The sequence below is a fragment of the Pteropus vampyrus genome, unplaced genomic scaffold, assembly GCF_000151845.1.
Source record: "Pteropus vampyrus isolate Shadow unplaced genomic scaffold, Pvam_2.0 Scaffold215, whole genome shotgun sequence".
Lineage (NCBI taxonomy): Eukaryota > Metazoa > Chordata > Mammalia > Chiroptera > Pteropodidae > Pteropus > Pteropus vampyrus.
Genome location: NW_011888996.1, coordinates 3,472,165 through 3,544,253, shown reverse-complemented (window position 1 = coordinate 3,544,253; position 72,089 = coordinate 3,472,165). Strand labels below are relative to the sequence as shown.

At 39.2% G+C, this 72,089-nt stretch overlaps 1 protein-coding gene, 1 long non-coding RNA gene and 1 pseudogene across 6 annotated transcripts; 1 reads left to right on the top strand and 2 right to left on the bottom strand.

Annotated features, from left to right (window-relative positions):
* Positions 1–22,592: 22,592 nt before the first annotated feature.
* Positions 22,593–22,711, bottom strand: LOC111747227 (annotated as a pseudogene).
* A 21,948-nt stretch (positions 22,712–44,659) lies between these two features.
* Positions 44,660–53,104, bottom strand: OSR2 (odd-skipped related transciption factor 2). Of its 5 annotated transcripts, none has more exons than XM_011372914.2 (4): positions 52,184–53,104; positions 47,366–48,133; positions 46,214–46,313; positions 44,660–45,469 (listed from the first exon to the last, which is right to left on the bottom strand). In XM_011372914.2, exons 2-4 carry the CDS (start codon positions 48,019–48,021, stop codon positions 45,287–45,289), a joined length of 939 nt encoding a protein of 312 aa, XP_011371216.1. In that variant the 5' UTR covers positions 48,022–48,133; positions 52,184–53,104; the 3' UTR covers positions 44,660–45,286. The 5 variants fall into 5 exon arrangements, with proteins under 5 accessions (XP_011371216.1, XP_011371219.1, XP_011371218.1 ...); XM_011372917.2 differs by having other exon boundaries at positions 44,660–45,387; positions 52,184–53,098; XM_011372916.2 differs by lacking the exon at positions 52,184–53,104 and adding an exon at positions 49,385–52,171.
* A 1,463-nt stretch (positions 53,105–54,567) lies between these two features.
* Positions 54,568–58,636, top strand: LOC111747218. Its single transcript, XR_002783444.1, has 2 exons — positions 54,568–57,612; positions 58,195–58,636. It is a non-coding gene; the product is annotated as an uncharacterized LOC111747218 (long non-coding RNA).
* Positions 58,637–72,089: the final 13,453 nt, after the last annotated feature.

The following is a 72,089-nucleotide window of genomic DNA, read 5'->3' as shown; positions in this document are numbered from 1 at the left end:
ACTACGACAGCAATAGTACAGGGAAAAAAAGAAAACAAACACGTTAATCGGACTTCATTAAAATTTAAAACTTTTGTACATAAAAGAACAGTATCAAGAGAGTCAAAAGATAACCCACAAAATAGGAGAAAATATTTGCAAATAATATTTACACTGGGATCTGATAATGGTTTAATATCCAGAATATATAAAGAACTTTTACAACTCAACAACAAAAGGACAACCCAATTTAAAAATGAGCAAAGGACTTAACTAGCCATTTCTCCAAAGAAGATATATAAATCGACAATGAGCACACAAAAAAGATGCCCAACATCATTCATTAGTTACTAGAGAAATGCAAATCATAATCATAATTAGACACCACTTCACACCAATTTAGTTATAATTTAAAAAAAAAAAAGAATAACAAATATTGGTGAGGAAATGGAGAAATTAGAACCCTTGTAAGAATGTAAAGCAGTGCCACCGTTTAAAATGTTAGACTGGTGCTGCTGCTGTGGATAGCAGTAGGGCAAGTTTTAAAAAAACAAACAAACAGAATTACCATACAACTCAGCAATTTCACTCATATATAAGTATCCAAAAAGAATTGAAAACAGACTCATACAAAAACTTGTATACCTATATTTATGGCTTTTTGAGGCAACTATAAGCATGGCATCTGTGGATTGCTTGCTGAATCTTAACAGGTGGCCCCAGAGTGGCACAGGCTGGGGCTAAATTTGGCCTGAAGCTGAACCCCTCTCAGGACTGTGCCACTGATACCTACAACACAAAGCCACACTAATAAGACCAGGAGACTTAAGAGCTTTGCTTAGTACATAGAAACAGACACAGAAAGGCAGCCAAAATGGGAAGACAATGAAGCAGAAATCATATGAGAGAACAGAACAGAGATTCAGAAATAATGAAGTTAAGCAATCTGACAGATGCAGAGTTCAAAACACCGGTTATAAAGATGTTCAGTGAACTTATGGGAAGTGTAGATAAATTTAGAGGGAACTTCGACAAAGATATAAAAAAAAATACAAATGGAAATGGAAATTATAAAAGAGAACCAGACAGAAATGAAAAACACATTATCTGAAATGAGAAGTATATTAAATGGAATAAACAAAGTGAATAAAGAAGAGGATCAAATGACCTATATAGAGGATGAGAAAGCCAAGGACACTCAATCAGAATGGCAAGAAAAAAAGAAGCCAAGACTATAATAATAATTTAAGGAGCCTACAGGACACTATTAAATATAAAAAGATCCATGTCGTAGGGATACCAGAAAAAAACACAAGATATCGAAGAGCTATTTGAAAAAATAATGGTGGAAAACTTCCCTAATCTGGTGAAGGAAGTAGACATAAAATCCCAGGAAGCTCAGAGAATCCCCAAAACCAGGAACTCAAAGAGGCCCACACCAAGACACATCATAATTTAAATGCCAAAGGTTAAATACAAAGAGAGAATATTCAAAGCAGCAAGAGAAAAGCAGTTAGTTACCTACAAAGGAGCACCCATAAGACTGGCAGCTAATTTCTCAAAAGAAACTATGCAGGACAGAGGGCTCGACATAAAATATTCGACGTGGTGAAGATCAGGATCTACAACCAGGAATACTTTATCCAGCAAAGCTATTATTTAGAGCTGATGGACAGATAAAGACCTTCCCAGACAAAAATTAGCTAAAGGAATTTATCATCACCAAGCCAGTATTACAGGAAATGTTGGAGGGACTTCTTTAAGAAGAAAAAACATATATCAAAAACAGGAATAAAGAATGGCAATAACTACATTCCTATCAACAAGTACCTCAAATGGAAAAGAATTAAGTGCTCCAACCAAAAGATAGAGTGGCTGAATGAATAAGAAAACAAGACCCCTATATATGCTGCCTACAAGAGACTCATTTCAGATTAAAAGACACACACAGATTAAAAGGAAGGAGATTGAAAAATATATTGCCTTAATGGACCTAGAGGGTATTGTGGTGAATGAAATGGGTCGGATAGAGAAAGACAAATACCGTAAAATTTCACATACATGTGCAATCTAAAGAACAAATCAACAACAACAAAAGTGGAAATAAACTCGTAGATACAGAGAATATTTAGAGGAATACTAGATAAGAGAGGGGTTGGTGGGGGACAAAAAAAGGCAAAGAGATTAAGAGATACAGCTGGGTAGTTGCAGAATAGACATGGAGATGTAGAGTGTAGCATGGGGAAGATGGTTAATAATGATGTAATAAATATGTAAGGGGGAAGAGGGGTAATAGATTTAGTGGGGTGATCACTTTGTGAGTTATGTGTATCTCTGATCACTATTCCATACAACTAAAACTGGTATATTATTGTATGCCAACTATAATTGAAAAAAAAACATTGAATTGTACAATTTAAATACAAGCAACTAATTATCTAACATTTCAATAAAGGTGGAAAAAAATTATACAATTCAATTTCAAATGTCCATAAATAAAGCTTTATTGAAACATTAAAGAAAAAATGTAATGTGGGATCATGGATGGGATCCTGGAACAGAAAAAGGACATTAGGTGAAAAGTAAGGAAATCTGAAAATATATGGACTTTAGTTAATAATGTACCAATATGGGTTCATTGATCACAACAAATGTACCATACTAATGTATGATGTTAATACCAGTGGACTGGGCGTGGGGTATATGAAAACTCTTTGAACTATCTTCAGAATTTTCCTGTAAATCTAAAACTTCTAGAAAATTATATATATATAGTTGTATAGTTATTTAGGACAATATTTAAGGCAAATGGGAAGTACATAGGACTATTACGTACTAATCCAGTTACATCTGAAAAGAATACATGGGAAAATAAAAAGCATTCAACTTATTTCTTAATGCTTAATAAAACTAAGTTTACTGAAATAAAAATAATTTTTTAAAACCTACATTTCATTATAACTCAAATATTGTCACACAGAACTTATGAGGCTGTGCAAAGCGAAGGCAGAACTCATTAAAGAGTGAAAGCTTCTTATAGATTTCCTAACTATTACACAGAATTGATTTTACTTAAACTTATATCATCCCGCATTGATGTATCACTTTTGTATATAGAAGGTGCAAGATTTTTTCATGTTATTTAAAAGCCTGTAATGCAGTGTTATTTTAATTTCCTGATGTTAGAATTTGAGGACCCTTTATTTATATTAGCATTCATTAAAAGGTCCCGGTTTTTCTTACACACACACACACACACACACACACACACACACACACACACTTTTTTAAGCTTAGCATTTCACCAAAAAATACTTAACAGAATTTTGTATAATCAAATATAGGGTAATCTTCCATAGTGTGAGGGTATCTTCCATAGTCATTACATACTTGTAAATATATCATAAACATAATAAAATTTTAAGGGGAAAATATTTTGTCTAATATACCTATGCCAAATTAAATTTAAATTTTTTTCAATAACAAGTAAATAATATATAAAAGTTCATTTTTAGGCCAGCTATCTGTAATAAGTCTGACATGAAATGCCCATAGGTTGTTCGTTAGATTAAAATGTTCGATTTCATATTGACTCTGACAGTAGTAGAACTTAAAACAAGACTCTGAGGCTTATTCTGGCCTAAAGTTCAAGGATATGATAATTCTATAATCTGAAGAGTACAATAATATTTACCAGGTTTTTTTTTTTTATTTTTTAGGTGTAAAGGTAGGCACAAAATATCTTTATCATATTTGAAACTGCAATATCTAATAAAGGAAAATAATAAAGTAACCAGGGCTAACTATAAGCTTTACATACAATTATAATAATTTCTCCTATTACTTAAAAATTTTAACATAGAAAAAGCATCATAAATAATTCCATAGTAAATATCTTTAGAGGAAAAAGAAATGTCATCATATTCTATTACTTAGCATGTGACCAAAAAGATTTTTTTTCTCCAACTTCCAATAAAATGAAATCCAAACCTCAAAGTATTTCTTATCTAAATTAAAAGTTTTAAAGTTATTATCATATTCAGATTAACAGCTTTTAGAAGGTAAAAACTGCATTGTTTTTTCTATACACTCCTACACTTAAAATATTTTTGCTAGCTTACCTAACAAACTAATTTCATTTAAAGTTTTGTTAATATTCTCATGGCACATCAAAATTTAAGGAATCTTTTTATCATCAGAAAAGAATTCTGGTAATAATTGTTTTGTTAGATTCACAAACTTTCCTTCATATAATTTGCTCTTATATCTCCTGGCTGCCATTTCCTTTAGTTTTAGTGTATTTTAAATTTCTTCAAAATGGTGGAATAAAAGAAAGAAATGTGTGTAAATATTAAATTCTTTAGTATCCATCTCCTTAATCTACTAAACTTTTGTCAAGGTATTTCATGTTAATAATATTTTATAAAGAAAAAATAGTAGGAGAACAATAATATCTGACACCCTTCAAGTGTACTTTGAATTATGTTGGTTTAGTGTCAGTTATTGCGAACCTCTGCCCATATCGTAACAACCAGTCAAAACTAAATGGTAACTTCAATATCAAAAACACATCACAGGAATCACTATCGTCAGTTATTGATAGGAAGGAAGATTGCACAAAAAGATGTCTTTAATAAAGGGTTGTGTTTGATGAAAAGAATATTAAAATTCTAAATGTAAGTCAATAGTAAATCCAAAGCTATTCTTTTCAAGAGAAGTTTGGCATTGTTTTCCTTTCATCCTTACAAGTGTTATGCTTTTCTGGTTCAAATCTTGCTTTCCTCTGTTTTAAAGTTATTCCTGAAAACATTTGCTGAGATGAGTTAATTTCAGATGGCTTGTTTACCTGTTCATAGATTTATATGCCACCTGCTTTTGCTTTTTCTACAGATGCGAAGTCAACCTCTGGGGCAAAATTCCACCTTTCTCTTTCTGCCACACAAGTGGTAAATAACATTACCTAATAAATTTTAGCATTTCCCCAAATGTGTAGGATACAAAAAATGTATTCATTCGTGTGAGATATAAAAATGTACGCTCACACTTCTGAAATCAACAGCCAACCATTTCACACTTGGGCCAAAGGCAAACAAACATAATTCTCACTGGCAGCTGGACAACATTCCAAGCTGCCACCACATTAATTAACTCACCTCAATCAGATTCCACTTCAACTTATGCAGCTTGCTGCCAAGACGCCTAGCAATAAATTGTTAGGTTAAATACTGAACAAGGTAGGGAAATGCCATATGGTATGTTGTTATAAAGGGTGAGATATTGTTTAACACTAGTAGCAGAGTTTTCCATTTACTTTTTATTGTTGTCTCTAGCGATTTGAGAAAAATTAGTGTATGTTCTTGTTGATAAACGATCTTGTTTATCCTATTGTGAAGGAGAATTGGATGGTAACAAGAGAACAAAATACCTTTGTCCACAAGCTTCTTCAGTTGATATTCTCTATATTTCAAGGCAACAGCTGACTTAGCAGGTTCTGGGAAGCCACTAATGGTAAATTATTGTTTTAAATTTGAGGAGAATATCAAGGGACAAAACTCAAATAAACTCCCTTTTTACTGAGATCTATTGGGAATTTAAGAATAAATACAAACTACTTAATAGTTGAAAAAAATTCTAACCTGGGAGTTAAAATATTTGAGTCTGAGTCCAGTTTCTGCCTCTGGCTGTTTCACTTTGGCCAAATCACTTGGCTTCTCTGATATTATTTCCTCATCTGTCATCTGAAGCAGTTTGATTAGATGTGTGGTTCCCAAACCTTAATGCACATATCAATTTAAGGAGCTTGTTCAAAATGCAGATTCTTAGATGCTACCCTTAGTTGCTGAAATTGTTTAGGTTTGATGTGGAGCCCACACTTTGAGAAATACTGGACTACATACAAGATACCTAAGATCCCCTACCTCTGACAGGTATTATTTTACATAGTAGTCCATGTCATTGCTTTTATAACTTGTGGTGTGATTTGCAAAGAGGTATAATTGGGAGTGTTGACTCAGGACTTCATCACAATAGGTAGTTCAAATATCTTGTGAAAAAGACTGAAAACACCAGAATATGACTGCCCAAAGTCATGTAAGCATTTGCCTGGGGTTGTGGGATGGGTTACAGGGGTAATAACTGACTGGCTGCTACTTCTAAAAATCCTGCCTGTGTATACACATGCTCCAAATCTAGACAAAGGAAAACATAGAAAGCCGTACTGCAGATAAGCTTTATTCCTATTCTTTATCGCTCACCCAGCAGAAGTGTTTCTTTGCTCTAAGAGTGTTGTAATGAAGGCTTGCTTCATTTATTTTGCTTCTTGTATATCTGATGCATTTTGCTTCTACTTTAAATTCCAAAAATCAAAAAAATATTCTGTACTTCTTCACTAGATTAAAAAAAGGCTAGGAACTTTTTGAAGCCTCATTCTTCCTAGCTTCTAGGACATGATAAGGAAAGTAAAGGCTCTTACTAGTATAAACTTTCAGTTTATTTCAAATTGGTGCTTATAGATTTACACTAAGCCATGTATTTTCTTCCATCTGATCCCCTTTATGACCACCAGATAGCTATCCTATAACACAGCCTGGGGATGGCCTTAAATTAGGAAAAGAAAAACCTTAACTGGCCTACATAAAATTGTATGCAACTCAGGTCTTTCTCATCATATTACAAGCTACACAGATGTGAAGCCTCAAAAACAGTATTCATTACTTCATACTTAAACTGTGAAATTGCCTTTATTCGTAGTTTCTATCAATAGGAGATGTAAAAAGGCAAAGCAGAAGTTGCTTTACTATTTAATATTCACCAAAGAAACCTGATTCTGTTAGATTTAATCAGTTCCTAGCCAGCCACTCTAACCGCAAAATTCCCAAGTTCTAATAATGTTCCTTAGAGTATGCGTGAATATCCTCTTACTGATCCTTGTATTCTCCTCAGCTACTAAAATTAAGCTCTTTACCTAGTAGATGCTCACTAAAGGAATGCTAAAGATATCCTGGCAGACTAGGAAGAACTAAATCATGTTGCAGACTTCTTCATCCCCTGCAGGTGGTGCTGGGAGACAGGTTCTTTATTTATTTACTTATTTAATCGTAATTATTTGGGCCAGTAAAAGAGTTCCTAGTACTTGGTTTAAAGCTGTTGTAATCATCTAAATTTCTTCCTCCTCTTCTCTATAGTTCTTGAGTCACAAAGGAGAACAAAAAGACTGAAAAAGATGATCCAAGTGAAGAGAAGAGAGACATTAAGATAACTGATGATGTCTCCCAGGCCTGGCAGTGGAGAGATGCTGTAGGAATTTAGGGGAAAGAGACTTTGTACACTTGTACTTTCAAAAAGAATATATATTCAGGAAATTATCCTTTGGTCCCATCTGACTATCTCCCCAGATCTACTATATTAACACATCCAGTACTGTATTTGTCATTCCTATACTTCTAGTACTTCTCACCATGATATGACTGGCTGTTGACATCTGGGGCTTCAACCTTCCAGACTTCCTCTCCATCTCACAACCTGTCCACCACACCTCCCAGTCAGGGTCGCTTACCTCTCTTCTGTGTTCCTCTAGTTTAAAGAAGGTATTACTTATTGGGGTAGGCACTTTATAAGTTATATAAATGTCTAATCACTATGCTGTATACCCGAAACTAATATATATTATGTGTCAACTATAAATGAAAAATAAAAATTAAAGAAGATATTACTTATCCTTCAATATCTGAATCTCCCATGGAGATTGTCATTATCATCTTTGTATCGCTAGTTCTTACCTTGATACTTGTGTGTAGTAGACATCAAATTATTTAAATGAATAAAAGCAATCAGTAAATCTATAAAAATGCTGCCAGCACATAATTTAGTATTGCCAGGTATGCATTTCTCTTCTATCACTCCTGCCCTGAAGCTTTTTGAAGCCAAAATTAGAGGTCAGTAACCATAGTTATAATTAAGAAAGCTGATATTTTTTCAATTGACATAATATGATTCCCCCAACCTACATTTCTAGCCATATATTTCCCACCTCCCCCAACTGAAATTTTGACAACTACCAGACTGGTCTGTTCTCTCTCTGATTTGTCTTACATTTTCCCTCCTGAGCTATGCCATCCCTCTATTTTGCTTCCAGTCTATTTTAATTCTCAAAGTGGTTCTCAGGAGGCCCACAACATTAACTCTATGTTCATAATAGTACTAAGGTGCTATTTGCCTTGTCACTCTCATTCTCTCTTCTCTCACAGTGTAGTGTTTTCCAGAGGCTATACGACGTGTGATATCACAACAGAAGCAGATATGAAATCCAGCTGTCTTCTATTAAACCATATACTAAAATGCAAAATGTAAAACAATACCATTTTCCACAGTGATGGTTTTGTTTTGGAAAATAGTTATTTCTCATCATAAATTGTATGTTATGTACTTTATTTTATAACTATTTTTAAATGTTCTTGATTTTAATTTCTAATATGGTAAATACAGCTAGATATAACCCATATAAACAAATGCTCTTTGAGGCAATGCTGATCTAAATCTTCCGTATCCCTTAAAATCCAAACGAAAGCCTTCCTCCTTGATGAGCTCTTTGACCTCTGCAACCAGAGAGGAGCTCCTTCTCTGTTTACTCTGAATACCTAGGGCACTTATACATTCATGGCTCTTTTGCACCATTCACCTTGTTCTAAAAAGGAATTAATATTGTTATACTGACTAAGAAGATATTGAAAGACCTCATGTTTGATGGTGAATAAAAAGCAATCATTCTACTTTCCAGTCTTTGGTTAGTCTTCCTAGCTTCAAAGGAAAAAAGAATTTTCTTGATTTTTAAATCTACCATTTTCACTAAAGAAGATAATAATAATAAAGTTACATGTATACATAAAACATTTATGTATTCTTATAAACCTGATAAATGTTAATTGAAAAAGAATGAAACAAAAAATTAGAAATTAGAAAAATTAAATTCACCCACAATGTCATCAACCCGAGGTAACAACTGCTAACATTTTAGTGTATATATCTCCAGTCTTCTACTATACATACATTTTTCACTAAATTAAGTTATATGAAACATACTATTATTTTTATATGTTGTTTTCTAAGATGCTTTATGGTTTCTTGCATTTACCATTATATAGTATCATATGGGGGATTTAAAGAAATTGGTAATGTCCATTTTAATAAGTGAATTGTAGATATATAGGTATTCCTTTTTTCTTTAAATTAAATATATACATTTTAATCCCTTTTTTACAAAGGATAACTTTATAATAAATGAATTTGCATAATAAATGAACTTTTAAGTAATATATGATGAATATTTTTCTATGTCATTAAGTATTCATTACTTTACCTCTGTAATCTTTTAGGATTTATTTAACCTATGTTAAACTCTACTGTTAGGCACTGAAATTATTCTAATTTTTCAAAACTACAAAAAATGCTTGGATTTTCTTCCTTGTATATACGTTTTGCATACATCTTTGATGATTTCTTTAGAATACATTTAGAATTACTAGGCCAGGAGATATAAACAATTTTAAGACATTCAATCTAAAAATACGATCATCTTTGATGCCCCTTTTGCTTTCTCACTAGGAAAAAAAAAAAACTGTGACTTAGAGAAAAAGGAATAGAGTTTGAGAGATAGTGAGAGAAAGATGGAAAAGCACATGGAAGAAGGAAAAGAATAATTGCTACCAAAAAAAAAGAGAGAATTGAAGAGTGGGAAGCATGAACAGAGGTAAAGAATTGCCTACACAAGGGTAAAGCAAGGCATGCTGAAAAGAAGTTTTAGAGTCAAACAGAGGCGCATTTGAAACAACTCATCTACTAATTATCTGTGTGACCTTAAGCAAGTTATATGACCTCTCTAAGCCCCCATTTCTTATCTGTAAATGTGAAAAGCAAAGAGTTTGGCAAATACTAGACACATAATAAATGTCCCCTTCTGAGGAAGTGGAATAAACGGTGTGGAGAGGCAGAGAGGAAAAAGAGGAAAATGGAAATAAAAAAATAAGTAATCGAATATATGAAAAAACGAAACAAAGAAAATCATTTTATTTCACAAATTACTACTTCGTATAAAGTTCTTATGTAACATTAATGATGAAATAGAGAAATCAAAGAAACTAAAGCCATACATAAGTGAAAATTTTCTCATGAGAGAGAAAAGTGGATTAACATATGATAACAAATAAAAAGAATGCCAGATTTTTAAAAATCAAATGTTGACTTAAAATATTTGCTATTCTTTTCTTGGTATTGCTGTTTAATTAAAACTAAGCTATGGTTTAAAAAAGATAAATAAGAAGGATGCTGATGAGTAAAAAGGAGAGTATGATTTCTAGTGCTTTATATTCATTAAATCACTTTTAATTTTGGAAACAAATTGGAAATTAGAACCAAATCTGCTTCAATACTCGTTATTCTGACTGACCTTGATGCCCTGAAGGCCTACACTTTATACACCTGTGCGCCTACATGTACACACACATGCACACACTGTGTCTTTCTCTTCTGTCAAGCAAAGAAACAGGTAGCAACACCCTTTATCACTCTGCTTTCTTTTACTTATCTTTCTGGTCTTTGGTTTCTCTTCTACAAACTAAAGATATTACTAGGAGTTAAGAATCTCCTCTTTCTTGAATTTCCCTAGCTGAAGTAGAAATCTTGAGAAACCAGGTTGTCTTTTTCTCATGAAATTTTTTGGCATTTCATGCTTCTAACTGTGCCAAAAATGTCTTGAGCCATTTTATTTGGCTTTTCCACTTGAAAATCTAAATAAAACCTACCTGCTGAGAGGTAAAAGCACATCACCAAAAATTTAATATGACTCAAAAGAAAGTTAATCAAATCCTAAATGAGTTTTATTTTAATTAAGGGTAAAAACTTGAACCAGTTTTTATTTACTTTGCAATGCATTCCTACAGCTTTTAAATGGCTAACTTAGTTTCAGATTGGTGGAATGCTCACCTTTATGGGTGGTGGAAAATTCACTGTAATTGGTTTCCTTATCCGACTCCTCCTGGAGGAGAGTAATACAAATAAGCATAATAACGGCTTTTCACATAGCAAAATATCTTTAGGCACCAACCAAGAAACATTTAAGTGTTATATAGCAAACATATCATATATTTTAGTTAAAAACAGTAATCTTCTACAATATGGGATAATTACTCAGTTGAAATTAATAATGGGTAACGATTAAAGATTATTTTAATTACAATATAACAGAAGCACCAAGTGGGGTTAGACCACATTTCTGATTTATTCTGGACTGCTCAGGCTATCCATTAAGCTCATTTTCTCCCACATAGGCAATTTTTTTTTTTTTGGCTTCTCACTTTCTTAATACCCATCTTCTCAGAATTCTGAAGTAATTGGTGATCAAATACTGATTAGTTAAAAATCTGTGCACATATTCTAGATCATTCTGAGTTCCTAAGTCAAATTAGTTTAGCTCATTCCTTCTTTTGCCTTTGCCCTTTAACTTCCTCCTTTTGGTAATTCCCTCTACCCTTAACCCTAAATTGCAGACTTCAATTTAACAAAATAGTTGATTACATAATAATAAAATTCTTAGATGGTGATTAGTATGTAAAAAAAATGTTGCCAAGTCTTAGAGAGTCTCAGCAAATATAATGAAAGAATCTTAAAAAAGGTGACAGTCTGTACTAAAATTCTTAATTCAGAGAAAGCACCATTCATTGTCTTTTCTGTACCTAAATTATAGATCCCTTGAGAACAATCCTTTTAAAATGTCTAGTTCTCTTAACCATATCAAATACATTGAGTTTTTCAGGCCATGAAGATATTTTGATATAAAAATTTGCATCTCTCTATTAGAAAAACATATCATCGGCATTATGTATTATGGATTAGCTGATTATAGATAATACTTTCCTTATATCCAAGTGTTTTATTTTATTAAAAAAATTTACTGATGATACTGTTTATCCTAGATCTGCACTGTCCGAAATGATAGCCACTAGCCACATGTGGCTATTTAAATTAACTAAAATTATAAATTCAGTTCCTCAGTCACACTACTTACATTTCAAATGTACTATTAGATACCTTATTGGACAGCACAGACAGAACATTTACATCATTGCAGTAAGTTTATTGGATAACACTGGACTAGACCAATTAAATATAGCATCAGTATAATAATAATCAGTCTAATTATTAGCCAGTCATAAAAAAATTAACTGTATCTTAAAAGGTGATTATTTCTTCACCTTTTATAATAAAGTGATAAAACAGCTTCATGTGCTCCTAATTAAGTAGCTAAAAAAATAGTGTTGATTGAACAACTTAGCAAAAATGCAGTGAACTGTTTTAACTCATATAAAACTATTGAACATTACTTACTTTCATCCTGCTATAAACAAACTTACAAGTACAAAATGTATAAGAGACTCGTTAGTTTTAAAATGCTTACTTACCATGAATTCTGGGAAAATTCTTCTCTAGAGACATTGAGAAATGAGTCAAGTTCTATGAGAGTGGATGGAAGTAGAGATTAACAATAATATGTTTTATTGAATGTGTTTACAATTCTGTTGTCTTTTAAAAATCCTTTGAAAGGTTAAACTTCATGAACTGTAGAACTATAGAAAACTGGCTTGATGAAGGCAACTTTTTTCCTACTGCCATCTTTCCAAGAAAGTGGATAGTCAGAGTGTTCCAACATGTCTCCTGCCAAAGGCCTCTGGAGAATGACTACAGACTGAGGGTATTCTGGAGCTGGAATCGGTTAGCCGTATTTTTCTTTCTGTTGTCAGTATTACTGGGAAATACACCTGTTACACAGAACATATCATTTCTAAAATGATCTGAGAGTTTATTACTCATACCAAAAACTGTCCAAGTCAGACAGTTTCACAAAGCAAACAGACAATTCCCTTGATCCAGAATTTTTAGCGTGTTACGCTGTGGCTCACTCATCATGAATGGATACAGAATAGGAAAAAGTTAAAAGCTTGGGCTTTTGCATCAGTTACCTTCTATCAATAAAGCTATCATAAACCTATAATGTTCTTTTGTGTTCTGTATAGCTTTTTCTTTTATCAGCACATTCAATTTTTTTTTTACACAGAGTTAAGAAAAGTTCAGTTCAGCAGATATTTTTTACACTTTCAGTCACAAGGCCAACTACAATTTGTCCCATGCCCTCAAAGAGCTCATTTTCTAATGAATGATAGCAATAGATAAACAGGTAAGTGCTACAATAGAGTTAAGCAAAGACTGCAATGGAAAAATCAAGGAGACAGAGTAATACGACCAGCCAGTAATATTTCCTGGAAGTAGTGATATCCAAGCTAAGTCTTGAAAAATAAAAGTCTTTCTTTCTAGCAAGGCAAAGAAGAGGTGAGAAAGAGAATTTTAGGCAAGGAAAAACATAAGCCACAGCACAGAGGTGAGAAAACAGCAGAGTAAATTCTGGGAATTACAGTAGTCTCATATTGCTAAAATAAGTGTCAAGGAGGTAGGCAAGGGCTAGATCATTGTATTCAATGCTAATATTGAGTTTGGAGAAACATGGCGGAGTGAGAGATGTCCCCAGACCTCTCCCCATGAAACAACAATAAGCTGAACACCTAAAACTCAACAATGCTAATATTAATTTTCTTCTGTAGGTGATGGGAGTTGTTAAATGATTTTTAAGAAAGAGTGATCTGTTCATGTTTGTGTTTTAGATGGATCACTTTGTTCGACTCTGGAAATCATATATTGATATATGTGATAGTGATATATAAAGATCAGATTTGAAAAATGTTAGTAATAAAGAGAGAATGATCTAGTGGAATTAACAGAGACTCCAAGTAATTTTCAAAAGTAGTAATAATTGTGGCATGCAATAAAAGTGAAACAAAATATGGAGAGAGTCCAGATTTTCAGAAAGCAGGAAGGGATTTTCTTTGTTTTGTTTCACTTGTTTTGTTGGTTAGTTTTTTAAATCAATACCTAGAGTAAAGATAAAGTAACTAGAAAACAGAAATGAAAAATAAAATACAAAAGTTTTAGGAAAATTATCATATGAAAAATAAAGAAATAAACTACTGATAGTATAGTCAGAAAAATCCTGATAGTGAATGTAAGCAAATCAAAAGTCAAGTACTAACCTGTACCAAGGAAACGCAAAACACACTCAAAGATCTTCATTAATCACACAGAGCTGAGGAGCAGACAGCAATTCTCCTGGTTAAGGAGACGATGTAATTATACTGAAGGAAACAGAAAAACAGATTACAAATTAACACATTTTTAAGAAGTCACCAAATAAGCAGGTGAAAACATAAGTTAATTCTAAATTAAGCCCTAGATCTCTATGTCTCCAAGATCTGTGGTATTCAGACTTCAATCTACTAGATTAGTAGACTTTTTTCTGTAAATGGATGCCATAAAAATTCTGTAAATGGATGCCATAAAAATTCTCTTGCCAGTCAGGTACTTTAAAGAGGAGGGGGGAAATTTATTTGACTTAAAAATAAATAAAATTTCTTAAAATAGGACTGTATGGTTTCCTGCCTTCAAAACATTCATGACACCATCTGCATCTTGAGAGTTTGGACAAGCACTTTTATTGCTTTTGTAGATGCTCCAACAAAATATCACACTCACACACACACACACATGCGCGTGCGCGCACACACACACACACACACACTTTCAAAACTGTTTTAATTACTTACTCTTCCAAAATGAGCAGATTAATGACCGAAAGAATGAAAGTAAATTGGTGCTGAATAGGAAATCCAACAAACCAATAAAAAAAATAATGTGCAGAAATTGGAAGCAAAATCTTTTCTTGCTCTTGAGAAAACACAGCCAAAAAACTTAAGCTGATGTTGGATTACTGTGCACAAACAGTTCCTGACTCGTTCACTAAGTGAAACAAAAGTGGCAAATGTTTTTCTATTCCTCTTCTAACATTTTGGAAAAGGTTCCTATAAAGGAAAAAAAACTCTTAATTTAATTAAATCACACACACACACACACACACACACACACACAAAGGAATATACTTTTTTCCCTCTTTAGGTAGAATTAAACTACTTGAATAACTCACATTTATATAATTTTGAATTGCAAAAGCATAAATTATCTTCAATGTTTAAGGCAAAAAGGCTTCATTCACTCTGATGGGATCACTTATTTGATAGAGAAAATAATAAAACAAATAATAATTTGAGAAAAAAATATGAAGGAAGTTATAGCAATATTACAAATAAGTAAATGTAATTTTAAAATCTGTATGGAATCTAAATTGTTAACTTTTAATTCATTTTAAAGTTAAATTTCCCCTATTGGGTAAAATATCTTTTGCTTATAAAAATAATGAAATATAAATTTTATTTATCTGATATAGGACAAAATATAGTTAATCAAAATTGTATTGTTCTAAACAACTGTTATTACTCAAGTAACCAAATGTCCTGTTATTACATGATTATATATTGAATAATTCTAATTGTCATAATTCAAAATGTGGATTTCAAAATATTAAATCTCATAGAATAACTGTCAAATTAAATAATTACTTTAAAATTTTTATTTTCAATTATCCAATTACAAATTTTAACTTTATATGTAAAAACTTGTAAAATCAGATTTTGGGGCAGAGGAAGAATTCCAGATAAGAGAACCACAGAAAATGAGAAGCATGAAAAACAGATTTACAAAAAAATTAGTATTATTAGACTTCATTAAATTTTAAAATGTAAAATATAAAGCAATTGAAATTTATAAGTACATATACAAGTTAAATAATATCAACAACAGCTACCATTATTAAGTGTTTATCCTGTGTTAAGCACTGTGCTGGTTATTTTATACACATCATCTCATTTAATCTCAACCATGCATGAAGGGCCTCACTAACCATTTATACATGTAGAATGCTTTTAAATTTTCAAAGAACATTTTTATAATTCTCTTATGATCTTCACATTATGCTATAAAATAGAAAAAAGACAGGGGTTACTAGCCCTAGATAAATTACAGATAGGAAAATAAAAGGACATAGAGATTAAAATCACTGAGTTAGTAAAAAAACAGAGGTAAGGACTTAAATTTTCTGACTTTTAACCCCAATTTATTATTCACTAGATAACAATGTCAGAGAGACTTAGTGATTCTAAATATTTTAGAAAATAATTTAGCTTAAAGTTAGTCAGCAAGCATTCAATGCGTTTCTATATTGTATAAAACACAGAAATATTTGAGTGATACAAAAAGAAATAGAAAGAAAGGAAAAATCAGAAACAAAATAAAAAGGAGAAAGAGAAGTTTCCATTGGAGAACTTGGTGTCTGGCTGAGAAGAAAACATTAATTTTTAGAATAATTATAAAATAATATCATTAAGTGCAAATAATAGTTATGAAAATTGCCTGACTTAGTGATGTAATTTAACCATGTTCAAATCTGATGTAATACATTATGTATCTTTTATTTGGATTAATTAAATCCCAGAAAATTATACTGAACTTAATTCTTTTGCTGAACAGAAACCCTATTATACAAATTATTGCTACAAAAAATCAAAGGTTAACAGCTGGAAAATACCAAGTAATCTTTCAAAATTTTCTATTCTAATAATTTTTATTAGAATAAAAGTTTTTATTCTAATAAAAATAGAATCGAGTTGAATATATAAGGTAACAAAATATTTGTCAAAACCTCCCTCAAAAAGTTATTAATGAGTATGAATGGAAAGTTTAAATTATTAATGACCATACTTAAGATCCAAATTAAGCAAACGTTACTACAGGAAAAACAAAAACGAAAACAAACAAACCCTATGTACTATTAGAAGACAAAAAAAGAGAAAAAATAGTGATTTATACACAAATAGGTTTTGGTTCGGAGTATTGTTTCAAGAATGGTAATAAAGAATAAGGTAAACAAAATTTACAAAATGTAGATCTTATTTTTCTTAAAATTTATACCTAATAAAGTTAAAGTTCACACACACACACACACACACACACACACACACACACACACAAGCAGGAGAAAGTCGCTATATGGTTGTGAGGTGATAGTTTCAAGATAAAATTATTAGTGGAAAGAGTACTGAGTTTAAAATAATGGCATCTGAAAAAAATATGAGTCAGCACTTGATTCTATAGCATCCTGGAGAACCGCCACATTGTTATTGTGGGTTTATTTAAGTGTATGATGACTTTTGCCTCTTCTCATATATGTTTCATTCTTCATCTTCTAATTACTTATAATTTTCTTCTAATCTCTTTCAACAATTTCATACAGCTGCTATAAACTTCACTGATACAGTAACATCTTTGAAACTTTGATCAAGAACAAAGCATTCAACAAACATTATTTGAGTATTATCTATATGCTGAGTACAAACCTAGGCGCTGGTGAATAAAAGTTAAATAGAAAATAATAACTTTCCTCAAAAAAAAAGTTTAGCTCAAGGTTTCAAACCGCAGGTTATAACCTTTTACAGAGTTATGAATCAGTTTAGTGGATTTCTGACCAACTATTTCAAAAGACTAAAATAGATTAGAACAAAATAAAAAACTAATTGTGCATCACACATAATAAGGTAGTACTGTGTCGTGAAAGTTTTGTTTCGGTTACCTATATAAGTACATGTGTACTGGGTCACGATGTGAAATTTATTTCAATCTGTAGATCACAGTCAAAGTTTGATAAAACTGTTTTGGAAAATGCCTACAAGAAATTTTCACAGAATGGTTCATTCTATAAAGATGGTCACAAGCTGGTAACTTCAAATGTTTTAATCTAAATTAACTGACAAGACTGAAAAAATGTCTTATAGAACAGGTAGTCAAGCACCAGCAATGTCTTTCTTTTGAGAAATATTATCTTTATTTAGATCTCCTTTATTAAAATGTTCACCAGTCAATCACAGTACTATGCAGTTCCAACCAAATATTTTTGCCATTAGTTAATACAACATAAAGTGAAATGTATATGATACTTCTCTGACATGCTTGAGATTCAGAAGAGAAGATGTCAGGATATAGTTATATTATCCCTGATGATATTTAATTAGAAATATTATATTCTGAGTTGATATGTAAGGGTTACAAGTTTTCTTCAAAGATGGTAAACAACTGTCATATTAATCAAGAAGTGCACAGTATCAAAATATTTAGATTATGAAATGCTAAGAAAAAAGGTTGAAAATCCAGTTGTACCACACTTTTAGAGGCTGATTAATTCCAGCTAAACATATCCGAGCTCCATAGAGCTTATTATGTTGGCTTGCTTATCATAGAACTTAAATACTAAATCCTAAACAACTTGAAATCAGAGAACACATCTTATTTAATGTATTGTTAAGATTAATTTCTTTTGTATTTTCATTTTACCAAAATATCTGAATCATAGTCCAGATATATTCAGAGATCTCTCTATAGAGATAGAATCCCTGGAAAATCTAAATCCATATGACCTATGCCTTCATAATATTTAAACAATTAAATCCAGTAAGTGTTAATGGCAATTATTTTGTCCTAGCAAATACAGACACAAACTTAAATTACAGAATAGGAGAGTTTAAAGGTTACTGAATCCTACCCTTTTTAACGATGGAAATTGGGTCTCAGAAAGGTTCAGTGATTTGCAGAAGGCCATCCAGATAATCTGTACAAGGTTAGACTACAAACCATGTCTTATGATTCCCAGTGGTACTCTTTCCATTATAACACACTTATTTTAAATCTTCCTTCGCTTCAACTTTTTTTTTTTTTCATTTTATACAATGTACAAAATACTTCCTAGGTAATCTAGAAATTTAAAAAATTAAGATAGTCCTTGGCATCAATGTACTTTAAAATGCAAAAACATACACAAAAACACATTCAGAGATTTATGGGGAATTAAGTCTTGGCAAACCACTATAATACTTCAGTTCAAATCTCATATCCTCTGAAAAGTCCTTCATGACTACTCCAGACCAAAATACTGTCTCCCTGTGTTAGCAGAGAAGGCGCCAGGTAGGCAACATAAAACCTGGATTTGTGTTGTGGCTCAACCACTAACTAGATGTTTGAAAATAATTATTGAATTTCAGATTACTCATTTGTAAAACAGGGGGAGGATACAAGGGTAAATTATCGTTAAAGTTCCCTTTCAGATTCAAGCAACAGTTATCTGTACCAGCCCATTCTAACTCTATGCTTTACATCAAAGCTATCCACTTATACAGCATAGGGTGATGAATCTATTATCTTTGGTTGTGACAACTGCCAAGGACTCTCACCTTACCCTTAATTCCTCCTTCTAGTCCAGTGTATCTCTGGCTCCCTTTTCAGACCATCTCTTACCCCTTGATTACTGAACTTGGTTCCCCTGGTTTTGATCCTCAGTGCTCTCTAAAGGACTTACTTTGTACAGACCCTCCGGCTCCTCTTATGCCTGGACATGTCAGGAAAATGCCCCTGGGATCCAAGACTGAGTACCTACCCATTTGCAGGGACACCCAACAGAGACACCATGACCCTTTAGGCAACTTTCCAAGGACTAGTTTGAGATTCTACTATTATTATATTAGTTGTTATTTAAGTACTTTATCATTTAACTTTTTGTATGTTATAAAGATCCACAATTCCCAAAACTCTTGAGGTCAGATGTATTTTGGAAGACAGAATTTTTCAGATTTCAAAAGGTAATATAGCACATATACGATGTAAAACATAACACCACCATAATTTAAAGCATTACTATTTCTAAAATGAAACATATTAATATTCTACTTAAGTGGAATAAATTAAAGCTATAAATAGCTTCACATCGGTTCAAGTCAGGTTTTTCTACAAAATGTGTTAGTCTTTGGTTAGATTTTACTGCCAAATAAGTACCAAAAAAAAAAAAAATAACAAAATAAGCTTTCTCTGATTTTTGGACTTCATAATTACACACAGAGGATTGTAGACCTTAGTACGAATGCGTATATTACAGGGATAGAGATAGTATTTTTAATTCTTCATATTTCTAGAAAAGTGCCTGGTATAACACTCAACAAAAACATTTCATGTTTATGAAGAATTCGTCAGTGAGTATATACCACATGCCAAAACTATACTCAAGAGTTGTGAGGCCGTAAAAAAAAATCTTACATAGAATCTGTCATCATGGGCATTACATGGTCAAGAAGAACAAAGTATGAGACAAATGTTAAAATGCAAGTTGGTGATTAAGCACCAAAATTAGTGATTCAGGCAATAAAGATATCTGAATCGGGAGTAACAAGTCTACGTGTGAAAACTGTAATTTAGTTTAACAGGAGCTGTTAGTATTTCACAACTGTCAAAGTTGGCATAATGATTTATAGTCTAAAGAGGAAGTAGTGTATAATTTGGTAAGAGAATTCTATTAGTCACAAAATATTATAAAGAAAATCACTATAACTTTTGCTTTAGATATATGGATTTTTTAGATATATGGAAGCATTTCATTCACACCAATTCCAGAAATGGACACTTATAGAGATGACTCTATAGACTTAAAAATTAAGGAGTATAAGATGGCGGAGAATCAGCACCATACCACTACCATACCACTGCCTTAGATGAGATAACCTAATTCTGTGCAAAGAGGAAATTACTTTTGACAAAGCAAAGTTTTAATTCAGCTTTTTTTCGATTGGGCCTACTTTGTAAGGAGTGGTAGATTATGTTAAAAGTTAGTATATTCTTGCACCAAGAACAAATCAGAAAGGAAAAAGACACATTCACTCAGATCACCCATTATTTGTAAATCACTGAGCAACTTTAAAGATACAAGCGATCTAATAATTGGTTGTAATATATTAAATTTTGATAGAACTTACTCGGCATCTCTTAAACCAAAATGTTAAATATTCCTCAGAGGAGATAAATATGATTATAACTATCTTACAGATGAAAACCTTCAACTTGGTGATACTGAATGGCTAAAGCTCAATTAGATAATCAGTACATAATAAATTTTAAATACAGAAATCTTGGCTCCAACTTCACTGAATTAACCACTAACTACCAATAACCAAACCCAGACAAAGCAATTTGAAAATTCATTGACCTGACTTCTTCCCTAATATATATAATTACCTTAAGTATTCAAAATGATGAGATTGATTTGTCCATAAAAACACTTCTTAAGCCTCAGTTGCCCATTCTTTCAATCTCTGGAACATAAAGAAGAACCAGGAATAAGCAAGTTATGGAACAAGAGGTAAAGTCCATTCTGTTCCTTTTTGTCATATCTCCTACATAGTCTTAAAGCAGTTACATTCCAGTGTGAAATTTACAAACCAAATAATGATGACTTGTTTTAGATGACCCTCTTAAGGAAGCTGAACTCATTATCTGATATCAAGTGAATTGTGAAGTATTTTGAGAAGATTTTTTTCTATCAATCGAATAAAGAAAAGGAAACATCCTAGCTGTCTAAATGGAAAGAACAACCTGGCAAAGACCATTACTGGCAAAAATGAAAAGAAGCCTGTAAGTGATATCAGATGACATCCTCTTTGGGGTTATTTTAGTAGTGATATCATCTGACATCCTCTATAGGGTTATTTGGGGTGAGTGTGACATTTTCTTAATGAGAAGATTAGGAAGTTGCCCTAAAAGAGCCTTATATACTGTATAAGGCCAAGGAACATATGGATAAAGTGTTGCTAGAAAAGTGTAAATATGACTCTTGAAGTAGTAAATGAAAGTTAAACATTAACAGCTGGTCTAGGGGAAATGAAGAGGGAAAAAAAGTAAGCTGTCTGTTTTAGACTGGTGTTTCACTAACCAGTAAGTCATCTTTATCTGTTTCCAATTCGAAGTCACTTGGCCAAAATATATTACATTTCAAAGTTTAAAAAAAAATAACTTTTAAAAGTTGCTTTCATGTAAATCAACTAAAAAGGACATTTTAGGATTATGACTTTAAATTTTGAGCTACACACTCTTTTTTCCTTTTTAAGAAAGCAGTACTATTTTAGCTGTAAATCTATCACACTACTGCTTTTAAAGACTTATAATTTGTACTTTTACATATTAAATCTTAGACTAGAAACACCATCTACCCCCTCTACTCACATCCTTCCCACTTAAAAACTTTATCACAGCTTTGCTTCTGCATTCTCAAGCTCAAATCCATCCACTTGGTTCAGGAACAAGTCTTCCATGCAACTTGAAAAGTAAAATATTATTGGTTGTTGGTTACTCCAGTTGCATGGCAGAGTTATTGATGGAATGTAAGAAGCAGTGTCTCAACAAACTTACTATAGAATATGACCAGGAAGAGCTGCTTTTGGTGCTTATTCAAAAGGATATTTCAGTCAATAACTATATATATCCCTGGTTATACTTCTGGAACTCATGTATATGTAAAATTACTGGTGTGAAAAGCAACAATTTTCCACTGAGACCAAATCATATCTTCTTCTTGAGACCAGATCATTTCTCAAACAAAACCAAAAAGCTCTTTTTGCCTTAAACTGTGTTGTAGGAGTGCTTTCGACTCATTTTTTTTATTGTATTAATTTTTTTTTAGGTGAGGCGACCCTTGGTTGATCGCACAGATTGCAAGGACCTTGTCAGCTTACAATCCCTTATTTTTTTATTTTTTACTCCTGCAGCACCTGGTCTTCCTAGGTAGTCTCCTATCCAAGTACTAACCAAGCCCGACCCTGCTTAGCTTCCAAGATCAGACAGGATCAGGCTTGTTCAGGGTAGCATGGCCACAGACAACAACTCATTTTTTAAAAACCTTGTCACTATATTGCTAATTTATTTCTAGAGTTTAAAAAAACTACTATAAAAATACCAAATACAAATCAGTCCTCCATCTCTGAAAAACATATGCAATGGTATTGTTATAGCATACATCTTTTTATTTATAGTCTATAGTCTAGTATTATGTGAGTAGGTAAATGAATTCTATTAGTCATAAAAAATTATACTGAAAATCCCTATAACTTTTGCTGTAGATACATGGTTAATGTTAAAAGTTGCAGCAAATATTGTGTTAAATGCTGGTTTTATATCTTGAAGTAAAAAATTATAGACCACCCCTAATAAAAATTATAGACCACCCCTAATAAAAATTACCAATATTCACACTGTTACTTATTTTGCTAGGGCAAATTTATAGTCACTTAGAAATTTTACCATAACACTTACAATCAAGTTATATAAATTCATATTGGATAGTACATGTAGACAGTTTTGGTTTTATTCACTTAGTTAACATTAATGGAATATACAGTACAAGGCATTATGCTAGATAAGGTGTCTTTATCCACTAGAAGCCTACAGTCTAGGGGGCAAGATAAAAATACGTACACAAATAGAAAGCAATTGAAATAGATGAATGCTCTAAATGAGAGACACACAAAGCACCATGAGAATTTAAAGGTGGGAGAGATCAGAGAAGAATTTCACAGAGAATGTAACATTTGAGTCGCGGTTTGAAGGATGGGTAGAATTTCTAAAAAGATGAAGTGGAAGAGGGTATAAGCATCATTCATTTATCACGAATTTATTATACCTACTAAATTCCAAGCATAGGTAAGATACCGAGGATACACATATCTATTTACAAGATGGATAAACATTCTATGCCCTCATGGAAGATGTATTCCAAATAATAAACAAAAATAATACTCTAATATATAAAACCAACAAAACATTAAAATAGCAGGAAGGGGGACGTGGTTTCATAGTGTTAGCATGTCTGCTTTACACACAGAAGGTCCTGGGTTCACACCCCAGTGGAGCCATGGTCCATGGTCTACAATCATGCTACGCTGAACAAGCCCGATGTCTGATCTCGGAAGCTAAGCAGAGTCGGGCATGATTAGTACTTAGATAAGAGACCACCTAGGAAGATCAGGTGCTGTAGACATAAATACTAATAATAAATAATAATAAAAATAGCAGGAAGGGCACTGCTGAATTATGCCTATTTAATGTGGAGGGTATTCAAGTATTGGTTAACCCAACGGTCTGAATCTGAATTTTTGCTACATTTCAATTATTCACATCTACATGCTATAGATAATCCAATAATCTAGACTGAGTAATTTGAAAGAAACTTTGATTAGCAAGTTTTAGAAAAATGTTTAAAATGTACCATTTAAAAGGCACACATGTAAAAACATAAATGTTTACTCATATTTGAGATTTGAGTCCTAGCTCTGCCATGAAGTAACTATGCGAACTTGAGGCCACCACTGTGAGCCTGTTTCCTGGTTATAAAACCAACAAAACAGTTATCTACTTCAGAAGGTTTATTGTGAAAATTAAATGAGATAGATGTATCTTAAAGCACTTTATAAATTATGAAATGCTACACAAAGGTGAGCTGATGTTATTATTATATAATTAACTTCCTAAGTAACTTTACTACCTGCCTAATCTATTCTTTACCAAGTAAAAAGAATTATAAATTATTTAACCAGCCTTATTTTATACGTATTTTGGGGTTGACCTGTTCAAAGAAGTAGAAAACATGATCAGAAACTTGCATATCAAGTTGAATCATTGTATTTGAGCAAAGCTGTGAAAGACTGTCTAGACTGGTACAACTAGCATCTGTTTAAACCATAAGCTCTTCCTTTTCCCAAAAATTTGTGCAGATTTTAAATGTAATATTCTGAGCTCCTGAAATAATTATTTGTTAGCTAGAACAGCATCATTTACAAAACACACTACCGTAAAACATGTGACAGTTTTTTTTTAAATAGAAGCTTTGTTTGGAAATTAATTCTTCTATATATTAGACTAATCATTAACAGAATAAGTTTCTTCATATTCCATGTATTTTAATCATGTTGCATTTATAATCATTGCTGAATAATTTCCAAAATGGCATCAATCATTTTTTAAAACCAAAGTCCAGGAGTGCCAGTTTCTACCAGGAGAACAATCTCTCTGAGGCTGAGAACAGGTAGATTGAGACAGCGCCATTTAATCCCTTCAGAGCCTCACCACTTACACAGAACTCAAGAATCTAAATTGGCCATACATACAATGGATTCAGGGATGTCTCTTAATTGCAGATCAGAGTTTACAGATTACGCACAGCGCCTCCTGCGGGTCCTGAGGGCCACCGTTCAGGGAGAGGGTGGAGAGCAACGAGAAGGGCGGCTTCACCCGACTCCGTTGCCCTCCGGTACGCTGCCCTCCTCCCGCGGGCCAGCAAGTCGGGCTTGGGCCCGGGCTCCGCTGCCACCTGGAGAAGGAGCAGGGACCCTAAACGCTTGTCTGCGCCCCATTACTCCAACAGGCCTCCGCTCCGTGTAGGGCGAGGATGCAGAATGCAATGACCTAGGCGTGGCCTGAGCTGCACCCACCGACGTCAGGCGGGTCGCCCCAGGCCGCTGCTCACCACGCGCCTCGCCCAGGGCGCCGTGCCTGCTGCCAGTAGCCGCTCCCCGCGCTCCCACCAGCTGCACGACCCTATCCCGGCGGAGCGCCGCGCTCCCTCTCCTGCTCCTACGGCCCCCGCCCTCCCTGAGGGCCCAGATGACGGGCGCTGCTGCGGCCCCGGGCCACTCGCGCCACAGCCTGCTTCTTGCGTGGGCGGCGAGCCCGAGATGCCGCGAGCAATCCACGTTCCTTGTCTCCTTGGTCTTCCCGCAACCTCGTCGAGGGCATTGCCGGTCGCGTTCTATTTTGAATCCCTCAATGCGTTTATCAGCGAGTAAACACAGAAGTAGTTCAAATACGCGTTAACTGGGGAAAAACCAGTCCCTGGGCCCTGTCTCCCGCCCTTTGTCTGCAGGGTTCCAGCGTTTCTCCCAGACCTGGAGCCTACGCCTGGCGTCTCCGCACCGGCTTCCTTTACGCGGCCAGGCTGTTCCCGGCGCCCGAGACACCGGCACGAGCATTCCGCGGACGCACCCGGCCTCGTCTGCGTCGCGCCACCGGCTTCGGGCATCCGCGCGAGGAGGAAGGCGGTGGAGGAGGCCGGCCTCTCATTCCGCGGGAGGCCGTCGGGCCCAGACTCGGCGGGGGCTGGCGAGCTTGAGCTGTGCGCGCCACTGCTCTCAGGCCGCCTGCTGAGGCTGGGAGCCTTCTCGGGAGCGTATTTGGGGCCGTGAGTGAGTTTTCTAACGGAAGAGGGCAAATGGGTCTCCTGGACCCATACTAGGCCTCTCCCTGCCCTTCTTATCCCCGTCGACCTCCTCCCACCCCGCCTGTCCTCGATTTTCTCTGTCTTTCCCTCACCCCGCCCTGTTTCCCGCTACACCTCTCCTCCCTCCCTCTCCTGTCTGTCCCCATATCCCTCCTCTCTCTTCCTCTTCTCATCTCATCTCCCCCAACCCTCTTCCTTCCGCTCCTCTTCCCCTCTCCCCGCTGCCTGCTCCACTCCCCTCTTGCCTGCGTCCCGGCCCCAGCACTCTCTACTTAGATCTATTTGAGCACTCGCCACCTTATAACCCAACTGTTTTTTAGTTTGTACGGAAATAAACTGTCTCTGGATGTGAGGCTAATTTCATGTTTTTTTCTACAGTATATAATACAGTTTCTGGTATAGCAGGGGCGCTGCATAAATATCGAATACACCCTCATAAAGAAAGAAAATGGATCTCTACACGCAAAAGGTTTCCTCTGTTGGTCAAGTCGAAGGTCCTCGTTCGCCATCCGTGAAACAGGAGAGTTCTTTATTGGTTTTATAAAACAAGACCATCAGTCCTTTTGCTCTCTGACCTGGGTTCCGACCAGGCTCTGAAGATTCAAAGACAGGGCAAAGCTGCCTATTCTCAAGGGCGCGAGGGGGCAGTGAGAACCCGGGAGCGGGAGTTGAGGTTTGTGAAACTCCCCACTCCCGACCAGGGCGCGCGGGCGGGTCTTTCCCTGGGGAACCGCAGACTCTTGCTGCTGACTCGTTCCTGGAAGTTATCTCGTAAGAGGCACGGGAGAGGGGCGTGCCTCGGGTGATGCGGACAGTTCTGCTGCCCCCGCAGACGTGGCCCTGGTTTTCCCATTACTCTTCAGTTGGTTCTTTGGAGCAAAGCTCGAGAAGAACAGTTAGTGGCTCTGTCCAGCCCGAGGATCGTGGTGAGCGCGAATTCGGAGTCCCTTGACAACCTTTCTTATTTGTCCGGGGGCAAAACGTAGACAGGTCTGAGCCCTGTACCGCGTGACTTCTTTCTGCTCTGTTAGCGTTAACTTTGTATGGTTTTTTTTTAAGTTATATAAATATATCATGTACAATAAATATATTCTTACCAACTACCTTGGCTTGCATAAACAGAAATATATTAGTTATGGGCACAAGTAGAGAGAATCTTCAATAAAAAAAGGTTTCCAAGAATGGAATTTGCGGGTCTTGGGGCCACTATACAACTCTTGCTCTCAACTCGTTAAGTGGCTATGGACATATCACTAACTTCTTTCCCTTCTTTCAACATTTACTAAATAAAGTTGGGTAAGCTATATGATTTCTATGATCTTTTTCCAACTCAGAGACTCTCTCCCTCTACAAAGAGGCTTTTTTTAAAAAAATTAATTAATTAACGTTTAAATAGTTACTTTTACTTTTCTTCTTTTAAATCTCTTTAATATCTATTACATTCAGAGAAGACTAGGTGGAAAACAGCTTAAAATTTATAAAAAGAAAGCATTCAGAGAAGTCTGAATATGGAGAAAGTAGAGAGATCAATTAATGTAATTTTTAATAAAAGTATCCAATTTCTCCAGTAAAAATAAAACCAAACAGAGCCCTTTAGAGCTCAGCCTCTGGTTCAGGTTTACAAAAGAGCAATGAAATTCAATTTGTAGAGGTTAGGATATGTTTTGGCTTGGTAGGTCCCAATCACTCTATCTCATCTTAGGCTGCCAAATGGAATATTCTGGGTCTTAATTGCTTGTTTCATCAAGTATGTCTAAAAGCCGTTGTGTCTTATTGTTCCTAGGGTGAATGGTAGAACCTGGCCATATGTAAAATGGAGAAAAAAAGCCCGGATGGAGAAGAAAGAAATGAGGTTTAAGGTATCTCCTGCAACACGCCACCTTAACGCAAAGCCTGCCTTTCCTTTAGCTTCTTAGGTTTACACAAAAGATAACCAAGAGTTAAAAACGCTCTTCCTGAATTCTTTAACCAACATTCTGCATCTGTTAAGAGCTAGGCACTAGGGGTTAGGTGATAAGGATGTTGTACTGAACAAACTTTGGGGCTCGGTAATACATGGCTGTCATGGGAGCATTAAGAAGAAACACTAGAGCCAAGATCAAGGAAAAGCTCTTCAGAAGAGTACCCCTTAAGCTGAGCTTTAAGGAAAGAGTTGAAAGGCGGCCACGGGGTGGGGGGTGAGGAGGGGAGGCGGAGGGTAGAGCGCATGCGTGGGCATCCAAAGGCCATGCCTGAAGTCCCTCAGCTACAAATAGCTTTCTTTAGAAAAGTTCGAATAACAAATGGTAAAAGTAAAAATTGAAGGAATAATGGGGAATACAGCTAAAGAAGCAGAAAGAGGCGATATCTTGAAGGGCCTTGCAGGCTAAATTTGAAATTTACCCTGAAAGCTGTGGGAAGCTCTTGAAAGATTTAAGTGGGAAATAAATGATACAATTTGCCTTTTAGAAAGATCATTTGACAGTATGTTGAGGACACATAGAAGGGATGGATGGACTGTAGGAAAACCAGTTAGGAAACTATTGCAGCAATGACTGATAGAAGTGATGAGAGTCTGAATTTAGGCAATTTTAGTCTGAATTTAGGCTACGGTGATGATATTGAGGGAGGGTAGGGAGTCAGGGAGGACTGATAAAAGAGATAGTAAGAAAGGAAGCTTAAGAGAACTTGATAATTAATTGAGTGTGAGGGATGAGTGAGAATGTGGAGTGGAGGAAGATTCTCAAGCTTCTAGCTTAGGTATATGGACATTTAACAATGCCACTATTAAGAGAGAAGCCAGGATTGAACAGAAAGATATGTTCAGTTTGGGACATGTTGAGTTTAGTGTGTCTGTGAGACATCTAAGTGGAGATGTCAGATGATTGGATATCTGAGTCTGAAAGTAAAGATTTAGAAGTCACCAGCATAGAAATAGTAGCTAAAGCCCTGAGTTTGGCAAATCACTCAAGGAGAGTGTTTAGTTAAAGAAAAAATTTAGAGAATATTTATAGGTCATCAGAGGAAGAAGGAAGCCTTGATGGATATTAAGAAGAAATCACCAGAAAAGCAGAAGGAAAACAGGCTAAGCACCATCTTGGGGATACCTGTTATCTTCTATTCAATGGCCTACAGCAATTCTACAGCAACTCTAGAAGACTGATGTTTTCAAGTAGAAAACTTAAGTTCTGAGAAGTAATTTGACTAGAGTATGTTCAGCCTCTGAAGTTAGGTGAAACCTGGATTGAAATCCACCTCTCTCTGAGTCTCGATTTCCTCATCCACAAAATAGGACTAAATAGAACCTACCTCTAAAAATTGGTGTGAAGATTAGATTAGATAGCATATGTAAAATGGCTAGCATAGAGTGAGCACTCAATACTTAATAGTTATTATCCTTATTAATAGCTATGACTGCACATCACTATGTTAACTTGAATGGGTACTGTCCTTCTTTAGCTCTTTGGCCTAAATATGGACTCTATTCTCTCTCCTGAGGTCCTTAGTGCACAACTGAGATCTTAGCCAGGCTAAAGAATTGTGATAAACCTTTACTGAAGACTTGGGCATAGCCAGACAGGAAATGAACCCTAGATAATCTGAAAGTGTATCACTTCATTTTAGGATCTCCTACAGGGTACCACCCTCATGCCTAAAACCTGGAGAAGCCATCTTTCCACTATCACCAGAGAACATCCTCAAACAGTCTACATACTTTAAAATCCAACAAAGATATGATTCCACAGGGAGTCAAGAGTTCTCACTCAGGTTCAAGACCCACCTTCCAAGATCCTGTTAACCTGTTTGAGGAACTATCCCTTCTAGATTATTGATATGAGGGATACTCACTTTCTTCAGAGGCAGTCATGTCTGCCTCTAGGAGTGTGGCTTTATTAGAACACAACAAAATGAGTCCAATATTCATACAGTGCTTACATACATCTCCTTATTCCTAGGAAAAGACAAGGCTTCTTGTATGAATTCTTAATCTTTAATGACCCTCAGGATCTTAAAAAAAGTGACTCTGAAAAGTGAGTTTGGACAAAGCCAAAAACTGATTATAGTCCAAGTACAACAACAAGATATAGCAAAAGAGACCTACCAGACTGAAAATAAGAGAAAGATTTTTGTCACTATAATTGAGAAAGAACCACAAATTTACGTTTCCACAATTAAAAGATGTAGTAGATATAGAAATGAATAACCTATTGGTTAGTGTTCATTCATCTGTTTTTAATCCAGTGACAAGCTTAAGTGTTTCAAAGTCTAGAGACTTTTGATCATGGCTTTAGTACAATTCATAATGGCAGTTCTTTTATTTGTTTCTTCACATTTGTTTCAAGGAATGTAGAGACATATTCTGCCCGAGGGCTCCAGTCTATTTAGCTCTAAGGTGAAGATCCTATGCAGATTTTTTGAGTGCTAAGCGGAAGCTTCACTAAGCAAGAGACTCCAGGTTGTGGCCCAGTTTGCCCATTCTAAAAGCTATCTTCATTAACCATTTTAATGGTAATAGTCATGTGAAACATAGAAAAGCTGAAATGTATTTCTTTGACTCACAGCATCCATTCTTATGGGAAATTACCGTCTTTAGGTTAAGAATTTTAATGGAACCTTTCAGGAAGGCAATGGGTCTCTCTCCAACAAAGAAGAGGAGACCTGTGGTCAGGGCAGTATGAGAAATGCTGGCTTATACTTTGTTCTCAGGTCTTTTTACTACTGCGCTTCTCAGAGACATTAACTGTAACGTGCATTGTGAAGTTTCAGATGTATTTGACTGCAAAATCCTTCTTGTCTCAGTCTAAAAAGACTTCTGTGTCATGGATTATGCTTTAAAGAAAACTGCTATTTGCCTTTACTATCTGATCATTTACTGGGATAGCATAATTCTATTAGAGAAAGTCATTTCAATGCTCTCTCATTATTGAAATCACCTCCTCCAGTGAGTCTTCCTCACTGAAAGAGAATCTTCTAAATGTTGCTATAAAAGCCAACATATACCTGGATAATAACATATTTATGTCTTTATTCATGTTTTTCTTTTTTTTATTTGTCTCTCATACTAGATCAACACATGCTGATACTCAAATATTTGTTAGTGGCTATCAGATGAATGAGAAGTATTGGAAAAAATATAAATTCAGTCAGAGGAATTTCTTAGTTGCAGATATGCCTTAGGGTTTCTCATAGGACTTCAGGTTTAGAAAGATAGAAAGTACATCCCTCCATTGACACACCCACAAGGCAAACACCTATTCCATATTCTTTTGTCCAGGCAACCTTAATCATTACCAAGAGCTCCTGTGAGTGGAACCATAGCTGTGCAATTCCATTGGATTGTTTCCATAAGGTTTTAGCTCAAGAGAGAAAACATGACTAGGGAAAAGGAATCCTTAATTACACCTTAAAAAATATGATCAAAAGAAACATTTAAGAAAAGTGTTTCCAGGGAAGAGCTGAGGATGACACCCGGTTTATAATAATTCATTTTCCCAACCCTCAGAGCATGTGATCAAAGCTGATATACATTATCTCAGGTTTTGGTACCACGGAGACTCATTTTTTTTCCTTACTTTTTTTGAAGTTATTTATTGGATGAATAAACAGATGAGGAAAAGCCGAACCTGCCAGGTGTAGGCTCTGCGTCCTGCTGCCTGATCTGTAAAAATCCCTCCTCATGCCCCCCTCACCCCCTTTTTTTAAATGAAGAAGCTCTGGCCTTTGGCAACTTGAGACACTATCATGCAATTCAGGCCCTTCTTAATCAAGATAGGAATATAGCATGTTAAGACCTGAAAGAGGAGGACAATGGAACCTCCTCATTAAATGTGGAGGAGGTTGCAAACAGATTAATTATTAAGCAAATCACTGATACAGGTACTCTTGACAATCTGTGTGTTCAAGGCTGGGATCGCTCAGTTAATCTGGGCCAGGGATTTAAAGGATTCATACCTAGTGAGGCTTCAGCTCTAACCAGTTAATCCTCCTTCCCACCATAGCACCAGAAGAGGAAATGAAACTATGAACTTCTAATTCCTTCTCCCTCCTCCCAGAAGGTGTGCTAACATTGATTCATTGGTAATTGTTGGCAGGTCTCCCAGGAAGACTGAAAATTTGCTAAATTCACTGGCATATTCGGACAAGAGAAGAAAACTTCCTGGTCTACAATCTAAATAAAGAATAAGCAATTTATTTTTCTGAGGACCTAATGGTATGGTGACACCATTCCTTAATGATTCTAAACATTTTACAAAGTTCAACTCAAACATCTCATATGTTTATATATGAAGAATTCTCCCCTTCCCCCAACTTTACAGTTTAGGGAAAGTAGAGGGCGGGACTGGGGCCAATTCAACGAGATGGATTTTGATTGAGCATAAAACTTTTCTAACATCAGAGGTCTCTAACAATGGAACTTGAGGCTTTAGAATATAGTGAGTGCTCTTCTTGTTAGTAATACTATATGAGCGAGGGACATTTCTAAAGTTTCTTTCGATCTAAACACATCACTATTCTTGAAGCATAATGAAAATCATAACATTGATAATATGCTAGCTGTCCTGCCTAGCAAACCAACGTCCCATCAGCCCTGAGCTTCACCTTGATAAATACTGTTTCCTTCATTGGTTCTGAGAACCTGAGGGGGAGATGGGGTTGATATAGAAAACTAAAATAAAATAAAATACTTCTTGAGCAACTAAAATATCTTGAATTACACATTCAGTATTTTAACAGAAAATAAAAAAGTTGCTCTCTTTTCCAGAAGGAAGAACCATGCTGGAATAAACACTCTTCGGTCACCAGACCGTGAGTTCCCCATGATGAGAAGAAAGCTGATTGGGAATCATTATATTATTCGACAAAATTAATTTTCAACTGCTATTTAATAACAGTCTTTTAAGAAAGTCCTAAAAAATAAAATTTTAATCTGATGTTTTCCAACCCTGTTACTTGTGTAACAGCATATATTATTTATAATATCAAGAATAAGATTTTTAAAACAACATTAAATTTGCTCCTGATTATTTTAGGCAAAGTTTAAATTCTTCTAGTCTTTAAACCCTATACTAATGGACTTGACTTAACTCCATCAATTCTACCTGAAATTTTGTTTTTTAACATTTATTAGATATCTATTCATACACCAGCCATTGTGCCAGAAGCTTTTATGTAACTTGAATTTGGATAAATAGTTCTACAACAGTGAATTATCAGAGGAGATTACTAGCTTATAGGAAGGCTTCCGAGAATTTGTAAAGCTAAATAGTGCATATAATAGCAATTATAATAATAAATATCTAGGGTTCATATTGCAGTTTACATCTTTCAAAACAGTTTCACTTAAATTACTCTATTCTTTTTTTCTTTGCTTCGCTGTTTTCTGTTTTTTAAATAGCAGCTTTATTGGGATATAATTCATATACTATAACCTTCCTGATTCTTAACCTTATTTGAATAGTAAGAGAGAAACTTGGTGCTAAGGAACAGAAAATATCTTAACTTTAAAACAAATAAGTAATTTTTTAGGAGCCCATGTTTCACCGATATTTAAATTTAAGTATGTTATAAGACAGAACAAAAGAAGAAAATATTTTGAGGCAAAGTTAGAGAGAAAGACAAGAGGAGAAAATAAAGGCATCTGAAAAATAATATAAAAAAAGAAAAGTTAATAATATACAGTGTGTGTGTGTATGTGTGTGTGTAGCAAGAGCATGTAGGGGGCCAGGGGAGTGTGAAGCCTGGAAAGTAAGTTTGGTTTGGTGAATATCAAGAGGGCTGATCAAGGCTTTGAGAGAGGATAGGAAAGATTAAGAGACTAGCCAAGTTAATTTGGAAACAAGCCAGGTTCAGATATAATAAGCTAAAGAACTGTCTGGGAAGATAGGTAATTCAAGAAGGTACCCAAATAAGGTTTGCTGTACAAGGAGCAAAGATAAATCAAAATAGACTAATATCTGAAGTTTAACTCAAGGGAAAAAACAACGTATAAATTCTTGCAATAGAAAACAAACACAAGTGGCAGGTACCCTATTAATCGAAGATTCATGCTATGTTTCTGTGTTTTGTGTTTTGATTCCAGTCTCAAGTGAATGATTCACTGGGAAAACCACATTGAAAAAATGTTGTTAGTTCAACATATACAAAATAATCTACTTTAAAAGCCAAATGCAATGATAAGATCCAGTTAAAACAACACTTTTAAAAAATCATATGCAGAAAAGAAATAACATATTATATGTGAACTTAAAATATGATCTCTTAAATTTTAGCAACTGTTCCAAATACTAAAGTAGCTAGAATTAGTCTAATGATGATCTGATTATTTGGTATTCATTTTAAATGTTACAAAACTTAAAAATACCCAGTGGATTTTTCGCATCAGAATTTATTTCACTTAGTGTTTGTTATAAAATAAAATTGCTGTTTTTACTCAAAGTTAAGTCACAATATAAAATAATTCATGCCACTTTACTATAATTAGAGCATAATTAATTAATAACTAAATTTTATTATTATTACTACTATATATAATAAAAATTTTCAAGCTGCTGAGGTTTTTTTTATCACTTTCTACTGCCAATGTAACATATTTTCACTTTTCGACCAAATTACTCTTTTTATGTTATTTATTCCAAATAATCAGTTAGGTTAGTTTTGTTAAACCTGATTGAATCGGAGTATATATGTGAGTGAATTTAGTCATAATTGAGACTTCCCAAATTACAAAAATTCTGTTCGTTTGTTAATATTTAAAAATTAGCTTACCTTATGAGCATTTTAAACATTATGTACATTTTTGTACATTATGTACTATTAGTAAAAGGAGAAATTAAAAACTCTGCTCATTTGGATACTTCGAAATTTTTAAGATATTTAAATATGCAAGAAAATAAACCAACATTTATTAACCTTTTTTGAATTACAGACATCTTTGAAAATTTGATGAAAGCTATAGCTTCCTCTTCCCAGAAAAAAAAACCGAACAAACACATATGTGTATATGCCATGAAATTTTGCTTACATTTTCACAGAGTTTATGGACTCTCAAGTCTGCCTATGAACCCGCGAGGCTTCCATGAACTCTGGGTTAAGAACCTCTGCAATAAACCCACACTTTGCATTGGCAAGATAGAAAACTTACCATTAGAAAGTATGACTGTTTAAGCTTTCATTCTTTAGGGGCATGTATCTGAAAGGAAAGATTTTTTAAAAATCTCCCTAAAAAACTTTGGCTCCGTTATCCCTCCTGTTTAGCCTTAAAATGAGGACCAATTTCCTTTGGGTCAAACCCCAAACTCTTAGTGTCTTGACTTTCTAAATGCTTGACAACTATAGACATTTTAATGAAATCCAAATGGGTGAAATTCAACACTTCATTCTGATGCTCTTTACAGATGGTCTTAATAAGGACACTGAAGAAGTCCTTAGAAGCCTAGCCTTACACATCAGCCAAGGGAAGAAAGAATTCATTGGAAAATGAAGCTAATAAGTAATTCTGGAGTGTTCTTGTACCAGTCAATATCGAGCACTTACAACATAAACCTACAATCAGCTTTGTGGGGAGGTATATAGTTCATAGGGGCAAAGTCCGCTGAGAGACTCCTGGGTGGCTGTAGTTAGGGCATACTGCCTTCTAATGTGGAATATTTAAATTCTGCTCAGAATAAGGGCCTCTTTGTTACAAGTGACAATTTTTAAAAAATGAATACAGGATGGTGCTAAAACAATTGTATTTGGCTACCATAATATTAAAACAATTATTTTAATATAAATGAAGACAATTACTTGAATAGAAACTTTACAAATGCTAGAATTTTATAAGTAGAATGAATATCATAACACCATCCAGGTAGATTAGGTCACCATAATTATTCTGTTCTTCTGCTCCATTTACTTGCGAACGGTGAATGAAAGCTCACCTGAAATCTGTCTTCAAAGCTCTGACTAGAGTGGTTTTGCAGTCTGGGAAATTATTTCCTTGAACGTTCTTTGAGAACATCTGGAGAGAAAGGTTTGCACACTTAGATGGACACAAAAGCTTATATTAAACATTTTTTACCAGTGAATTTGCAACTTCGAATATGAAAAAACACTCAATTTGTCTGACAAGATATTAGTATTATGGGCCCTTTTCTTACAATTCTCAAAAAGTAGTGTTGTCTTTACAGGAATGTGTGAAAGTGAGGCATATTAACCTGAAAGGAAAGATTAGAAGGAAAGGTACTCAAGATTTTGCACTAGATTAGTCAGAGTTCTGAATTCTGATCCAGAACCTGTCACTCTTATTTCCTACAGAGCCTTAGGCGACTTACCTCACTCTACTACTTACTCCCCTCTCCCATTCAGCTCTTTCTTTACTCATGAAATGAAGATAATGCTGCCTACCTACCAAGACAGTTGTGAAATTTAATGTCATGTTCAAAATATTCCAAAGATTTTAAAGCTTATTTAGTTAGGTTTCAGTGCTTGATAAATTTGTACATTATATCTTCAATTAGAGATGACTACAAAACAACTGAGACACAGTTAATGTGTTTGTGCCTAACATCATCAACAATTGGAATAACATTAAGCCGAGGACTGACCAGGAGAAAGTAGACTTGTGGGAAGACAGAGTGGGAAGGCAAGTTTCTAGAAGTGGTTTGCACTTTGAGAAAAACACTAAACTTTTCTGTGCCTCAATTTCCTTATCCTTAAGTGAAACAACATTCTCTGTGTGGTCCTTATTAATGTCTGTTTTTGTATAAATACATGTTTATTTTATTTTGCTTCTTTCCAGTAGAATGTAAGCTCTAAGTAGAATGCAGAGACCTTGTCTCTCTGATATACCAATATGTCTCTAGCATCACAGAGTAGCTGCTCATTAAATATCCAATATTAGATGGCTCCTAAAGTCTCTTTCAGCTCTAAAATCTGATTTAAAAAAAAGTTTGTCATGAAAAATTTCAAGCATATAGAAAGTTTGGAGACTAATATGATCAATACCTCTACACACATCATTCAGTTTTGTCAAGTGTTAACAATCTCTCTGTTTCAGATTTTCTTAAGAAAATAAAATGTCATAAATCGATATTTTTACAGTTGAAGTCCCCATTCAATGTGCACCAGTCTCTAATTTCTTTCCTCTTTCTCCCCAAAGGTAACTACTATCCAAAATTTGATGTTTATTAAGAACATTTCATACTTTTACTGTATTTCTATAAACTATATATTATGTCTTCAAACTTTACATGAATGATATACATTTGTCATTCTGCAACTTGCCTTTTTTCATACTTTATGTGCTTGAGATTAACCCATGCTGATGCATGTACTGCTAATCTATTTTAACTGCATGTGGTATTTCGTTATGTGAATATTCATGATTTATTTATCCATCATCCTGTTAATGGATATTTATGTCCTTTTGAGTTTTTCGCCACTATAAACAATATTTCAGACAATATTCTTGCCCATGTCTCTTTCTGCAGATGTGCTTGATTTTCTCTAGTGAGGTCTCTGGGTCGAAGGGATATATATCTTCAACTTCACTAGTTTAGGCCACAATATCTGACCCCCTTCCCCATATTTCTAGGGAGATAATTGGTCAAGTTATTTTCTTTTTTCTTTTTCTTTTATGATTTAACCTGGGCAGGAAAGGAAGTGTTAATTGAATTGACAAGAACATCATCTTTCTGTTTCTAACCTTTTCTATATCTAAATAGATAGAAATGGGGCAATTCTTATAAAAATCAAGAAGATTAGCATAAATTAAGGAGCTTTCAGATGGACCTAGATCAGAACCACATAAAAGCATGGCTATGTCCTGTCATTACATTATGATATTTACAACACAGCACTGTTACTATGTGATGTTGCAAAACACAGTGCCACATGGCAAATATTGCAGAGACCTGTGAATATGTCCCTCTGAGAGCTTATGACTATGACCTAGTTCACAAGTGAAATAATTTTTAGGATAGAGAAGTACTGACTTTTTAGACCACAGCAAAATAATGAGAATGAGAAAGTTAAAAATGTTAAATTCTGACCCGTAATACCAATTGAACTACTGTTGTAATACTGTCCTTAAATTGGCAAAATAGCTATTAGTTTAACTTGATGTTCCAAATGCTAGGTCTTGTACAATTCATTTAGCCTTGAATTTCAGATGATGTATTTGGAAAGGTAGGTTATGGGGAAAGTTTCTCAATCTCAGTCTCTGCAATCAAATAGCTACTATACTTCAATAAATATTTCCATATTCAATAAATATTAAAATATAATAAAGGATATGAGAGCATTTGTATTATCTACTTAATGTAGATTCTTTATCCTAGATTAATTTGTTTGTTTGAATGAAAGATGTAAGGCATGAACAGTACAGTTTCACTGGGAAGTTTACCTTGGTAAAAAGGCAGGAGCTACTACATTCTATCTTGTCAATGATCCGTAGATAATGGGTCACCAGGGGATTTAAGAACTGTATCTTTCAGTTCTTGCCAGGGAGGTGTATCAGTGTGCATTGATGTGAACAATAATATGAAACACCTTGAAGAATCTTCAAAACCCTCAGGCACTGTCTCAGTTGCCATCATAAAGACAGGGGACTAAAGGCTGTAAGTTAAGGAGATGGCGTTTATTAAATAATTTCAATAACAGAATGATTTTCTTATTTCTCTGTGTTTGATTACAATAAAAAGAGTGAATTCTCAAGTCTAAATGCCCTTAGAGGTTTTTTTCCGTTACCTTAAAGGAAGATCTATTTATATTGATATGGAAAACTAGACCCAACATATGTTGTTGTATTGTTAGGTGGGGGGACATGGAATCAAGTTGCAAAATAGTATTATAGTATGATCCTATTTATGTTTGCACAATTTTAAGTATCTACTTACATTTGCATATCCACAGCAAAATGTCTAGAAAAGTATATCCAAAATGTTAATAGTGCTACCTCTGGGAAATGGATCAAGATAGTCATTAGTGAAGGAAAGAGAAATAAGAGATTTTTATTTTATACACCTCTGTATTGTTCGATTTTTTACAATAAGCGCGATTGTTTTAATCATCTGAAATTTTCAGATGAAAATATCTGAAAGATATTTTCAGATGAAAATACCTTTATTTTCAGTTTTCAAACATTATTTTCAATCAAAGCTCTTCTAAAGAGCCTCTAAAATTGCAATAGTTTTAGGAAAACAGATGATATAACAGGATACAAGTAAAGATTAATTTGTAAACCCACATTTATTTTTCCTGAGTTAATAAATTGCTTATGGGTGTGAAGAGTTATGATTTCTTGGTATTTTCTAGCCTTCGTGTAGTCAACAATACTTATCTAACAATGCATTTATGCTTACCTCAATGAGAACCATAAATCTTACAAGCTAGAGAAGACCTTATTATGTAGTACAAATTTTCATTTTACAGATAAAAGACTGAGTCCCAGAGAGGTTAAATGTTTTGTCTATAAACAACTCCAGAAATTAAAAAAAATTAAATCTTCTGACTTCATGTCCATGGCTCTTTCCAACACAAAATGACCTCCTGCTCTGAAATTTTGGTGTGATAATAATATAATCTGAAAAACAATTTCATTTAGCTCTGATCTTAAAACAAACATACACCCACACCTCAATACATAAAGCATTATTCATAGCAAATTAGTGTTCTTTATGCAGAGTCAAACAAATCATTTGATGATATTTCAATTTATAAATTGAAAAGAAAATTGTTTTTAACCTTTCTGTGATTTTCTCATCTTAATCAGTTATTACATTCTTTAAGATAAAGAAAACCAAATAAATAAAATATCAAACCCAAAGATGTTTATTAATGTGAAAAAGGAAAAATGAAATTTAGGAACAGCAACAATAGAAAAAAAAAAAAGTAGATGGTGAGACCAGGGAAGAGCAGTGAGAACAAAAGCAGAGGAAAATTTGACAACTTCAAGGACGGTTGGTAAATAAGTAAAGAAAAGTGGGTTGAGATTTGTTTTATGTTTATTACGGTAAGCACATAGTAAATGGCTGATGGATAAGATAAAGGGAATGATGGTGTCAAAGGCTAGTGCAGAAGTTCTCAGTCTCTAATACACATAAGAACTACCTGAAGTGTTTGTTTAAAATACTGAGTCCTGAGTCTTTATCACCAGAAATTCCAATTCACCCACTGGATTAGGCAGGGCCCAGAAATTAATACTCTGGATAATTCTAATGATCATACCTGGAGGAACACTGAGCTAGATGTATTGAAGCTCTTAAAAGGAAGAAAATAATCAGGATACAGAAACCTAGAAAAGAGAAAAGATAGGAAAAGGAGATTTGAACAGAAATCAGGGAAGAAAGAAAAAGAAACTAGAAGATGTAACTAAATTAAAAACATAGTTTAGAAGAAGTATATGTGGGTATCCATGAAAGGAGAAAGACTGGTCAGAGGCAATAAAGCAAGGTGAAAAAAACAAATATATTGAGGAAATTAAGACTTTATCTTGGATTTTTAAAATAATGTTTATTACTTTTTTCCTTTATAAAAGTAATGCATGCTCATTGTGGAAAAGTTAAAAAATAAGAAAAGGAGGAGAAAAATGTACCCTTAGTTTGTTACTCATGAATACTTTCTATTAACATTTTGGTTTATTTTCTTTTAGTCTTTGTATGTGCTTAGTTTTTTCAAGGTTTTGTTTGTTTATATAGTTTAGACAATACTGTATATGCCACTAAATATCCTGCTTTTATAACATAAGCATCTCCTAACATAAGGTTATTAATGGAAACTTCATTTTTAACATTTGCTTAATATTCACAATGATCAAGTTTCCTTTCTTCCTTGACAACAGAACTCAGGTGTTTTCAGGCAGTCGAGGGCTCCAGGGAAGGCTGGCTCCATTTCCATTCACAGAAGGTGCATTTTATTTAGACTAAGTCAATCATGGTATAATTTTATTTCACTCTTCAGTGATTGGCTGAGTAAGGAGCAAGAGAACTAATTCTGACCAATAATATATGAGGGCAAATCTACCGGTTAGATTTATGGAGGAGATTCTTAATTCTTAAAAAGTGACACAAAAAAGAGATAGCTCCTTTTCCTGACTATGGAGTGTGTGTCAGAAGGAAGCACTAGAGCTGATGGTGGGGGTTTTTGTGGTCATAAAGGGAGCAAGTCGAGACATTGAAGATGGAAGAATAGAAAAGTAAGAAGAACTGGGCTTCAGATGATCTTGTCACTCCAATTAATTATGCATCCCTGGGCCCCACCTTGAGATTTCTTTTTCTGAGAAAATAAATACCCTATGGTTTAAAGTGCCTTTTAGTCAGGTTTTCTGTTTCTTGGGGCAGACAGCATCCAAACAGAGCATTATAATTTACTTAAAATTTTTCCTACTGTGATATATTTGTGTTGCTTACAGTTTTTTTTTTTTTTTTTTTGCTATCAGTTTTTGCTTTGAATAGTTTCAATAAAAAAGTTACATAGCTTAGATAATGTAATTTGCGTTGGGCGTGGGGGGTGGGGAATAATAAGCAATAAAGAAAAGAAACAGGAATGAACATGAAACATCTCAGGTCATCAAAGCTGAATCATTCTGAACCTCCCCTCTTTTTATTGCTCATTGCTGTCAGCAGAGGAGATTATCAGTAGCAAGTTACATTTCAGAAGAAACAATTGGGAAATAGAATCTCAATATAACACACGAATAAAGGTGAACGCAAATAATCCCCCCATATATAAAGCCATTCCTGTTTGCGATGTGTTACATGGTTTCATCAACTTTTTCTATTTCTTTATTATAATGATATTAAAATTACTTTGGTAATAAGAAAGGCAACCCATTATGCCATGGTAGTACTCTTCTCATATTAAAATCTGCTGTAGTGTTTACACTGTGTTTAATCCAAATGCATATCATCTATCATGTTGACAATATTCAAGAACTAATGTCTTCCAAGTGCCTTCCAGGAGTAGGCTGCCCCTCCAAAATCAAAACTGGGGCAAGGATACCTGGTCAAACCTGATTAAGGTGAAGAGGTCCAAATGTTTACTGACAAAAGAATAGTAGAAAAAACTCCTGGTAACTCCCTCTGATTTCATCACTGGTTGTAGTTAGACCTATTTATAATTTGAGATTTTAGATTTGTTTATTATTTAGTTGTCCTACAGTGAAATTTTAGAAAGGCCTGCTCATGTAAACGAGGCAAAATTGCAATTTTAATTACTACGATTATAAAACACTGGTACCACGATGACCTAGATGTTAATATTAGCAATAATAGGTGGACTTAACACACATTCATAATTTAGATTGACAATTGAGTACAATGTAATTCATATTTAGAAATTATTTTTAAAACCCCACACATAAATTACAAAATGAGATTAAAGTCATAGCTCAATATTTAACTATTGCTCATGAAATTCTTCAGCACTGTGGTTGTGACTCGTGATATTTCCCACTCCTGGTCTCTGGCCAGGAGTATTGATTCATGAGTTGACTATGGTAGAGGTTGTAAGGAAAACACAGGCTAATCTAAAACTCAAATAATGACTCTTTTCTAAACCAAAACACACACACACACACACACACACACACACACACACACACACACACACAGCAAATGGATTTCATAAGATACAAGATATTGTTTTTCCTATGATGTCTCATAAGTTTGTCTCACGTAAGATTCATTTCCGGCATACTTGGACATTCTAAAGAAAAAGAAAACAAGACTCAGAATTTGGAGAGGAACCCACTGTTTGAAAGTTCACCTGAGATCGTGAAGATTGTGGAAAGAGTCTACTCTGAGACTAGATACCTTCCGGATCTTGATGGATCCTGGATTTAAGAGTGCAAATTGAGGCTAGCTGTAAAATCAAGCCCTATTATTGGTTTTTAAATAATCTAAGTAGTAGTGGCAGAAGTATGCCACTAGGCATAAAAGGTAGAAACTGATCATGAAAATCAGCAGAGTCTAGCACAGGCTTGGCAAAAAAAAAGCACATAATAAGCATTTGTTAAATTAATGACTACATAACATAAATAAATTATAAATAAATTAACCTTAACTTTTGAAATAGTGTGTATATGGGAAGGGGAACTTCTGCTTCACTTCTGTTTTCCCTTGTTCGCTTCTGATTCCCATTTTTTCAACTAAAATAAATGAAGAGGAATAGTATTCTGGTTATACCTGTCTATATATCCCTGTGACAGAGACTTCAAGGAGCTCGATAAGTGAGCAAGGGTCATTCTTTGATAATTTGACTGAACCCTGTGCAATGGAACTGTTGAAGTTTGTAGTCAGTTGGAGTGGGTGTGGCAGTGAGTCTGACTGCATGGAAAAAGCCTGCAGGATTAGGGGAGCTCTAGGGACGGTCAATGTGTAACCCTGCCCTAAAGTATTCAAATCTTCTGTGCCAAGGTGGGCAGGATCTTAAAAGAGTAGGGATAGGGAGGTCACTGAGTTATTTGTATGCAAACAGAAGAAAATAAACAACAGTTTCATCCCTCTAAATACCACACACACACATGCACCCCACACTCTATCCCTGCCCCCTCTTCCCAGTGAAGCCTTTAGGCCCATTCCATGTTGAGAGATGTATTTGTGTATTAAGCTGGTGAGCAGACACTTTGTGGAAGAGAAGTGATCTCTCATGAGAAGAAGTAACTTCCAGCCAGCTCCCCTGAGAAAAGAGTCCGGGACACTTTTTGAAACCTCCTCATATTGAACAAAGCACTGGTGAGAACTTTTGAATCTAGTCCTCAAATCCCTACCTATCCTTCTGGAGGATTTGAACATACCTAATTTACCCTGTTGTTCAGTATTAAAGTTTGTGAGAAACAACTGGGCCATTGGGCCACAGATTCCTCTGATGTTCCCTCCCTAACTTTAGTTATTTTCCTTCCAGTCTCTGCATAGTACTACTGTTTATCTGCATCCACAGCCCTCCACCCAAAATCCTAGACAAGGTTGTCATTATACTAGTGTCATGTTCCCCAGGAACCATTTGGGAAAGGTTGAAATGCCTCATAAGGTGATTACATATTTGCCATGAGCTCTATACATGGGAGTAATTTGTACTTCTGGAATTTTCCCAGGGACAAAAAGCCAACCAGTGATAGAAACCTTGTTAGTGACCTAACTCAGTTTGCTTTGCAGAGAAATCCAAACCTTCTAGAAGAAAGGATCTCCACCCTTGGAAAGAAATATTTAGTGCAAACATAGCTAAGTAGTTTCTCCTTTCTCCTCTTCTTGTCCTCCAACCTTTGAAGGCTGTACTTGCCTGCACTCTTCTGTAGGAGGATCTTAGACCTCTCCCCTGAAGGCGGGGGAAACGCTCTGTCTATAGTGCTAAATCATAGTGTTCAAAGTCTAATGGCAAGAGAAGTTGCCCATTATAAACTCTGACAATAGGTCAAGGCCTTTTAAAAAATGAAATGGTGAGAAGCTCCTTTCTCTTCTTTTTCCTTATGATTCTTCCCACCCTGTGCTTTCAAGTAGGTCAGCAACTGGAGTTGAAGGTTTTAATAATGATTATTATATTGCTTTTATCTGAATGAATAATACATAGGAATCAGAATAAACAAGAGGGGATAAAACCTCTGGGTATCAATTTTAATATCTTCAAAAAACAAAAGACAGCACAGTTATCCAATTCCAAAATGCCACAGTACAAAAAAGGAAGAGCTGAAGTTTCAGTAAGAGAATTGTGAGTCTTATTTTAAAACCCAGGGATAAAGAATACCTTTCAATATTGATTATTTTAGAGGTAGCCCACTTTTCCAGAATCCAGAGGGAAAACAGAACTTAAATAGGAAGACTCTTTTGCAGGAGTGTTGAAACAGACAAGAAAAACTTTTATTTTGAAAATACAGTCTTTAAAGATAAATTTGGCTTCCATTTTCCATACTTAGGTGCATCCAACAAGATACAAAAACAAACAAAAACAAAACAATAAAACAAAGACCCACGACATTATGTACAGAGCTCTAAAATGAGCTGTGAATATCTACAGGAAACTAGCATATGCTCTTTGTGAAGGGATGTACGTGTGTGGCCCACTACAGTCCTCAGTCCTCAGAAGTAAACTCCCTGGAGCTGCAGGTGCGCTGCAGCAAGGGAAGAGCTGGGGTCAGTGAAGGGTTGGGGGTGGGACCCCGGGGTGGGAGGCGTGGAGAGGTGTCTGGGGAGGGGAGCAGCGGCGGCACGGGACAGATCCTGGGCTTCTCTAGAAGTCCTGCCGCGGGGTGTGAGTCAGGCTGTGCCGCCGCAGATCACAGTTTCGCCTGAACACTTTGCCGCACTGCTCGCAGCTGTAGGGCTTGATGTCTGTATGGGTGAGAAGGTGAGTTTTCAGATTACTTCTCTGATTAAAGGTTCTTCCACATGTGGGACATTTGTGTGGAGATTCCTGTTCAGATGTGAAGCAAGCAAAGGATTAATCCTTCACACCACCACCGCACCCTTCTCAATAGTTTCTGTCTATCGGCATCACAAGCGTTAACGTAACATGCGCACGACAACAAAAGAGGGGACTTGCAGGAACAAATCTGTGCTCCTAATCCTCCAATCACGAAAACACACGCTCAGGCACACACAGAGGCCCGATTACACTGATAACTGCCAGTGGCCACCGCGGTGGGCTTTGTGATTTCCAGCTCTTTACATTTCATCACCATGTCATAGGCAGGAAAAGGGGGGAAGGAAAAAGTCTAATCCTCTCTTAAGGAACGACATTCTCCCGGGCAATAAGGCTCCTCTTTGCTGGAAAATTAAACTATTCCTCAATGTTCTGAAAACTACAAATTATGAGGCCCCTGGGAGAGAGAGCATATGGGATTTCACCATGCCTCCATTATCAAAATTACCTTTATTTCCTCCCAAACACGAAAGCTTTAAATGCAGGGCAGATGAAAAAAAAAAATTCTAAAATTAGGATTTAGAATAGAGTGGCTTGCTCTTTAAGAAAAATATAAAAATGTTTTATGTTAAATGAGATTAATTTTATGTATGAAAAAAATTGAGTGCGGCTTTCCACACCTAGAAAATTAATCTGAATAGTCTCTTAAGAGAAAAACTCTGCCATTGAACACCCTTTGTAGAGCAAACACCATAAAACAGAACTAGTTACTGTTTTTAAACAAGAAAAACTTACCTGCATGTGTAAAGTTTTGTGAACCGCTAGAGTTCTAGATTGACAAAATCCTTTCCCACACTCCTGACATTTGAAGGGTTTTTCTTTGGAATGAATATACCTGAAAATCAATATAAGTTTTCATTTAAATGGCTTTACCACCACGGTGACAAGTTTCTTTTGACAATTACTGAAATCGAAGTCGTGAAAGGGCAAAAGAAACAGGATTCCTATTATTTATGTTTTCAGATTGTATCCCCCCCACTCTCCACCCGCCTTGTAATTCTGTTTATGGTTAACCTCGACTAACAGATTCCTCAAAACATTCACTGGACGCCGGCTTTATCTACACTTGATCGCCCTCTCTGGCATATTTTGGAGCTCGAAATCTTGCCGAATGAGTCCTTCCTGGCCTCCACCATTTCCATGGGATTTAAACTGGCCAAATCCGATTGTAAGGCAAGGCCGAGTGAAGGGGGACTGATTTCAGCGAATCCCTTAACAGCCGCAGAGGATGCGTACAGGGAAGTCCCACCTTGGGGCACAGCAAGTAGAGTCTGGAGAGAGATGCCCCACTCCCACTCCTGGGAAGTTTTTACCGGATGAAAACACTTACGTTATAGTATTTCTTCAACTGACATTTATTAATACCGAGTTGAAGGTGGGGGTAGATGGGGAGCTGTGTCTAAATCCAGTGATCAAGTTTAAACAAATTTAAAAGGAAGATTGCTGTGTGAGGCTCTGTAGTGCAACCGAGGCTGGGAGGTGGCGGGAGGTAGAGAAGGGAAGCAACCCAGTGGAGGCAGCCCGAGTAGATTTCCTGAAGTGGTCTGACGGCAGCCACCGTGGGAAAGTCTTCGGGGTCCCTTGGCTTTACCTGCCTTACCCCGTGGGTGACCGGGAGGAAACCAAACCCAGCACCAAGACCAACCCACCAAATTTAACTGCCGAAGGATGAGGAAAGCTCCTTCCGAATGCCAAACGAGAACGCAGCCAGAGCCCGGTGAAGGGAAAAGGTAAATGTTGGGGAGAGCTGTGGCTGGCGAGGGCGGGCCTTTGGGGATGTAGTCTAGTTTCGAGGGTATTTTAGTGACACTTAGAATGTCGATGAGGCTTGGGTATTCTGGACAAACTCGCCTTCCCTTCCCCGGCCAACCTCCTTCTCCACCTCACCTGTGATCCCGCAGATGATCTTGCCTCCGGAAGGCCTTGTGGCAGATGTCACACGTGTACGGCCTCTCATCCGTGTGGGTCCTCTCGTGTATGAGCAAGTTGTAGGATTTGGTAAAGTGTCTGCCGCAAAATTTGCAGATAAACTCTTTTTTTGTTTTTGAAGGCAGCCTCCCTCGGGAGGGCTTTCTGTCCGGAGTCAATTTACTGAGGCCCGAGATGGGGCTACCCAGCCCTGGGCTCAGCTTGGTCAGCTCTCCCATTTTAGGGGGGTCCTCTTGTGTGGCGGCCACAGCCAAGTTGGCAAAGTCAAAACGGGGCCGGTCCTTGTGCAGGGCTGGGAGAACGTGGGCAATGGCTCCCTGCTTGGGGTGGAAGAGGTGGGTTGTAAAGGGCAGGGCCGGAAAGGGGAAGCGCGCGTCCACGAGGCCCTGCGCCGCCGCCATCTCGGTGATGGTGGAGCGGGTGATCTCGTGCACGTTGGGGTACCCCAGCGTCCAGTGGTTCATGTGCATGGTCTGCACGGCGCTGAGACCGTACAGGCCCTGCAGGTGGTCCACTGCGGCGGGGAAGGTGTTCACCGCCTGCAGGAAGGAGTAATTGGTGAGCTGCAGCGACGGGTGGAGCGGGATGGGCGCCGGTAGGGCCTTGCTCCCCATTCTCCGGTGTGCTGTGGGGCGGAGAGAGCCGCCCCTTTCTTCCAGATCTCAGAGGCGAGTGGGTATGGGGCTCCGGCGAAAACCCAGAGAGACAACAGCACGCAGAGAAACCCTAAAAATGACAGAGGGAGAGAGTTGTGACTATTATCCAAGCCAGATCAGTCTGACTTTTGGCGCTGGCGCGGGTTACCACACCTTCCTTCTAAGTCCTTCTCCCCACTCTACTCCAGGCCCCCAAATGAGTGGAGAGGGAAACGCAGCGGCAGCCCAGCGAGTCCACACCTAGCTCAGCCCCAGGGCCAGGCTGTCAGGCGAGAGACAGGAAAAGATACCCTGGCGAGCTGGGCGCCCACAGGAAGGTCAGATTCCAGCACGCACCGAGCGGAAGACCTGGGCCTGAGAAAGAGAGGTGGGCAGGGGCGCTCCAGCAAAAGCAGCACCTAGTCCGACCCACCTGCTCCACACTGTCGGGCAGAACTCCGTCAACAGCGACGGCCCGCAACGCCAGTACCCCCAGGCCCAGGCCGAGCCTCTGTCGCCAGGGCGCCTCCGAGCTCCCCGGGGAATGACGGGTTGTGGGTCCTTGCTGCGGTCCGAGGCCCCAGCTCAGCCCCCGTGCGGCTGCTCTTCGCGCTGCGCCCTGCGCCCGCTGCTCTGCCCCGCGGCGGCCTTTCCCGCGCTTACCCCGGCGGCCAGGGTACTGGAGCGCAGCCGGGGCACACTTCGAGCTCCTGGGCCCTCGGGCCCTCAAAGGGGCCCGCCTCGCCCCGCGCTGACCTCGGAGGTTTCCTTTTTCCTTCCTCTGCCTCAGTCCCATTTATCAGCGGTGACGGCCCGCGGGAAAGAAAAGTGACACCTCGGGGGCCGGGTTCGACCTGGAATCGCCCCCTCCTCTTTCCCAGGGGCCGTCCCCTTCCACCCCCCACTAAGATCCCTTCCAGATGGTTTGGCTCCCGGGGAATAGTTGGGGGTGGGCGGAGAACGGCACTGAGGCCGGAACCCCTTATCGCATATTGAGTGCCTAGCTCTCCCGAGGCCCAAACAGCTTCCTGACCTGGCACCGGGAGCTGCTCCCACACCCGCGAGGCCCCAGGAGAAGAAAGGAAAGAGGGCTCCCATGGGAAGGAAAGGGAAGGAGCAGCAGAGGAACCACAGCGGGCAGGGCACAGGGCGGCCCTGCCGGCCTAGAGGAAGCTTGTTTATTCGCCGAGAGGTGTGTGCCGCGGCGCTCCTGCTACTGGGAAGCCCGGCCGGGGGTCGGAGGCCGCGGCCTAAGCGGAGTGCACGCGCTTCTCTTTCCCCTGCGCCCCCAATGGAAACACCCAGGTCTACTTTCAGACCCAGGTTCCCAGGGACACCTCACCTGCATTCAGGGTTGGCCTGCCTTCTCCCATTTGTCAGCCCCTTTATAGCAGAGGGTTCTGCCGCTCGGCGGGCCTGGGCCTTGCCTCTGAGGGCGGCTCCCCAGGTGCGGGCTAATAGCAGAGCGCTTTCCCTGATGAGGAGCAGACAGGCCGCCTGAGACATCATCTTTTGTGCCTGGCTTTGCAACTCCGCAGAAAGATGGGGGAGTTTGTTCCGCCTTTCTCCCCACCCACCCCTTTCTGCGCCTGAATTTTCTTATCTAGTGTATTGTGTTGCCAGTGGCTCTGAGGGCAGACTTAGGGGGCTCCACTGATGACACAGCGCTCTGGCAAGGCAAAAATCTGGCTGCCTCCCTGAGGCCCACACCTTCCCTCCCTCCTTCTCTGTTTGGAAAGGCTCAGAGACAGGGATTTATTAATGAACCGTTTCTGCCTGGTGTAATGCGGTCTGGAAGCTCAGGCCCGGAGTTAATGAGAGGTGTGTAACAGTCAGAGGGTCTCAGTCAGACTATTCAACCGAAACTGTAAACCCCCACTCGGAATAAACTTTCTCACCACAAATCAGGATTCGTTTTTGTTCAATGGGAATCCCTCAAACCCTGTCCTAGAGAGATAGTGAAAAAAAAGGATTCTACTAACATCTCTGGTAATCTACCTCATTATTTCCTCTCCCATTAAAAATCATAAATTATATCTTTATTTCCTTCTTTTTACATAATGAGGATTTTCCAGATTCAAAATACTATTTTCCCCCTAGTGTTAAAAAGTAGACTCTGCTATAGAGGAGAAACTAAAATTATTATTTGGGTGTATTCCCAGACTAGATTTCTCAGAAATAAATACAGGAGGCAAGTACAACTCCTACTATGTTCTACGTGAGTATATGTGTGTATGGTGTGTGTGTGTGGTTGTGGGGGGGGGGGTGTTGTCAACTGAAAGACTACCAGGACTTGTGGTTTCAATTCCAAATGCATGAAGTGAACTCTGCCATAAAGGTTAAACGTTAATTCTTCCAGCATAAAGTTCAGTGCCATCTTCTTTCCCTTTTCGCCCAATGGTTTATAACATAAAAATTGGCTCTGTTAATGTTAATTCAGCTTCATGGTGGCACAAAAGTGCTGTTTCATAGTATGTTCATTTTAATTTGCAGGACAAATCATTTCTTCACAGAAGAGCAGACCACTGGTGACTTCTGAAACCCTTTTATAAACAGAACAACCCTAAATATCCACCAAACACTTTTGCCACAAATAGAGAATTTAAATTTCTACTCTCCCCCGGAGTTGCTGGAAATATATGTCAAAAGGTATTTTAAGTCAATGCAGAGATCTAAAGTACTTTCGTTTTATCTGGAGTTGAGCATGTAGTTCTCGCACACTGTTTCAGGCAATAACAGCTATCATCGTTTGCTGTCATTTCTCTATCATACCATTTCTCAGACCATTGGTTATTTTTAATTTTGCAAGGAAAGAAACTTAAACCAATGAAAAGACATAAGTATTTCAGTGGAGCTGAGGCTAGCTTTCATCAGCCTTCTTCACAGGAATTTCCAGGCATGTACTAAGTTTTGTAAAATTTAGTTCACTGGCTGTCAACAAGTGAGATGTGTACATACTAAGTTCAATGAAGCTTTCAAAACGTTGGAGAAAAGAAAAGTATGCAGTAATTTGATCAGGAGTCTTGCTTTTTGGTAACAGTGTTATTACACTGAATTATCTAAAACTAATATACAGTAGTCAAGGGTCATCTACTAAAACCTGTGTGTTGTTGTCTGAGAGAAATAACTGATAGTAAATATGCGCGCTGAATTTCAGCTCAAGCCACAGTGGAATTTTACATAAATCAGAGAGCTATAGTCCAAGTGGATTTAAGGAGATCAGTTAAAAATAAATAAATAAAAATGGCCTGACTAGATCGGGTGAACAGAGAACAACACCGCGAAGTTCCTGCCCCTGTGCAGCGCCTCTGCCTTCTCAAGGAGTTAATTAAATTAAGATGCCTTCCGCATAATCTAGGTTGTTTCTCTCTGTTCCCTCGCTTCCCCTACTTGAGTAATTTTCTTGTTCTGCTCAGGACTGCAGTTTGTTTAGCAGAGAAAGTAGCTGTCCGCGGCGTTTCGCTCTGGGAAACGCCAGCCCTCTTTTGTTCTCTGCTAACAGGTAGGGAGACAGATCTAGCGCTCTGTCCACAAACACCTTTTTCTCCCTCTTTTCTACCACCGCAACTCCTTCCTCTGTTGCTATTTCTCGATAATCCAAGCGTTTAAGTCCCGGGGGAATTTGCCTTCTGCCCCCTCCTCCAGGACTGGAGAATGGGAGAAAAATCAAAAGGCCAGCACAAGATTGGAGAATAACCTAGGACTGCACTATTACTTCCTTCTTGAAACGCTTTGGCTAGACAGGCACTGTGTGTCCTGGCGCGTCCGCGCTGCACCGCCGGGGATGCACGGACCGGTGGACCAGGAATCCTATGACAGAGTCAGAAACATCCTGCGGTAACGGGGTTTTATTTCAGCGTACGTCGATCAGCTTTTATAAGAAGCCTTGCTGCATACTTTCATTAAATGTCACAAATCAAAACTAAAAACAGTATATAACATTGGTTGTCGTTGGGTGTTAGCTGGGAGTGGTGTGCCTGGGATCCGATAAAGTGAGAAACACAATGCCCCAGGATTGTACCTATATGATTTCTTTTCACAATTTCTGAACTTGTGGCACGCCGGATTGAGCGCCCCCTGCATCCCTTTCACCCTTCCTTTCTCAAGGAGGCTTAAGTCCCTTCCCAGAGCGGACACTCACCTCCCGCAGAAAGGTCCGCCTGGGCAGCGCCGTTCAGACCCGGTCCAGGCAGTGAGGCGCACAACTTGAAAAGGTCATTGGGTCCACGCCCGGCAAACTTCTTCTTTCGCGCGGAGTTTCAGGAGCCGCAGACATGATCTAGAACACCACAAGCCGCGAGAGCGGATCCTCGCCTTGGTGGGAGTCTGTGAATGTGGAATGCGTAAAGACCCGGGGTGCTTGGAGCCGGCGCTCAGTGCTCGCCCGGAACTCCGCACCTCCGCAAGCCTCTCGCCGACTCCGCGGAAGGTCGCGCTCTGCAGTCTTGCAGGGCCATCACCCTCCAGCAGCGAGCGCGCCGAGCTCTGTCCCCGCCCGCGTCCCTCCCCAGGCTGCTCGCGGCCCGGAGTCCAAGGCTTTAGTAGCGGCCCCGCCTCCCCTTCGGGCGGGCAGCCGTGCTGGGCCCACTGCGCCCTGGCTCCGCCTCCGCGCCCGGCGCCCGCTAATGGTCCACTCTGTTTACTTGTGTTTGGATAGCAACTGAGTCTTAAAGGCACAGGTTTGCTCGAGGTTTCCCAGCTACAGAGACAGAGCCGAAGGTGACTCAGTTCAAAATTCACACACAAACACAACGCTCACCATCTTCCTTCTTGGTGCCACTTTTTCTTACAGTGTTAGAAACAACAACTGGTTTTCTGCCTCCCGAAGACCCCACAGAAAAACCCCAAGGGCATTTTGTGGTTTTACTTGGTGCTGCTCGATTGATTAATTCCCATATCTTAACACTTTTAACATAACCATCTTCTTCGTAGGGTAAAATCAATTAGTTCTAGATTGTATTCTCCAGCATATATCACCCTCCCTCCAATTTAAAATACAGTTTTGTACATATTTTTGATGAATTACGACTATATATGTAGTCTGCTTTCGTCTGTTTTCAAAACGAAGTTTGTTTATAGAGGTGACCATTGACTAATTTCGTAATTACTGCAAAGACATATGTGGAATGTTCCAAGAGAAATTTCTTCCTATATTTAAGCTTTAATCAGCCATTGTACATTTCATACGCAGTTAACCAACTTGGTTAAAGAGGTGGGCTTCTGCAACCTATTGGTAAATTAATAAAGAATCCATCCAGAATGAAGAACGATCATTTTAAAAAATTAGGAAAATACTATTTTAGCTTCTCAAAACAAGTACATCTTCATTCCCAGTCCCCACACCCGCAAAATAGAGTTCTTTGTTCAGTCGCCAGGATACTTAATCAAATTTGAAGTGTTTTTCTAATGGTTTTGGTCCTGTGTGAGGATAAGTGTAGAACGCACAAGTACTCTGGAAGTAGGGTGACCCAGTGACAGAAAGAAAATGACACACACTCATTTTAAGCATACTCTTTCCAGACAAGATCTGCCTGAGCAACACTGAGCAAAATGCCCTTCGTAGCAGACGAGTCGCCAGAGGGAATTTGTCATAGCCCCGGGCAAGTCCGCGTTTTGGGCGGACAGATCTTCCAGCCAGCAGGCTGTACGATTTAAAAGTATTCCACCAAAAGATGGTTTGGGATGTGCTGCCTCAAAAGACAATTAAAATAATCTCAATCGTTGGGGGAAAATGGGCAAATATAAAGAGAAGACGAAAAACTGCCAAAAGGTGAACCAGTGATCGGGCAGCCAGGCAGAAGCTATGAGACAGTATTTTAAGATGAAATTTCTTCTAATTCTATTTATGCCGAGGCCGATAAATTTTTTCGTTCTTTTGTTAAAACATAATTCAGGGATAGCAGATCTTTTTAATTTTTTTCCCTTTTCTTCCAATTTCAAAGTCGCAAAGATTAAAAAGTGAACTTGGAATGCAGACCCGAGTGTTCAATATCCTTCAGCATTTAACTGCTTCAAAGTAGATTTGACAAATAGCGTGGAAGTAGTACAATACCTAAGAGTTCAGGTGTTTTCTTTTTTTAAAACGTTTTCCCTTGTGGTTTCTACAGGGGTGCTTTTATTTTAATACTCAGTCCTGAGCCCCAGCTACCGGGATGCCTGCGGTCCCCTCTCTCTAACCGCCTCATTCTTTCCGCAGCTTTTCTCAATTTGGAAGATTTGAAGGGAACTTTCTCTTCTTTCAGACCCCCAGGACACACACTCCAGGGGTGGTGATCTGAAGAGTATTCCTATTGTATTTCCTTTTCACCAAAGTGGAGGCAATTCCCCAGAGGCGGGCTTCACACCTTCCCACAGTTGTGTGTGTGTGTGTGTGTGTGTGTGTGTGTGTGTGTGTGTGTGTGTGGTGGGCGGAATCGCCTGCTTTTCCAGAGAGGTAGACGGAATTTCCAGCCACCCACGAGCGGCCCCCTCTTTCTGCAAACCTCCTGAGCCCAGGTTTTTCCATGTTTACCTCGCCCACCCAAGTCTCCGAAGTTCCACAGTGAAGTCTGGGCCACGCCAGCCCAGAGCGCTGCGGTTGCTTGAAAGGTAGGGAGGAGTAGGCAAGCTCCGGGCTTCGGGGGAAGCCGCGTGGCCAGGCAGCGCCTTGGCAGCCTCCAGGCCCGGCCACCGCAATGGGCAGGTGCGCGCCCCACGCAGAGGGTGAGCGGGAGGCTGAGCACCACGCCGCACTGCAGGAAGGGCACCCTCAGGCCACCTCGGCGACCACCCGTGGCGGGCCCTGGAGTTCCTCCACGGTCAGCCTCGGCAAGACCCTTGCCCACGCCGGCGTCTAGAGCGCATGCATTGTGGGGGCTTAGCCAGGAGCATCCTCGGCCGCTGGACTCCCTGGGCTACAACTCCCGGGACGGAGAATAAGCCAAGGGCCCCGGCGAGTTGTGGGGTTTGGGTGTGCGGGGAGAGAAGACCCTAAGCCCGGGGCCTGCGTCTCTGAGCAGCCTTCTCATGCCTCATTCACCCTCCCAGAGCTGCGCGGCCGGTTCACTCTGACATTTCCGCCAACTTAGTCATCGGCTGTCCTCGGGGTTCTGAGCTTTCGACACCAAGGACACACCAGGGAAATGGCTAACAGACTGACTAGGAGAGCGCGAGCAGTTGCTGCCCAAACCCGAACTACCGAAAGTTTACTCCCCTTGAGGACGGAATGAAGGCGGGTGAAAGGAAACGCAGCGGAGCTGGAGGAGGAGGGGGCTGGCAGAGCAAGTCTTCCACCCCCACGGCCCACCCAGAAGGCTCTGCCAGTTAAACAGCGAGCAGGTGTCAGGCAGACATCCCTGGAGCTGACTCCGAGCCTTCCCGCTCTGACTCTGCGCTGCGGACAACCTAAAAACGTCTACCCTTTAAGACATAAATTATGAAAACCCCATCTTTTCCCACGGATCCCAGCTGCCATTACCTCCGAGGACTCGCCTCCCTTCTCCCCGGCCTTCGCCTGCCTCTGCAGGGCCGAGACCTTTTGCATTTGAACTTCCCGCACTGTTTGCCGCTTTTCGCCGGAGCGCGGAGGAGTTGGAAGCCCAGCTATTCTCTGGGAGCGTGCACTCCAGCCCCAGAGTAGTGAGGAGGATCGCGGGCTCTGGGCTCATAACTGAGGGGGCGGAGGTAGGGGCCAGAAAACTAAGAATTTTATCTTTTAAAAAGTATGTTCGAGTCGGCGCTCTACACACGGATGGGATGGGAAAACGTAGCCGGGGCGGGATCTCAGCGGCCAGCGAGAAGAGCCGCAGCGCCCCCTGGAGGCACGGGCCAAGCACTACGTGACGCGGGCGCCGCGGGCCGTCACTCACGCGGCAGGCGGGTGTGAGCGCAGGCCGCCGGCGTCCACTCTGGTGGCTGGAACCTTTCACCTCCACCTGAGCCCGTTTGCAGCGGAGGAGAAGTCGTGTGCGCCTCAGGGATGCTGGGGAGAGGGCCTGGGCCTGTCATCAGGGCCAGTAAGCCACTCTAACCCCACCACTTAGGCCTTGGTGAGCGTTCCATGCAGTGGCCCCCCTAGTGACTCCTCTCCTGGCAGACGCATTATTGGACTTACAACGCCGCTCGCAGCGGCTTTGACTTCTGAAAGGCAGGGAAAGACACTAGTTCTGACCCCAGCGCAGGGAATTCTCGGCGGTCCGGTGCCGATGTGCTCAGATATCAGCTTCGGACATTGTCCCCGCGGGAAGGGCAGAGAGGTTTTTCAAGGAACTGCATTCGGATAACCTGCCCCACTCTCCACGCCTTACCCCTCGCCCTACCTCAGCATTTGAAGCCCTGTCGGGAAAGGATTCCTTGGCGAGCGGTGCTCTCCTTAGACCTGAGAGCGGGGAAGAGAAGGGGCTCGAGGCGCGCGGATCGCTTGGGAGCCAGCCCGCGGCTGGCGGGCCTGAGGACCACCCGCCGCCTCCAGCTGTCCCTGGGCCCAGCCACCTCCTGACTTGGGCCTGGCCCGAGGAGGCCGAAGATCGGGACAGGGGTTTAGCTACGTGGCCATAACCGGGGTGGGCAAGCCTGGGGGCGACCCTCTAGTGAGCGCGGGCCCTGTTGGAGTTTGGCTTTCCCGGGTGAGGTCTTCAGCCGCCGCAGTAACAAAGCTCAGAGCCAGCTCGAGGCCGCCGGCGACCCGTCAGCCTCCCGCGAGGTCTCCGGGGCCTGAGCCCGCAGCAGCCCGGGTTCTGAGCCCGCAGCAGCCCGGGTTGGGTCCGGCACGTGCTTGGCGCGGGCGGGACCTCGCGGCTCCAGGGAGCGCGGCTCCTGAGGGTGTGGACGCGGGCTCCCAGGATGCACGCCCACGCGCCGCGTTTTCGCCTTCAGTGCAGCTCGTGGAACGGGTCTCCAGTTTGCCTCGCCAGAGAGAGCCAGGTCAACTCCGATGCTTTCGTGACATAGGACAGCTTCGAATTCCAGGTGCTTTTCTAACGAAGCCCGCTGGTGTCACTGACAAGGAAGATCGGGTTTACAAAAGGCAGGCAGCGGACCACAAGACCTAGGTGCCTCCCAGGAGGGAGAGCCCAGTGAATGGCTCTCTGGGGCAGCTCCACCTGCCCAACGTGGGACTGTCCCAGCCCTCGCCCTTCGAAAGACTCATCCTCAGAGAAGACTAGGGCAGAGTCTGCCAACTCATTTTTATTAGGCTTTCACTAAAAACAACGACAACAACAACAAACAAAACAAACAAACAAAAAACTTGACAATGCTTAAAAATAGGGAAAATTCAAAAGAAAATCTTGATTTCCAGTGAGCTCTCATTCCTACACGGCTGTGGACAAGCTGGAGCTGAGCAGCTCTGCTCTCCGTACTGTGCGGTCTGTTTTTGAAATGTCGGGCCTTGAGTTTTCAATTCCCACTGCAGAGGTGGTTTCTCTGGGACGCTGGGATCCGTCCAGAGTTACCGCCCAGAGCGGCACTTCTTAAAGCGTGGTCCAATAGCATCAGCGACGTCTGGAACTTGTTAGAAATGCAGATTCTTGGCCCCATTTACTATCGGATACTCTGAGAGTGGGCCCCGCGAACTGTGAACAAGCCCTCCAGGTGATTCCAGAGCACGCTAAGTTTGCGAGCTACTGACCTAGACAAATTGACATTTGGGGATAATCTTGGGTGGGCACCATTTATCTTTTCGGCTGTCTTCCTCTTCCTCCTTTTCTTTCCCATCAGAGAATGCATGTGAAAACGACTTCTTAGAGTAGCCAATTCACTCTTTCTCTCATTCGTTCATTCGCTCACTCTCGTTCGTCTGACTTTACCGAGGCACCTCCCAAATATTTGGAGACGTGCTGAGGATCCCCAGGTGAACAAGACGGGACCCCTCCCTTCAAGGAGTCTGGTCAGGAAGTAAGAGAGAGAGAGACGGGAGTGAGGGAGGGAAGGAGGGAGAGAGAGAGACAGAGAGACAGAGAGCGCAGTAAGGGTGACTTTTGTGGTCAGTTGTTTGCTTGTTTGTTTATTATTAGAATCTAATACTAGATTTGATCTGATTTCAGAAAATACCCCTGTTAGGGACCGAACAAGAAGCATCGCACCTCATCTTAAAATTTTATGACCCTTCCCTACCCTTGACTTTCTTCTCGCCCAGGCTTATGTTATTCTCTGCCTATTTTCACCACATTCTAGGGATTCCGTGTGCCTGCTGCATCCACTTCCAACTGGACGCAAACTGCTCACACCCTCCCTGCCCTCCCTGCACTGAGTCAGAGTGCGTGACAGGGGTGGGGGGGTTGAGGGAGTGTCAAAATCCTCGGACGTGTTTGGACTGGGGCTCGAGCCTGTGTGCCCTTGCATTTCTCTGAAGCTGCTCTGGACACTCTTAGAACAACGGAAACTGACATGGTCGTTCTCACCGACTCTGCGCCCCGGGCTCCGACCCGCTCCCATCTCGCGTCCTGCTGCTCAGAACTGCCCAGCTTCCGGAGGTCAGGTGTACCTGGGCTGTGACCCTTGACCTGCGAATTTGTCACCTAAAGACTGGACCCAATACCTTTACCTTTCCCTTGGAAGTACAAGAATTGTCTATTTTTCCCCCTCCCAGAGTATCTAAAAATCGGAATGAAACTCATGCTTTCTAGTTTTCTAAAGCCAAAAAAAACCTCCCTTAAGCTTTCACTTTGCACTTTTTCTCCAGAATCTGTCCTCAGCCATGTAAAGAGCCACCTCCCGTAGACCATTTTCTGGTTGTGGGCAACAAGAGCAGTAGAGGCACTTTGCCTTGAAGGCAGAGGAGAGTTTCTCAAAGATCAGGTCTAACTAGAAGCCATTGTCATCCAGTTTCAGATTCAGAGAAAAAGTTTCATTATAGTGAGCCAGAGCAGGGAAGCTACTGGAAACACATACAAAAAAAATTGAATTTTCATATTGACCTTAGTCATAAATTGTATAAAAGTACTCAGCTCCGCTTTGACAAAGAGTTGGAATTTTAATATGACCTTTTCTTACGGGGATTTTCAAAATATAAAATGTATAATGGTCAGGAACATGATAATCTCTTTACAACCTGCGATCATATTTCTTAACAGGATTTTGCTTTCCAGTGCAGATGGTTTGACATAATAACATTCAAAACAGCCAGTACTCAGGAAATGCCAAGGCCAATATTTGAATGCAGATACAAGTTTTAACAAAGGAAAATGCATATTCCTGTAGTTGTTTGCCTGTGAATATTCCCCCAGAGGATTAATACACTATTCTTGAATCTAATCCAAGTCAGCAAACTCTAAAAATTCTGTGAGGTGCCAACTCATAAGGCACATAGAATTCCTTGTCACCGAATATATTTGTGTGTCTATTATGTACTAGGTACCAGGCAAATGCGTTATTGTTTGAGACCCTGAACTTTCATCCTGACTTGGGGGTGGGGCAAGGGCAAGGAAGGTGGGATTTTAAGGTTGTTTTCTTCTGGTTTTGTTAAATTGTTAAAGCATTTGTACTTAATAGCAATCTTTAAAACATTTATTGAACTCCGTTACATTTTTAGGTCAGTTTTACAAGTCAAGGAGAGAAAATTGGTGTTTAAGCCAGCTCATTTATTGGAAAATGAATGCCAGCACTGGCTTAACTTTTGGCTTTCCAACTGGAAGACCTTAATATCATGACAACATTTTACAATAATGTTATTTCCACCATGCCAGGTGATAATTTAGCTGTAGATTTCTTATGATTGGTGACCATAGCTCACTCAAGCCCTTTTTCACCCCTTGACTCTGTAGATAGCCACAGAAAGAAAGAAAGAAAAAAAAAAAACCATCAAAAAACGTTTTTCCTCTGGCAGCCTCACTGGAGGGAGGAGTAAAGGAAAGGAAGTAGCAGACACCTAGGCTGGCTCCATCTTCACTCTTCCTTGGGAGAACTTGGGGCAGGACCAGCTCAGATCCAGTTGGCTTTAGAGAATCCAGGTCTTACAAGTAATGATGAGCTCTATTATCCTTGCCTCTTGGCCTAAACACAGATAACTTCAATGGGTCTGGAGACACACAGATATAAGAAGCTGAGAGGCCCTATTCTACTCTTGCCCCATGTACTGTGTCATAATGCCTGGTCACATTGCATTTCTTGGCCACATACTTCATTTCACAGTGCCTAACCCCTCTTCTCATGTCCTCTCCCTCTACCTCCCCAGCCATGCTTGGCAAGTGGGCCTACCTCCAGGAATCAGACTGGGTGGATGCTATAATGTCAGGACACCAGGCAGCAGCATTTCTAACACGTGTTAGACCACAGTTGCCTTTCCCTTTCCCTGGAAAAGTACACAAAGTGCAAGTTGTCTCCCAGGCTGTGAGGCACACAGCCAATGCCCTGTGTGGTGGGCCCACCCAGGCTCAGGAGAGTGTGGAAGAGAACACGAGTGTGTCATATGGGTGTGTTCACCATTCCTGTTCCCCTCTGTCTCATCCTTGACCACATTCTCTTGACAGGCCATATGGCCTGGGAGTGACCTGGAATATATTAAGAGCATTGGCTTGTAGAACCCTTGGAGAGCAAGGGGACAATGGCAGAGTGGGATTTTAGACTTGTTAATTCATTTAACACATATTTATTGAGGATGTTTAGTATGTTAGGCCTTGTGGTAGGTGCTGGGGATGCAACAGTGAATAAGAAGCTACTGTCTAGTGCAGAAACAGACAAGTAAGTAGGCAATTATGATATAGTATGAATCAGAAAACTTGAATCCAAAGTCCCAAGTTAATAGTTAATTACCTTGAGCAAGTCATGCCACTTGTGGGAGCCTCAGTTTCTAAATCTGCCAATTAAGGATATTCTGAGGGCTGAATGACATGGATGCATATCAATGCTATCAGTAGTTATGATTCTTTCTTACCCATTCACATGAACTGACCTCATCAGCACAAAATTATTCCTTCCACTCCTCCAAGGACTTGGAGTGGAGACCAAGGGGAAGAAATCTGACCCAGTGCCCGTATCTAGTGGTCAAGAGTACAGAAATTAAATTGCTGTAACAAGACTTTCTAGAGAAAAAGTTATCTGCCTTTTATCAAGAAAAAATGTCTACATTTTCACTGTTTGTTGATAAATAGGAATACTGTACTGTGCATTTCATTTTGTTGTACTCTTTTTTTTTTTAAATTGCAATTAGAGAATACATGGAGTAGATGTGATGAATAGGCTTTTTTAGGCTTAAAAGCTATTATTATGGATGTTACTCTACAAGGAAATGATGCAATTAATATGGGGATGTCATTGATATAGCAGGTCTTAAGGGAAAGGAAATGGTATCAGTTAGAATACAGCTGAGCTCTGATATCAGAAAATCCCAAATAACATGGGTTTAAACAATAGAGAAGTTAATTTATCTCTCACATAAACATAGGCCAGCCAGAGTCAGCATGGTGGCTAGCTCCTTGATTATCAGGTACTTTAGCTCCTCCTATCTTGTTCCACCAATTTCAAAAAGTGACTTGTACCTTATAGTCCAAGATGGCTGCATTCCAGCCAGCAGCAAGAAAGGAAGGCATGAAGAAGGCCAAGTCCCCTCATTTTAAGAAGACTCCACAGAAATCAAAACCTAGTCACATAGCCATACTCAGCTGCAAGGGAGGCTGGAGACTATAGTCTTTACTCTGATGGCCATATGCCCCGCTGAAATTCGGGCTTCTATTACTAAAGGAGAGGAAAATATATATTGGGGATGACCAGTCTCTGCCATAGGATGTCTAACCCTGGTGCTTCATTCTTTGTGTATATTATCGTATATGTGTTGGTACCATAATTACTGTCATTGGTTCTGGATAGTGTTCACTGTTCCCTTTGCTGCTTTTATGGTTTTAAGCATTATATGCAGTGGCAGGATTCTGTTTTGGAACCCCTTAGCATGTTGCCACTACTTACTCACTCTTAGTTGTGGCTCCTGGTATGTGACTTTCTGCTCAGAGTGAGGAGGTGTGAACAAAGAAGGTGGGTGGGGTGGAGAGTCCAGAGGTGTCAGGAGCCTGCCTGGGGACAATCTTGTTGTGGATTGCGGAGAACACCTCTGGTACCATCTGGCGGTGTTCCCTTTGTGGAATGGGTCCCGGGGTGCCAGGCAGAAAACAAGAGTGGGTCTTCAGCAGGAGAATTTCATTTTTTCCCTTGGAACATGGGATGAGAAATGAGAGAACATATTAGAGGAAAAGTGGAAGCTCTGGATTCTTCCTAGCCTTCTAACCATGTCAAGCAGGCTTGGGGGCAACTGCAGAAACTAGGATCTGCCTTTTTATAGCTTTGGCAGCCAGAGGCTGCAGCAAAAATGTGCAGCTCAGGTTGCCCTGAGGGGTGGAGTCAAAACTACAAGCAGACCCCCCACACAGCGGAGAAGGCCCTGCTCAGCTAGAGCCCAAGGACAGTCTCCCAAGAAGATAAGTGTAGAGAGACTTAATTACCATTTAAAGTTGTCCTGGCCTGACTTCTCTGCCTGGTAAACTTTGTTTTTGAGCCTCATCCTGTGTTAATATTTACAGGCTCAATTCTTCCCTCCAAGCTTAGGAGGATATTTAGCAACACACATAATCTTCCAGGTGTAGAGGGTGAGGGATGGGAAGAGCCTGTGGATCCCCAGTCTCACCTGGGGTACCCCTTCAGGCTGCTGCTTGGCTTGGAGCAAGTCTGAGCATGGAGGTTACAAGCAAAGTGTTAATGTCGATGTGTGGGGAAAGGATTCTTTCCCTGTAGAAACATCTGGAGTGACACTGAGGACATACTTACACACATTTACACCAGCCCCAGGGGATTCCCATGCGTGAGAGAACTGTCTAGATAGTTCCTATTACACATTTATTTCCTTAAAGGAGGTATTTTATATCCTACCCTGTAATTCAATTCCTTTGGCTCCCCACCCTACTAAAAAGGAAAAGAACATACAGTCCAAACAATTTTTAAAACCAAGTTTTTTCCCTCCAAATAGTAAATGTGCACAAGTTTGTGCAGCTTTTACACACATCTGTAAGCTATGACTTGTTTATACCAGCTCTTACAATATTTTAAAAATAAAGTATAATGTTTTTCAGTCTGTATACAATAGCATTTTCTTTTATCAACCCCCCACGTACAAATGTATTTCCCCCCTTTAGGGTGTAATTAAATGTCTAAATTGTAGTGTATACAATTGATATAAAGGGAAGACATGTATGCTTTACAGCAGACATACCCAAAGGATGTAAGATACTAATGTTGAGTCTTTAAAATACAGTAACTAATAACCTGTAGAGTTAGAGAAGTCCACCTAAGTTGGTCCAACCCTATTCAATGTGCTGGGGTTACAGAATTTAGGATGATGGAATGAGAAAGCATTTTAGAGACAATATAATCCAGTTCTGTCATTTTACCTAATGTGGCCACAGAAGCTAAGTAAGGAAAGTAATTTTTCTCAAGCTGACTTTTCCACAGCCCAGAGCTGGGACTCCTGATTTTAAAGAAGACTCTTTCTGTAATACTTCACAATCTCATCCAAATTGAAGCTGGAATTTCCCTCCAGGAAAAGATGTTGACTTGATCCCAGCAGCCCGTTCGTTGTGCTGTATCAAGAGCCAGGAGTACCAGAGCTCTACTCTCAGCTGTCCTCCAAGATTTAGCTTTTCCAAGTGTAGTTGGAGGACCAGTAGCTTTGGCCTCACCTGGGGGCTGGTTAGGAATGCAGTCAGAACACCTGAATGAGAATCTGCATTTTTAACCAGATCACTAGGTGATTTGCCTCTACTGCCAGATTATTTCCTGAAAGATTTGTTTAATCATTTTCCTCAGATGCATTAAGAACCTGTAATGGCTTCCTATTGCTTATCTGTTCCTACACAAACATTTTAAAAGTCCAGTCTCAATCTATCTACTATATCCGGGGAGTACAGTTTCTCTGGTTATATACTAGACTTTATAGGTGGATCTGGGAACTTAGATATTTAAAGATCTCCCCAGGTGACTGACGTTCAATAGGTCCTTAAATTGGTTGTTTGAGAAAAGTTGATCCAAAGTGTTGCTTTGGAATAACTTAAGACTAGATAAACCTTGGAAACCAGCAAGCACTTCATGCTTCCTTGTTTTTCTCAGATGTCAAATTACAAATGCTGTTTTTCTACTGATTACATTTTCTCTCTTCTTTCTTTTCCTTTTATTGGCTTCTCACTTGCTCCCAATTTGAGAAGATTACTTGATTCCCACATTTCCTCTTCCGTTTCCTCCTGTTAATCATTATTATTAATAGGAGCCAACAATCTAGAGGCCTATTAGACCATTCTGAGATCCAGTCATTGGGTTTATCTGGCTGCCCTATCTGATGATCTCCAGGACCGATTTGGCCGATCTGATTAGCAAAGTGAGAGTTTCCATCTACCTCATCTTTCCATTAAAGTCTTCCTTGAAGTCATGCTTTGGTCAAAGGAGCAACATTCCCAGAGTGAGTCAAAGCTAAATGAATGAACTCCATTTTTCAGAATAAAAGAAAGCCTTTAATCAGGGTTCCTAGCTCTGAACTTACACTAACAGATTTCAGAAAAGGGGATTGTTGTGTATAGTAGAATATAATCTAATTTACTATTATCATTTTTGTTCTGATGGGTTCCATTCCTACCAGGCAATGACGTAGGGTGGGGCCAGTCAACAAAGTTTTTTGTGCCTGTTAAAGGCTATTAGCAAAACTCAGTACCTCTCCTGCCTGTTCACTGTCACCTCAATACAACAGTGATGTTATCCACTGAGTGTCTAGGCCTACACTGACCACAGCAGAGGCTGGGCCATTATTTGATCAAAAACTTTCTCCTCTTTCTCTCTCTCTCTTTTTTTTTTTTTTTAAGTTAAATATGTGCAAAATGGATCAGGCAGAGTGCAGTGGAGGTGGTTATTTCACTGAGTACAATGCATTCCTTTTTAGCATTGTATTACTTCCATAAAGTATACTTTATGAGCTGTATGCTTGCATTTTTGTTTTCTGACTTATTGTTCTCTGTCCTATGATTTTTCTATTAATTTGATAGTATATGGTTTCAGTAAAACATTTGTTCCAAATTCTGCCAGAATAAGGAGAAGTTTCCAGACAGAACCCTGTCCAAGGACCTTCCTAAGCAAGCAGAATTTCTTTAACCCCTCCCCCAGCCACTGCGCTATCTCCTCAGGGGCCTTTGGGAGCTGAATGGGGTCGTTAATTGGACCCTGGCTCAGCTATTTCAAGATACCTACCTAGTCTTCGTGACATGACACATTCACAGGCAATTCTGTGACCAGCTCAGCAGCAGAAACCCAGGTCAGACAGAAGCAGAGGGTTAGGAATCAGATCTGAGTGTTCGGACAAAAGCACAAAAACTTGTAGGGTCAGCTCCTTCCTTCTTGGGGTGAGCAGTTTCCTTCAGGCGCTGCTGCACAGGCTGATTCACCCCAGAATGACATTCACATTCCACTCAAGCAGTCTGCCTTTGTAATTCTCTGGGGATTTTCATGAGCATAGAGGTCACTGTTTTTGACAATTAAGCTTTAAAGTTAATTCCCAAGATAAATAGAGCAAATTGACACCACTTTGGTTGTAATTTTTCTTGCTTCAAACTCTAAAAGATAACAGTGAATTAGCTGCCAGACTTGGTTCCTGGAAATTCAAGAAACATAGACATTTTATTTTCTACCTTTCTAAATGAGGCAATTTAGGGTGGTCAGAAACAACAAAATCCATCAGAACATCTTAAGTCTACGATTTTGTTTGCATTTCTGAAAGGACAGGGCATCATTGTTTCCTTTTTTTTTTTTTTTTTTTAAAGCTACATAAGTAGTGGTTTCTTTTTAAACTGGAGTGATAGAGGGCTGTAATCTTTTTAATTCAGATCTTGCAGTCAAAAGCTGGGCTTACTTGTGAGCTGTATTATTCAGTAACACACTCTACATGGAATAGAAAAAGTAAATAACTGAACTCATACTTTATCATTCCGTGTGAGGGGGATTCAAAGGTGCAGGGCTTGGAGTGGAGCGTGAGGGCCTGGGGCAGCCGCTCTAGTTTCTGGCCTCCCCCTCTCGTGCTGAGTGCTCGGCAGAGGATGCAATCCAGAGGTCCTAGCAGTGACTTCGTATTGAGGGGAGGGGAGGTGCGCTGAGCAGAGAAAGGAAGGATCTGTCACTCTGGGCTTTAGCTAGCGGGAAAGTAATTAGGATTTATAGAATAAAATGTGAGCCTACGTGGAGGCTTAGAGATTTATTCCACCATTTCCTAGACAGTGTTTAAGACACCTCAAGATTTTAATAATCTTGCTGAGGAAAATGTCACTGTCAAATAAATTTGAGAGAGTTGTAAAATAAATCATCCCCTATTGGAGAATCAAAACTCACATTAGTACAATCAAAGCGCTGAGAAGTCCTCTAGGAAAGACATCTGTTTAATCCAGTCTTCCCCTCACCTATTTGCTTTCTAAAGTTCCTTTCAGCTACAAAGGTCTACAGGTTCTTGTTGACCAAGCACTTTCTGCTTTTCAAGTTAGTTCATTTGATGATAGAGATAATTAATTCAGATTTTAAAAGTCAGATTGTAACACAATCAAAAGGTATAGGGATTTAATTATTCTAATTGTCAACGAAAATCAAGAGGCTGGCACGATTTAATTGTACCAGTCTGTTCTTTTAATGGCAATGCTGTTATGCCTCAGCTGTGTGACCCTGGGCATTCACTTAGCCTCAGTTTTTCCATTCTTGATCTTTGAACTGAAAATCTGTTCTGGATCTAATACTTGTCCAAGTGTAGGAATATTGATTAGAGAGACTTCTTGAAATAGTTTATCCAGTTAAGCTTTACCACTCATTCCATTATAATATCTGTTCAATAGAAAAGTAATACCAGTTATAGAAGAATATCTAGAAAACCAAGAAGCGAACAAAAGAATGGTGTTCGGTTAATGAGCACTTACTATGTGCCAGTCACTGTTCTAAGACCTTTGCTTGTAGTAATACCAAGGCCAGACCACACCAAGGCACACTGTTCTGCAAGCCCAGGAACGTAGGACACTTTTAATGTCAAAGGTGGAACAATTATTAATTCTATTTATCTATTTCTGAGAGACTCACTAACCAACAAATCCGCCAAGCCCTCAGCCTTTTAAAGGGGGCATGTGGGTGTATTTCAAAGCACAAACATTGCAATTACTTTGCTTTTCACAGTTTCACAGTTGTGGCCTTTTTGTGTTCAACCAGCATTCTACAGGTTATTTGCAGTATGCTATAAACCCAGGCACTGAAAAGGCAGATCAAACATTTTCTCCTCTTGAGGTAATAACCCTGTATTGCTTTGACTTCAGAATTCTCTCCAGGGACCAGTGGACTATATCTGTACAAGGATAGTCAGTATGCTTATAGACCATCACTGAGGCAGGGCACACTGGTAATATGAGGACAGCTGGAACTGTGGAATGCCACAGCAATTGTATGCATGTCATAGGAGCCAACCTGTTTTTAACATCCTGACTCATTTCTTCTGCTCTCATCTTCTCCAGTTCTCCCAGCGCATACTGAAGTGCCCTACAGACAAGCCTATATTAGTCAAGACTCGTATTTGCAAATGACAAAAAACCCAACTCTAAGTAGCTTAAACAATAAAGGGAATTTACTGGTCCATGTAACTGAAAAGTACATTTGTTGAACAGCTTCAGGTACACCTAGATCTAGAAACGCAAGACATACAATGAGAGCCTCTGTCTCTGTCTCTATCTCTCTCCTTTTCAAAATACGGATAGCCTCATTCTCCTCTACTGCAGACAACTCTCACCCTGAGGCCTGGGAAGACGATTATTCGTATCTCCAGTTTATATAATCCTTATAGTGTACTAAGAGGAAGCAAGTGTGTTTTTCCTTGCACATAAATCACATAAGCTCTGATACAAAATTGCCTAGTTATTCTGTCTCTACTACCTAGCTGTGTGATCTTAGGCAAATTATCTATGTCTCAGTTTCTTGATCTGCAAAAAGGAGATTATAACAGCATTATCCTATTGAGTTGATATGAGAATTAAACGGGATAATGCTTCTGAAACATTTAGAACAATTCCTGGCACATGGCAAGCACACAATAAATGCTAGTAGTAGAAGACCTTCAGTAGAAGAGTTGGTTCAACTTGTGCTGTAAGCCCACCGTGGAGGGGGAATGGAGTAATCTGATTGGCGAGACCTAAGTCACATTCCCACCCTCATGTATTGGGAGGGCAATGTCCAAATCACATTGAACCATAGAGAAGTCATTTCTAAAGGAAGGACTAACGGGAAGACCACATAGTCCACTACAGGGCCAACATCTGGTCCAAAACTGACTATGACAGGAAAGAAACAGGTAGCCACAGCTCTGCTCTCCAGTGTGGTTTGGAATGAAGTTGGATTGCCAGCACGATCGCATATTCAGAGGCTGAGCCCAGGGCCTCTAAGGTAGAAGCATCATCACCCTTACTATCTCAGAACTGGGCCCATCTAGATGTCATGTTTGCAGTTTGATAGCTACTTAGTCACTCAGCCTCGAACTCCTAGCCCTGTGTATAACTGGGACAAATGGTGAACTTTGTTTTGCTTCGCTGTGGCCCTTACAAACCTGGTCTGGACTCTGGTCCCGTGAGTCCTGTAGTTCTCACACTCACACCCACAACTGTTGCCTGGACCCTCTCAGCACCTTGCCTTACCCACTGGTTTGGACCAGAACCTAAGCTTGATATATCCTAAGACATTGTGCCTTACATATCCGGAGATCAGTTTCCTCATGGTTTTACCTCTGCCTTGTGTTGCCCCAGATCCCAACATGGGTTGGCCCTATTTTAACAAGATCAGACTGTGCCTTATTTCTCAGTGGCCTTGCTCTTACAATCATCTCTTCTCTGCTGGTTATTCTTTTAGAGCTCTGGCTCTTATTCAAAAACTCTTCCCATGTCCACATCCATATTACTGGATAACAGGCTTTCAAATTCTTTCACTTGAAGAAAGCATTATTTTTAATGTCTTAGCCCAGGCAACATGAGGTGTGATAAACTTGGGTCCCCGTAAATGGTATAATGGATAGAGTGGAAAGTTACAGATACAATATATATGCATTAACAGACAACCAGTTCTGTAGCTGACTAATAAATTACATTTCCATGTCAGTGAGTAGCTATTTATTTTACAATTAATGATTCTCCAAATACAAGAACTTCTAAAGAGCAGATAAAAGCAGCTGCAAATGTGATCTTGGAATAAATATCAGGAGAGGAAACACAAGCAGCCCGCAGAGTTCCAGCTGCTCTTCCCCCAGCGCTTATCAGCATTCTTATGGTCAGGCACATTTGGAAGTTGGGAGGCACATTTCCAACAGCTCTTGCCCTTATACGTGGTTCTTGAAATATTGCAGATATTCTGGTTCCTATCAAAATAGTAGTCACCGTCATCAAAAGGTTTCATTTCCTCCTCATCCTCTGTTCTCCCTCTGGCCCATCTTTGGCAGCTGTGTCCTCCATCCTGATGCTCAGGATGACAAATCCTAATTGTGGGGAGGCTGTGACACTGCATACTTTAATACGAGGTAAGTGGAGCCAAGGTTAGCCTGTGATTTACGTGATCACTCTCAGCACTGGGGCGAGCGAGGCTTTCTTAATCCCATGCCTTTAATCCTTGCCTCCTCCAAACCAGTTACATTTCTATCTTATTGTTGCAGCTGCACTGAGTTCCTTGAAACTAAACTGCCATTTTCCAGGGATGGTAATTCCATCTTCCTGAGCTGATTCAAAGATTAGACAGAGTGCTTTAGAGGTTGCATTCTCAGCAAGCAGTAAGGGCAATCAAAAAAGTGGTATTTGGGCCAACAACAATAAGAATTTCAGATGAAAAGAAGGGTTAAAAGAAGTCCTTAAAATTAAAGGCATTTGAATGAGTTTAGGTTTTTGACATTGAACGTTGTGAGGCTGCCTTCTATACCATAAAAAGCAAAGAATTTTATATCACTGTTTCCTCAAAACCCAGGCCCCTGAGATAAACGAGTGAGTGAAGCATACAGTACAGAAAATGGCTTTCTCTCTGGTTCTGCCTATCAGCCAATATGCTCTATAAGACAGCTGATGAGTATTTTTGCAGAATATTCATGTATCTCTCTTTAAATTTTCAATAAGCGTTTTCATGGCTTGTGATACTGCAAGTCCGGATGCCTTATTTTGTAGTTTTTAACTTAAAGGTAAAGAACCACTATCATAATAAGCCTGCCAGAAAAATTAGGATGACTGAGTCAAAAGATAGATGAAAAATTGGTCTTAGGGATTGTCAGGAGAGCTTTGACAGCCTGGTGCCTAGAGAGGGATGGCAATCGGAATCTGATGGATGGCTTCGGAGAGTACCCACACTATCCAGTCAACCTGACCTTCTCGTGGCTCCCCTGGAGAAGGTTTGGGCTTTGGCAGTGCCATGCTCATGGCAGGACAACCTTCCAGAGGAAACTTAGCTTTGAATAATTGGCATGAGCGCTTTCTCTCCTGGTCTCCTCCCTTGTCCCTCCCTGCCTTATCAAAATCAGAGAATTTTGTCCTCTTCTTTCTGACTGGCTGGTGTCACACACCAGCAACAATCCTGAGGCATTTTATGGTCATGGGGCCTATCCTTTAGGGGTACTTGCCCCACATTCCACTCCCCTATCTAAAGAGAAAGCTGGGTCCATCCTTATTCCTCTGAACTCTCACAGTCTCTCAATTGCACCTACTGTTTTCTGCAGACCTGATTTCTACTCCTGACTTTCCCTATTTTAAGTTATTTGACCTTGAACCGATAAATTAAACTTTTTGTTTCTCAGTTCTGGCTTTTACAAGGACGATTGCCTATGTGGTATGATTTAAGGTTCTCATTCTCAACTATAAATCCTACCTCTATGACCCCAATTCGGTCTATAGTTATTCATTTCTTTGTCTATGCCCTTTCTCATGTTTGTTTGTTCGTTTGTTTAATTTAAAGAATCCTGGAGAAAAATCCATCGGTTCCTTAATAGGTCAATGCAAGATGAAAATAGTGGTTTCATGAGCCATCTGGGCCTTTGAAAGAGGGGGGAAAATGCATAAAAGAGAAGCAAGAATTACCAAGAAATAAACAGTTCTGACTTCACAGCTCTACCCAGGGCTGCCTGCTTATACGACCTTGTCATTTCTTTTTCCTGTGTACATAAAGTCTTTATATAACTAGTTAGGGTAAGCAGAAATTCAATTTAGCAGAGAAACAGAAGCAGATAATATTTGTTTATTGACAAGGGAAGCAATCAGCCTTTGTTCACAAACTTATTCAACACACAAGGGGTCTCCCTGTTGTCCAAACTCAATCTGAAGAAACAAGAGGTGGGAGGCCTGCCAAGTGAAGAGAACAGGCTCCCTGAAGTTTTCAGGGCAACACCAACAACCTTGTCTTCATGCTTTCTTGCTTTCTTGACACAAGCTTTCTGGACCTTATTATGAACTCTTCTAAAGAGACTCCATGAGCCCCTGAAGAGGGCGTGGCAACTCTTTCAGGGTACCATGGAGTGGTTCTAACTAGAGTTTTCTTCTTTCCTTATATCATGAATCTAGACAACTCCCAAAAGAGAAAAATAAAAAGAACTGGCTGCCTCAACATAAAACCATTGACATACCTCCAAATTCTCTCCCATCACTGTCAACGTGTACCCATGGGTTTTTGCAAAGCTGTAACCTGTGTGTACACACAGTTTCATGTTCTGCTTTTTTTCACTTAAGTTTATTCCATGTATACATTTTCATGGCTTGGCTGGTACTCCAGAATTAACATTTTTAATGGGTGTAGAGTATTCCATCTTGTTCATAAACTTCAGGCCGTGTGACCGTTCCTTCCCCTGCTGTGGGACTCTAGATGGTTTCCACCCAGGGAGAAATCTTTGAGGAAATCTCCCTGGGGTTTCTTGGGCCATTTTTGCAAGTAGTGCTAGGTTTTAGGTTTGTTTGTTTGCTTGTTTTCACAGTTCTCATTTTGTGTTTCCATGAAGATGTTATTTCTAGATGTGGTTCCTTTAAAAAATATCATATTCCTCTTCACCAGCTTTTAGCGCATTTGTAGCCACTCCAAAAGCT

Bases quoted from the DNA above. Each gene is read 5' to 3' on its own strand.
- OSR2 (XM_011372914.2), bottom strand. From the start codon at position 48,021: ATGGGGAGCAAGGCCCTACCGGCGCCCATCCCGCTCCACCCGTCGCTG. The intron at 46,314-47,365 runs GTGAGGTGGAGA...ATTGATTTTCAG, and splicing joins GATCATCTGCGGGATCACAG to GTATATTCATTCCAAAGAAA. The intron at 45,470-46,213 runs GTAAGTTTTTCT...ACATCTGAACAG, and splicing joins ACAAAACTTTACACATGCAG to GAATCTCCACACAAATGTCC.